Below are 72,089 nucleotides of genomic sequence, written 5' to 3' on the forward strand. Positions count from 1 at the left end.
TATATGCATTTTTTCTATTCAACTACTGTCTTTAAAATTTATTCTTTGCATTTCAAAATGGGACAAAAAATTAAATACATGCGAAGAAAGGAATAGGCCAAGAAAAACAACATTATAAAATAAGAGACGGGGGGCAAGAGACAAAAATGCCAAAAGAGTCGTCTAAATGGGAAATTACTTGAGGCATTCAACGAACTGCACAAGCGCCCCCGTTCTCCCATTTTTTTTTTCCATTCGTTCATTCATCTTGCCCTGGGGCAGCGACCATGCCCAATTTTCTAACGCCCCCACTTTTCAGTCATTTAGGCCTTTGGGGGGTACTTTTGTTTTTTTTTTTTGCCAAGCTAAAAAGTACAATTAAGTTAATCTACCAAAAGCGAACGAACCTCCATACTCCTCTACCGTGCCGATTTTCCGACGACATCGTACTTTTTGATCGATTTTTTTCGGTGCCATTGCTGTTGGCCCCGTAAAGAGCCAGAGTCTTGTAAAGGAGGGCGGTGCACAGGAAAAGTGGGCGTAACTAGGCTGTGGAACATGGTGCGCAAATGACACAAACATCAATGCAGTGCTTCCTTTGACCTCGCAATTCGAACACATTATAAAAGAGAACTAATCCCTAAAACTTTGTTTCTAAAACTTGATTAATTCATGAAAACTATCGACTATCAGATACCCTTTACTAAGCTGAAAAGTGGTGAGGAAGAAGAAGTTATGCAAGTAGTAAATCGACTGCTTGCACTGCTTGCATTCCAATTTTTGCTTTCAACTGACACTATTTAATTCTTTGTGGCCGGAAAACTACACTAGGTATTGGAAATTCATTTGGTGAAATACTCTTTCATGACGAAAAAGAGGAAAGGAAAGTAAAATAAGAAGGAGAGGCAAAGGAGGTGGCCTAGGCATTTTAATGACAGTTTTAGTTCCACTAATCGCTTTATGATGATGACTTGACTATGCATAAGTGAGAGACCATGCATCTGAGACTACGTGAGTACACGGAGAAAATCGATGTAAAAATAGTTAAAAGTAAAGCTTGTTTAAATGGTACTAAAAAATAATTGGGTGTGGTGAAAATTATGAATATGTTTAATATCAATTATTGTTAATTTATTTCAAATAACAAATAGTTTTCTTACCTTGTGCTCTGCTATTTTCTCTCAGTGCACTCTAAAGTGTGCACGTGTTGTTTGTGACTAAGATTCGCATCTGCGATGTCCTAGTTAAAGTTTTTCATATTCGTCTTCTAGCCTCTTCTCGCTCACGTTGTGTTGTAATGGATGAAAGATGGCGGCTAATGCCTATGTGAAAAGGCGGCCGGAAAAGTGGGTGGCTGGGTGTAAACAAGATGGAAAATAGATCAGAGTGTGTTTTAAACGGAAAGCCAAGGCGAGAGCTTAATTAGTGAGAGCCAACAGGAAATCGATATGCAACACCTAAGTTAATTAAACGGCGACCATTTGCAAACTTCTGTGACTTTTATTTGGGACTCACTCCACTGTTGGCACATGTATAGATTTTGTAAAGGTGTAAAGGCCATTTGGTTGGGTTTTCTAATACCTATCAAAATGTAGAAGAAAAATTTAAAATCGGACCATGTGTTTAAAAGTTATAAGCAAATAATAAATAATAAAATGCAAGCAGTGCAAGCAGTTTTAAAATAAAAAAATGTAATGTAATCTTTAGCCATTTTTCTCCGTGCAGAAAACTAAAGCTGCGAGAAAAAAATAGAAAGTGACTAAGGAGTGGATTGGAATTTCCCGCCGGGATTTTTCTTCGACTTGGAGTGGGCGGAGCTTTTCAAGGGCTAATTAAAATGACTCTGCGTGCCAGTGGGTTAACGAGTGGAGATGGCCCGGGATTTGAGCTATTTCCACTGCGGTTTCGCGCGGCTGTAACTGATGGATTTTCCTTGGGATTTTCCGCGGGATTTTCCCGCTATTTCCGTTTCGTTTTCAACTTGGTCTTGATTGCATTTTGCATGCTCCCACGACATTTGATTTTTCGCTGATTGGCAGCCAACACAATCAATGGGAAGTTGATTATTCTGTTTGGCTGTTTTCCGCTCTTCCGCATTTTCCCGATATTTTTTAATGCCCAGCAATCCGCGTTAAAATAGCCGGAACTAATTTAATAATCCACACAATTGTGTTCGCATTATTGATTTATTACAGTTTAATCTAAAATAAATAAATTGCAGATGAAGCCACGGTATATAAATTAAATTTGTAAATCCTTATTAGGTTGTTTTGCTCAGAAATGTTTACTTTAATGATTAATATCGCATTTAATGGAATTTAATTACCACAATTGTGTTGTTTAATTCATTCAATGGTTTATTTTTAAGCTGATGTGGGAAATAAATATGCAAATAAACTATTTTTATTCTGTATTATGGAAGAAATTCTCTTTAACTTTCCCCTTTTTCCACTGCCGTCTGTTTTCCTTTTGCTTTCCATCTTTAAATGGCCCACTTAAATCGCATTAGGCATGTAGAACATTCTGAACAAATGAGTTTTTCGGTTGTCTATCCTCCACATTCAATATTCTTCTTGGGCGACAATTCCTGACCCCTGACCTCGAGCCCATTCTTCTCCGTCTTGCGATTATGTGGGTCAATGTAGCCATAACGAAAAAGAAGAAGTGGAAAATAGCAAACGGCAAGTCGAAAATATTAAGAAAGTTCTTGGATTGACAATGCGAAAAATAAAACCATTAAAAAACAGTATAAACATGACATAAGCATGCGGAATGCTCTGTTATGAGTTTACTAGCTTCCGTGATCATAAATAAAGTAGAAAAAGTTTGCAGGCTATTTAAAAAATGATTTCAATTACTTTAAACATGATTTTAGTGATTAGAAAAGTTACTACGATTTTTAAAGCCTTATCTGTAGCGCTTTAAATACCTGTACCTTATCTTTAACCCCTTTTTATTAAATAAATGGATTTTTCAATGATACAACAGCCAATCAAAATAAAAATACCATTGCATATCCCCAGGCGGCAGCACAAGTCAAACAAGGAACGCTTTTAGACCGCTTATAAAAGAATCAAAGCCGATTTAAATATTCATGACGGCTGGCAAACAAACATTTTGGCATGCCGTTTACCTTTAAATCTTTGATCAAGTTTGCCCTTTTTGTTGGTAATATTTCCAACGCAGAGGCATTTTTCATTTTTTGATAGCAAGAAAACGTGCGTAGTGACGAAGCTCACCCAATCTGTATAAATACTGTAGGGAAATCAATTGGCTCAGGAAATGTGAAGCATTTAAAATATTTAAAAATTATTTAAATATTTAAATTTTTTATCACGCTTTTTTAGCCTCGTGATGTGGTGTGTATTTGTTTGATTTTGATTATAGCTAATTTTTATAGCGGAGTCTTACTTACACAAAGTCTAAACTCGAGATGACTACAAAGTAATCAAAAGTAAATACAACCACTAGTAGTACTTGGTTTGCAGCACACGAACAAATAAGATAAGTGAATGCAAATGTGTTTGATTTGCTTAAACATTAGAAGTACTTTGCATTTCATGCTTTTATGAGCCAGTGCTTTTTCGAGTCTCTCTCATAATTTAGCTGATTATCTTTCTGCATTATCTACCTTTTTGAGTGAGAACGTGTTTTAAAGGGCTGCGTTTTCTGTAGATCAGCAGTCAGTGGAGCTTCAGTCTCGCAAGGGGTGATATATAAATCGCTTAGCGCGGAATTCGAGTAGAATCTATAATTTTAAATGTAATTTAATTAAGAATTTAAAGATAATTTTCTTCATATTTAAAGATAATTTTCTTTTCATTCGCAGATAATTTCATTTATGTACACAACTCGGATAACCAAACATTAACACCATATTAGTCCTCAAAAATGGGGATAATTATGGAATAGGCAGGCGATTTCCATAGGAATATATCACTCGCAATGGAGAACAATTACACGGACGTACTGTACCAGTACCGTCTCGCCCCATCGGCCATCCCCGAAATGGAAATGGAACTGGTGGGGCAACAGCGCCACCTGCCGGTGAACGACTCCCAGCAGTTGGAGCTTCCCGACTACGGTAACGCCAGTCTGGACTACGCCAACTTTCAGCAAATGGACGGTCCTTGTCGCACGGAGGACAACAATATCAGCTACTGGAACCTCACCTGCGATTCCCCTTTGGACTACGCCATTCCGCTCTACGGCTACTTCATGCCCTTCCTGCTGATCACCACCATCATCTCGAACTCCCTGATCGTCCTCGTCCTGAGCAAAAAGAGCATGGCCACGCCCACCAACTTTGTACTGATGGGTGAGTAGAGTATAATGAGCTGTTCACTGGAATGAAACAGATATCTATTAGTTAAAATTTTTATTGGTATGAACGAACCTCTGAAAATGGTCTTTTATATTCTCGCTTTTATGTAAACATCTATAGCAATTTTGTTAAATAATTTAAAGTTAAAACCCCGCGCCGCACACCACTCATTGGGCCCATTTCGATTTTCCCCATTCAGACGCCGCCGCCTTCAATGATTATTATTTATTGTAGCCTTGTAGTCTTGCAGAGGGTATTGTAATTTCAGTTAGAAGTTTGAAACGCAGTGAAGGGGAAATTTTCGACCCTATAAAGTAAATATATTATCGATCAGTATCACTATATAACCATGTCCGTTTACTTGTCCGTTTTGTTGTCCGTTTGTTCGTCTGTCCGTTTCTTCACTAACTAGATAGATAAGCTTTATAACTTTAATAATACAACTTTTTATTTACATAAATGAAATAAAATTTAGCCGCCAGGGTATATAAAGTTCGGCTTGCCAAAGTTAGCTGCCTTTCTTGTAATTCCATGTCGCCCTTTTGGCGCTTAATGTGCCCCAATGTTAAATCAGGCAGAACTTTTGTGAGATTTCAAAAAGCTGACAATGTGCGTGCTCCTTAAAAAAAACACCCTCTTACCCCGTCCCAAAGGATACATCGCGTAATGCTGAGATATTCTAATAGCGTGTGTAATGCTAATGGTTTCGAAGTCTGTCGATGGGAAAGACCAAACTGGCTGCATAACTTTTCTTGAAAGATTATAAAAAAGATTCCAAGCAAAAGCCGAGGAAATTAAGATTATTGGTTTGGATGAACACAAAATTAAAAGTAAAAATCTAGAAAATACTTAGAAACTAAAAATAATTTATATATTATGATGTAATCTAAGTATATCAATCTGTGGAAAATCTTCGGGTTAGTACAGTTCAGTACATATTAAAATTTTAAAGTATTCCTCTTGTGCGCCGTTGCTGTCGATGAGTTGGGGTTGGTCACCCTTTGACCGCCGCCTGGACCATTCTGGACCGCCCACCACCCCCCGGGTGTCAGGAGCAGGCCAAGGCTAATCGCATTCGGTTCACATGACAGCGGACCAAACGTGAAATGAACTCAGGCCCTGCAGCAACGGCAGCAACCACAACAGAAATGACTTCAAATACACAAGCAAAGTGTGGATACAGCACTGTAGCAAAATTTGCGCAATAAGTGTCACAATTTGAGTTAATTCTGTAACTGAAACTGAGATCAAAATAATATTATTTTTAATTTTACATATTATGTAAGCAGTAATTTCATAATATTATGGATAAAACCTTTTCTGCCTACAATTATTTAACTTAAATCTATTTGTTTAAAAACTCAAGTATCAATTCGATATTCTACATTCCAAATGACGACTGGCAAGTCATCAAATTGATCATTTGTTCTCTCTGTAACTAGGCAAGGGTGCAGGATAGCCACAGAAGTCTGTCATTCCGATGAGTCAGTCAGTTAAGAGCATTCGCTCGGTTCAAATGTCACTGAGATTGATTATTTGATTTATTTTGCAAGTTGCAAGTGTAATACATATCATCAGTAGGATCAGTTATTTATTTATTTCCTTACCAAATTGAATTATTACTTATTCACTAGTATACGTAGTGTTTTCGATAGGTAAATAAATCGCTTATTTAAATAAATCGCTCATATTAATTAATTGAAAATCCGACAACACAATTTGTTATTTGGAGTTGTCAATTGTTTGTTCACAAATGAAACCTGAACTTTGACAGAATCAACACACCCAATTTACCCTGTTTGGCTTAGGAAAGCGTGAATAATTGATCAGCGAATCGATTATAAGCTCTAAAATCAGATTACAAATGCGACCAAAAATTGGTACAGACAGACGGGCCATCAACATTTCCATGCTCACATCCGAATTTCTGTCCAATCGCACAATCAATTTACATTAAAAATCATCAATTGCTTTGCATAAGCATTACCATAATTTCCAATTTATAATTTCCACTTTCCCCCTCTCGTTCTCGCCCCCTAGGAATGGCTATATGCGATATGCTGACTGTTATATTTCCGGCACCGGGCCTCTGGTATATGTACACATTCGGCAATCATTATAAGCCCCTGCATCCGGTATCCATGTGTCTGGCCTACAGCATTTTCAATGAGGTAAGTCAACAAAGACGTAAAATATCTACCGGCCACCAGATTTTGCACTTTGAGAAATTTGTAAGGTTTTCTGAATTTATTTTTAAGGCGTTTTTAAACTGGTTATGTTTTTAAAATTTATACAATAGAAAGAAATGATTTTTTCAACGGTTTAAAGGTAAGAGATATGCAATTATCTCATTTATTGGTGAAGCCCCACGTTGGGCGCCATATGTCCAATTCAACATGTTCAGTATGCCTTTGCCAGTGTATCTTCTTCTCCCATGTATTTTCTTGCCACAAACTAATTGCCAAGGCTGGTCAAACTTGCGGGAAAAGCAAGAAACTGTTTGCGTTGGCTTCTGGCAACGTTTATACCCCTCGATTTCCATGCCTCCACCATTTTCGGGGAAGATGCGACGACGCTCATTGACCTAAATAAAATGCTCGGCTGGAACATTTTGTCTTCTGTTCTGTTCTGTTCCCTTCCCTTTCCCGGACTCATTGCCACTCTTACTCCATTGTCTCTCGCTGATGAACGACGCTTTGTTTTGGATCCCGTCGCGTTATCGTTATCGTTATCGCATTTGCTGCCACGTTACATTTCCCCTGCCTGCCGTGATTCTCCCTTTTGTGTGTGTCATTTCTGTCAGCATAATGAAAAAATGAAAAACGCTGCTAGTGCCACTTGCCATTTGCCACCTGCTGCCCCTCGAGCCGGGGGAATCCCCATTCCCACCCATCAACATTCACATTCACATCCACATCCACCCATTCATTCAGCCATTCACAACACTTATTCATTCGAGAGAGCGTTTTTCCACCAATACCATGCAAACTCCAAGCTTTCCTTGCTTTTCCTGCTGCCCTTTGCCTTTGCACGTTTGCCTTGATTAATCAACATTTTCAATTTATGGCACTCGAAGGGCGCGGCGGAATGGGGTTCAGGGGATCGGTGCTTTAGGGGTTGGCAAAGCAAAACTGTTTACTCACTTCAATGGAGTAGTGTCAAGCTGATAAAATGCCCACCCCCTACTCCTTGGTTATAAGCATAAGCCCCCAGTCCCTAACAAAGCCAGAAGGCATAGTGGTTCATTTAAAAGAATTGGTTTAGCATTTTAATATAAGATAGGCAAAATAGTTCTCAGAGGTTTTACTCTTAGAAGGTTGTACCAATATGCAAATGTTAAATTATGTTTTCTCCTATGTAATGGACGAAAACTCAACATCTTAGGCACTTTTTAAAAATGAAATCAATTAATCAAATTTCAACAATTTTTTTTTAAAGAAATTTTATTTTTTTTTTAGTTATTGCAAAATTAAAGTTTAAACAAAATAATTACTACTTGAGATATCGCAAAAGTAACACTAAAATCGAAATATCGATACAATAAAATCGAAATATCGATAAAATAATAAAATGAAATCGTTATAAAATTTTTAACAATTTTAAGTTTTAACAAAAAATATCGAAAAAGTAGCAAGTATAAGCTGCAATTTTTTAAGGCGCTAATATCGAAATTTCGATAGAATAATTCCCACTTACGCACTTTAAACAAAAATATTTTTTAACGACCTTTGCCCCACTGTGCTGGCTCATTGTAGCTACGTGCTGTTAGTGGACTCTCCGGGGATTTGTACCAGCTAAATTCCATGCTGTGCTGGATGTCTAGATGGATTCCAAGGGACGGGGAGGAAGCAAGGATTGCTGAAGAGATTGACTGGGCTGCTTGGCAGGGAGGGCAAAGGCAAAGGCAAAGCGAGACTATCTCTGCGTATGACTGCCATAAAATTCAACTCACATCCTGCGAGGCGGCGGCACTCCTCATTTCGGTAATAACCACCAGGCGGCCATTGCAGCGTCAAAGTTGAAGATTCCGTTTCATTTCCCCAGAATGTTTGTGCTCCGGCAGCACGTTCCTCCCCATTCCCCTTCTACTGCCACCGAATGGTGCGCATAATGACCATGTTAATGTAAAAAGGAGGCAGAGGGAGGGCAACCGTTTCATTGTAAAATATCCAGGCGAGTTTATCTGGCCATGTCAGTGTAATTGCAGCCCAGTCAGACACATAAACCGGATTAGGCCACAGATTGTGCATTATATGGCTAAGTCCGATGTCAGACCAACAGAAGCGAGAGCTCATGGAGCGCCTGTCTGCCGCAGAGCCACACTCATAATGGACCATAAATGGAGCAGACACCTGTACAGGTGGAGGCCATTTTGCCGTTTGCCATTTGCCAGTTACCAGAATTTCAGATGTCGCATTCCAGACTTCTTACTTCTTACTGCTTACCGCTGGCTAATGCAGTTGAGTGCCACAAATCCGATTTCGCAGACAGGCTAAGGAATGACTTTGGGCCAAATGGTGATTTACTCACATATCGTGTTCTATACGTGTTCTTGTCTTGTCCCAATTCCCATTGGTATGTGGCTCTTAATATGGAAATTTAAATTGTTAATCGATGTGACTGCAGCAGTAAACACAGGTCTCTAACTTGTAGAGTTGGGATTAAATCAAATGAATAAATTATTCAAGAAATTTATTGTTTTTTAACTTAGCCTAACCGGTCATTGGGAAAACAAAATAGTTTTTTAGCTTACTTTAACCTCCAGTTAACTTTTGCCGGCAGACAGCAGACAACAAACCTAACCTGACATCGAGAAAATGTTTTTTAGCTTTATTTAACAACAGACAATAGCCCTAACCTTACTTTTAAACCTTAATTTAACCTCAAGTTAACTTTTGCTGACAGACAGGAGACTACGAACCTAACCGGACATTGAGAAATCGGCCTCTATTAACTTTTCGCCTCCCAAAAATATGCTACAAGCCAGAAAACTTTAACAGCGATACTAATCCGCACTGCAAACTCCTACTTACATTCCCATATTTTTGCTTACAGATTATGCCAGCGATGTGCCACACCATCTCCGTTTGGCTAACTCTGGCCCTCGCCGTGCAAAGGTAAGTGTGCAATTAGGGCAATAAAAGTGAGACCACCGCCCTTAGCAGGTCTGTCTACCCAGTTGAGATGTAACTGAAACAGTGGATGACTGACTCTCGTTGACTTGTCAATGGCTGCCATAAATCAGTTTTTGTGTGGGTAAAAGTAAAATGTCAAAGCCTTGAGGGCGAAAAAAAGCAAACAAATTGCCTTACCTTGGCGAAGTCAGCGTTGCGTATGAGTAATGCGAGTGACAATCAATCGATTCCCTTCTCTAACCACATTGCACTGGTCTTTAAACCGAAACTTGAACAATAAATTTCACCCTAGATTCATGGAATATTTCAAGAGTCCACAAAATTATGAGGATGGCGTTTTGTTCTATTAACTCTCATGTGTGGGATCCATAAATTTTACAGTTTTGCAAATAAATTTGCAAAGTGGAGTGGTTGCTGAAGAGGACCGACAAAAAAATAGTCATAAATATTTGGGCCATTGTACGACTTTGGGTCGTTTTCAAGTAGTCAAAGCCGCGGTTGTGGACTGGTGGTTGGTTTATGCACCACCAAATAGCTAAATAATATTTATATATATGGAAAAAAGATGAAGGAGGAGGCTGAAGAGGAAGAGGAACCGGTAGAAGAGTCTCTCTAAAATGCGTTGAAAATTGCCCGAGGAGAAATAGCACGATAAAAACATTCAGCATTCAGCGTTTATTGCTATTATTGTTGTTGTTGTTGCTGTTGCTGCTGCGCCTGTTGTCAACTTATTGTATTTCAAGTGTTTTTATGGCCCTTGCTAATGGACGGGGTAATGTGGGAAAGTGCGAACTGAGTGAGTGAGTGACACTCTTCATAAAAATTTCATATAGCAAAAATGTATGCTGTATGTAGGTTGCCGCTATTTTTTTTGTTTTGCCCATATAAAGTACGAGGCCCATTGGCATTCTTTTGAAAGGAGCTTGAGCGGATAGATGAGAGTGGAACTGCACACAAAACAGTTTATAGGTCAAAATCACTAATAAAATAGTGAAATTAGTAATAAATTGTGAGCTGAAAGTTCCTTTAAATAATTATTTTAACTTTGATTTTGCACATTAAAATGTGGCTAAAATAGTAATAATAAATAAAAAACAAATATCAAACAGGCAAATCATAAAGTTTTTCAAAGAAAGCTTTAAAATTCAGAGATTTTGGCAAGGGTATAAGGTATTAGGATAAAAATCAGGACTGCCACTCATGGGGTAATCCCCAAAAGAAAAAAAAGGATGAACGGAATTTGCCTTGTCTTGTTATTTTATTTAAAATCTTTTTGTTTTGCGTAACATGTCTATCGGTGGCAAATTCCCAAACATAATATCTCGTTGAGGCCTGTTTCAGACATGTTCTACTTGATTGATTTATTGTGGCTGTTAATTTTATTTGAGGGTTGTTTTCACAAGGTTTTTTCCTTATTTAAAGGGTCATTCTGTCTTAGGACAAAGTAACTAAATGGTTAAAATTACATAAAAAAAAAGGGGAAGAGAATACATTTTATTTATGTATTAATATCAATTCCATTTAGGACTAAACGCCCTTGGAGTTCTGCGCTTATGTTAGTGAGGGAAACCTTGCTGCGAAATTTAATGAAATCCCCGCTTGACAAAGGTTCAATGAAAGATTGATTGAAAACCATTTTCGAGTGGCCATAATTATGCGCATAAATTAGACCAACACCATCTGAAGGATGGTGGCGTCCCCACCCAACCCCAACCATCAAGTCGCCAGCATCAAAGTCTGTTCGATTTTCGGATTGCAAAATTATTTATGGAGTGGGTGGCTTTCATTCTTCACAGGAAGCGAATTCATTCTTTGGCAGGACAGGACAACCCCACCCCTCTGACAAATTACTCAAATTATGAAATTACAAAGCGCCAACTTGATTAGCTTTTCAGATGTCTTTTGATTTTGCTTTTGCTTTTTCACGGGGTCGTCGGCGGAGGAGGTGACTCAAATTAGGATTTGGCCAATTCGTTGTCACTACATTGCCTTCGTAAATTCGCACCTGGGGAAATTGGTTTATCTTCCGTCGACGTTGCCATAAAATTATATTAGGCAAATGCGTTTAAGACGCCCGCTCTCGTTAGCTGATCTTAATGCCTTGACAGCAAGGCTTCTTTAGATAAAAATAAATAAAAAGCACACACCTGCCTGACAGGCCGGGAAATAAACCGCATCAGATAAAGTCCATTACTGTTTAATAGCAGCTATAAGTGGTGTACTCCAATTGGTTGTTCCAATTCCTACTTGAAAAATTTTATAAATAAAACGTAAATCGACAATTTTTTTTGTAGGTTAAGGCAAAAAAAAAACTTTCTTTTATATACCAGAAAGTGCATCCAAAGAAAATTCCTATTTTTCCTAATTTATATATATTTAAAAAATACTACAAATAACAAAAAATATTCCTAGCTTTCCGCCAAAAAACATCACACAAAACCGAAAAATTTGTACAATTACTTAAAAAAAATACCAATAAAAAATACTACTATTTTAATCTTTCTTTTATCCCTGCTCCCCAGATACATCTACGTGTGCCACGCCCCCATGGCCCGCACGTGGTGCACGATGCCGCGTGTGCGACGGTGCACGGCCTACATAGCCCTGCTGGCCATCCTCCATCAGTTGCCCCGTTTCTTCGATCGCACCTACATGCCCCTGGAAATCGAGTGGAATGGGAGCATGACTCAGGTGTGCCACTTGGAGACGGCGATGTGGGTGCACGAGTATATCGGCGTGAATCTGTACTATACCAGCTACTATCTGTTTCGGGTGCTGTTCGTCCACCTTCTGCCCTGCATCATCCTAGTGACGCTAAACATCCTGCTCTTCGCAGCGATGCGGCAGGCGCAGGAGCGACGAAAGCTTCTGTTCCGCGAGAATCGGAAGAAGGAGTGCAAGAAGCTAAGGGAGACCAACTGCACCACTCTGATGCTAATCGTGGTGGTTTCGGTCTTCCTCCTGGCCGAAATTCCCATTGCCGTCGTCACCGTAATGCATATCGTCAGCTCGCTGATCATCGAGTTCTTGGACTACGGCCTTGCCAACATCTGCATCATGCTCACGAACTTCTTTCTGGTCTTCAGCTATCCGATTAATTTCGGTATTTACTGTGGGATGTCGCGTCAGTTTAGGGAGACCTTCAAGGAGATATTCTTGGGCAGGCTAATGACCAAGAAGGACACCTCCACCAAGTACTCGATCGTCAATGGAGCACGCACCTGCACCAACGAGACGGTCCTCTAGTAATTGGTGATGTTGGTGCCGCGGCGGGGCAGCAGCGACCACCGTAGAGGTGCCAGCACTACTAGAACCACCACCACAACCACAATTATCGGTGGTGGTGGGGAGCCCACGCAGCAGCACCAGCATCTGGTAACGACGCATCACCTGCAGACGCATCCACAGCCGACCCATCAGCAGAGAAGGGTCAGCACCATGGACATCATCAGCGAGGAGCGGAATGTCTAGATTGTAGAGCTTGAAAAAATATCAATATTTTGATATTTATCGATATTTTTCAAACAGTTTATGATAATTTAAAATATCGATTCAAATATATCGATAATTTGCAAGCTCTTATTGATTCGGAAGTTCGAAAGTGATTGGGTGCACGTATCAGAAACCCCAATTATCGGCTCCCATATTTGAAATGTTTCATAAGTTTCGGTTAACAGTCTACAGTCTTAATTTCATTGCAATTGCAAAGGGTAGCATAAATCAAAGAAAAAAAAAAACGTAAGAAACACCATTAGCCCCCCATACATTCAAAAATAGAGCTGAGTAAGAGTAAGGTTTCAGGAGCTAAAAATACACAGGACATTTTCAGATAAAAATACTAAAAATATACCAACATCAGAGAAAGATTATAATCCAGATAAGGAAATGTTTAATCTCTTGCCATTAAGCGATTTTCACTTTTCAATAAAAAGAGATCTTTTAGTGAAAAGTGAGATTTGATTAATTGCTAAATTGCCTGCATAATACCCATATACCGAATACTAAATGTCTGTTCTAGTTCCCCAATAAGACACAAGTTGGTCCACTTGAAATCTGTGTGTTTTTTAATGTGCGTTGTTGTCTCATATTCATAGTAAACGTAAGGCGTTCTGCAGAATATAATAAGTCTTTAAGGAAGTGATAGCTGACAAAATAAAGTGGGGGGGAACGCGAAAATTCACAACAATAAAATAATACTATGACATAATACTAGATATAAGAAAAATACTTACAGGAAACTAAAGAGTTACAACTACCGGAATACATAAAACAAAACCGAATGATTGAATTCAAATAATTAGCAATGATGATAATTAATGTTCGTTACTAAGGTAAAAATTATTATTTCTGAGCATTTGTAAAATATTTTTGTAACCTAATCAAAGTTCTTAAGAGTAGCTAGGTTTTAGGGTTGGAAACTCGTTTAAATTCGTAAACCTTTTGAGCCCCAGAGTTTACCGATTTAAATGAAATGAACATAGCATATAAGAAATCAGTCGTAACGAATTTCAATTTGATGTTGTAATATTTTTTTTCTAGTGTAAAGAACAAAATAATGTTGATATGTGTACAACTGATTTACAGTTACAGTGTAGTTTCTAAATTTAAGCGTAATTTAAGTGTACAAGTGAATGAGCCAACTATAACTAAACCCAATAACTGCACTAACTCAGCAAACACAACTCTGTAAACTGTGTAGCCTAACTATATCTGAAAGTTGTCTGTCTGAATGGGATGTGTTAAATATTTATATATGTATTTTTGGTGACGACAGCTTCGGTTTCTGCTTCATCTGATTACGATTACGATAACGATTATGATTATGATTTTGTACATACATATATGACGACGGTGCATCCAATAATCTATAAATATATTAATTAAATGTCACCAGATTGCGTTTTGCTTTGGACTACATTTTAGATTATTGCGATTAAACTTCAGTAAGTATATTTCGGGGACTTCCAGATTAATTGAGAACCAAAAAAAATGTTACTTTTATTTGTGGATAAATACTTGTGTATTTTATTTGGAATATTTTTGTATTTCATATTTAAATTAAATAAAGAAACTTAGTATATAAAAAATATTAAATGGCATGATTAAATTTGAAAACATTTGAATGAAGGTGGAAAATATTAGATAGTTTACAAATCAAAAATCCATATTAAAATCAAAGTTTAAAATTATTAAATTTCATATTTTCACAATGAAAATGATTAACTTATGAATTATTTAATTTAAATATAAAATCTTGGGACATACTTCTTTCTCTAACAGTGAAGTAGTAATATTTATTTATTTAATTTAATGAAATGACATTAAAACAAGCGACATTGTTTTTTTGGATTATGCGACGAGGGACAGCCGAAAGCCTCTAGGAAAGGCTCGAAATTGAGAACCGCGTCATTGACCCTTTGTCTATCGCTGCCATGCTCCCTGCTGTCCTCCCCAAGATCCGATGAGGAGCAGAAGAACTGGGCAAAGTTGAGAAAGAACTGCTGCCTTTGGGCGATCGATCCACTGCCATTGCGATCCCTTTGCCCATCTGTTTGGGCGGTGTCAAAATACGCTGAATAGGCCAATTCCAGGCCATTCAAGTCGGCGAACTTCTCGTCTCTTTTGTTGCCGCCGAACTTTTGATTCAGGCAGCTCAACTCCTGCTGGAATCTCGGATTCCTCTTGAGTTGCCTACTCATCGTAGAGCTGATCGTTCCACGCGAGTTGAAGATCACCGCCTCCGGATCGAAACCATGGGTTAGCTCGTGACCCAGGATGAATCCAAGAGAACTATACGTGAGTATTTGCTTCTGATCGGGTATATAGAGTGGAGGTCCTAGGAGGGACAAAGGTACGATAAGCATATTGTGATTGACTATATAGAAGGGCGAGGCATAGGTGCCAAACTGATGCGCTATAACGGGGAGCAAACTGTGTTTCGAGGGAAGATGGGTTACCAATAACAATCTATTCACGCGCCTCTTCTGCACACTCGAGTGTTTCAAGCCCGTCCAGAGATTGCCAAAATAATCCGAGGAATTTAGACGAACATCTCGGTAGTGCCGATTGATGCGTCGCTCTAAAGTCTCATTTGAACACTTTCGCGGCAGCACACTCAAACGGAGTGTCATTCGTTCCAGCTTAGAGAGTAAAAACTGCTGTGTTTGCCGTGAGAAATTATTTCTATTCGCTCGAAGTTTCTGTCCAAAGCGCTGCTTGAGTTCATTGAAAATTCCCTGCAGCACAGATTCCTCCTTCAGTCTGGGGTGATTCCTTTCGATCAACCAGACGGCCGGATGGGTGAGAAACTGTCTGCACTGCTCGGCACACTCCACGCGTTGCATTATGAGCCAGGAGGAGTCAGTAGTCCTCGGTCCCTGGATCATCTTCAATCTCAGATAAATGTAGATAAGCAATACGCGGTGAGAAGTGTGGGCCAGCAAATTAGCCAGATATATGACAGAAGCGTAGTAGGGTTCTTGCGGCCAGGGCAGCATCCAAAACGTTGGGGGAGCCTGGACATCGTTCTTATCATTCGTATCCCAATAACTTTGCATTTGCCTTTCCAGGCCACTCACTTCGGTCCAAATCGATTCCTTATTCAACTGAATATGTCTCATTTTTGGCATGTCCTCCCACAGAAGATCGAAATCCTGGCGACTCATAAGCTCCCTATTCGTCTCGTTGGCATTCCATTCGTCTTCGCGGGTTATTAGCAGCATCCAAAAAAGGAACATATCGGAAGAGCTCTTGATTTCCACCAGAGGCTGATAACGAAAGGCGGCAATCAGGCCCACAATCAGCTCCTCATAGCCGAGAATGGGTATATATATCAGCCTTTCGAGGGTCCTCAGAGCCATATCCTTGGTCAAGGGTTGCCGACAGGAGGTGTAATAGTCTCTGAGCAGCTGCTGAAATCCAGGTTCATCCTCGTCTTTTTTTCTGGATTTTATTTTTATTCAATTATTATTTATTTTATAAAATGATTTAAATAATTTACTTACTCAATTTCCAGCAACGCAGCAAGCTTCTCGTGATAATTGTAGTCCAACTGATCCAGATAGTTTTGATACGGATCGCCGGCATGAATTGTCGACCAGTTGCCGCAGGCGGCTTTATAGAAATTTGTACAGGGATCTAACTGCTGCGGATCTGACTTTACCAAACTTTTATTTAAAAAAAAGCCGAGGAAAATGGCCAACGATCGATGCAGTTCGAAATGCATGACTGGAGGCGTTACACTAAACTAAATACACTAAATACAGCTCACTTGAAAGTAGTTCAGGGGTTATCTCCGCGCATCGAAGGCAATATGCTCATCAGACGATTGTGGAATCCCCGGAAAAAAGTACCGATTCAGACACACTCATTCATTCTTATTAGGTAAGTAAAACACACCGAAATGAAATACCTAGCAAATATTTAATAATTAAAGAATTCATAGTTTTAAATATTTATTTGTATTTTATATGATTTGGAAATGTTTATCGCAGAAACACTCTTTGCATATAAACTTTTATGGAAACACAAAAGTGCACGAAAAAAAAATTAACAAAAGATCAGATAAAGATAAAAATATTCATATTATTTTGATTTGAATAAAGATTATGTTTATCTTATTTAACATTATTTATTAAAAAATACTAAAATATCGTATTAAATTTGACATAAATCACAGAATTAAACCTATTTCATATCAAATTTTATTCTGTGTGGGTCAAGTGCGATGAGGATCACAGCAAATAGGGTGGCGACACTTTTTCATTTATATTTTATTTGTTTTTATGTTTAAACGTTTTTTTTATCAAAGTCATGAGACTTTCGGAATTTGCTGTCCATTTCTTCGAAAGACTGTGGACGGTCGTCGTAGGACAGAGGAATCTAAAAGCTGAATTAAAGAACCTGTGTCCCTACTCAAGTTTTCAGATGAGATAGCAGCTATTTATAACAGGCGGAACGGGTGGGTACTTTGTGTGTCTGGGAGGAATTTACAATTTTAAGCCTTTTTGGGGCCCTAAAGTGTTGGCCACGCAAAATGCCGCACAAGCCTCATTTATTTTACTCAAAATTGATTGACGCCTTCAACACACAACATCACATCACACACGACGACGACCCAGTCTCAGAAAGGCATATAGACACAGTAGTCCACGGTTAAGCGATACAACCAATATAATTGGATTTTTCTTTATTTTTTAACTTTGAATGCTAATAATGTTAAATTAATCTTAAACTAATGTAAATTTAATATTTATGAAATTTAAAATTGGGCAAGACATCGATTATGTTTATTATAAACATGATACCCTTAGTGGGTACTTATAATTCCCAACTAGTTCTAAAGTGTTGTGGAGTAAAATCAGTAGGTAAGTTTGTGAGGATGTCTAGAACTACCCTCTATTTACAAATTTAATTGGAGATTAAAAAAAATTGTTTTCACATTATTTTCATTACTGTTATCCATCTCCAAACGTATAATAAGAACATTATAGCAAGGACCCACTGTACGTGAGTGTGTAAAATCAACACAGAGACAATGAGCGGGCAGCAGATAATCAATCAGAAAGCTGCTTATTGGCTTTTCAAAATGCGTCTAAGAAAATAAATAAAAGTTAAAGCGACAATGTGGCATGTTGTGCCCCAGTCCGTGCCCCATCATCCTCTCCTCAGTAGAAGACTACTACTCGATGTGTCTGGTGATGGCGAGCGAAACAGAGAGAAAAGGAAAAACAAGTTTAGTTCAATCCAATTTTGGGCAAAAACATACAAGGTCCAGAAGGCCTGACCTAATGCCGATTTAATGCTGCGTGTGGCTTATGTCTGTCTGTCTAAGTCCCCTCCATTATGCCTTCTTCACATATCCGCCCTGTATCTGTATCTGTATCTGAGCCATATCCCCTTAACCCCATCCCATATATCTCTCCTCGATAAGCTCGTATGTGCGTAAGCTCGCTGTAATGCCCAAGTATCGATGGATGCGTATAATCAAAGGCAATTAAGCCCTTCAGCCAATGCTAATTAATTTTCAATATAATTTATGCACGCCCGCAAAAAGCAGCCGTAATCCGTTGATTAGTTTTGTGAGAGACTGTGCATATCCTGTGGATGTAAATCATTTGTCTAAACTATTGAGTTCCGCAAAAATAAAGCTGGCATAAATACACCGTTTACCTAACTAAATGAATGTAGAATAATGATGGTGAAAAAGTACCAAAATGTGTAAATGCACTTTGGTTGTGATTATTAATACCTATCAAAATGTAGAAGAAAATTTTAAAATTGGGCCATTCTTAAAAAAAGTTATAAACAAATGCATTCCATTATTGCAAGCAGTGCAAGCAGTCGATTTATTGCTTACATAACTTCATCTCAAGGTTCCAAGGTTAGGTACAATCAATTTGAAATTTACAAAATTCTCGAATCTCTTCTCAGATGTGGGAACCAAATCCTTAATCGCTGTTATATTTAAACCAGCCTGGGACTCCTAGTTTTCCGTCTCCGATTCGACCCGAACTTTTATTTTCCACTGGCTGTCTGCATTTAAATCGTTGTAAAATCTTACAGTCTGCAGACTGGGACTATCCAAATCGTCCAGAAGATTCGCAACATCGTCTACATGGTTAGCGGTGAAAAAGTGTCCATTGAAATGTTGGAGGTGTCCCAAACGCAGACCAGCTTTTAAAAGGATCCACAATTTTAAACGGATTTTCCTTCTTTCGTCTCCGCTTTGACCGAGAGTTCTAAACCTTTTATAAATATCACCGAAATGGGTGGGTTCGATGTTAGCTCTTAGAAATTTATGCAGTTCTTTTCCCGTTAGACCTGACGACATTTTTAAAAAGGCTTTCAAAAAGTATTCCGAACAATTTTGTTTTCTTCGTTTGTGTAGTTTCTGACACTTCCGGAAAATGCTACTAATTGCGTTTAGATATTCAGGAAATAATAATTGACCGCAAATTCGGAGCAAATCGCATTTTCCAAGGTCTGTCGCTCGATTTACACTTCAATGCTTTAATTTTCCGGAACTCACCGCCTTATTCAGCAATTTGAATAACCCCACAAGCCACGCGAATTAATTGGAACTAAGTTCTTCAATTTATGGCTGCAGTTGTCATTTTTCAGCGGTTTATGGACATTTCGGGAATTAAGTTTGATTGCGGACAATATAAACCATCGGTTTCATGGTTTATTTATTTTGTTATTTTAAAAATTTCTTAGTATACCACAAAATGAGTTGTGGCAGCTGATTAATTAATATAAATGGTCAAACATTTCTGTTTAATACAAAATTAAATGTTCCTTCTTGCAAATGCAAACTGGTCTTTTTATGAGGGCAGGTGTAATCGCAATCATTGTCCGATAGCTGCGGGTCATTTATCATCCTTAAATAGTCCGGCCATGACTATCGACTATTCGGTTCGGGGTGTCAACCAATGACTCTGCACATTCCACCCAAAAGTATGGTATATAGTGCTCCTCTGAGAAGTTCACGTATGGCAGGTCAAGTGGCAAATTATGCACCGCACTTTCAGGGGTTCATAAATAAAGAACTCTATTCACGAGTGCACCAGAAGAAAACATTTAGTATTAATTAAGTTTTAGAACTATAGTGCGGACAGCAACTCAAGGAAGAATTGACGTGTGCCCAATGCAAGATAGGCGTGTGACCGCAGGCATGCTTTCTAACTTTATTATTTATATTATATATTTTAAAATATTTATTTCAGTGCATAAATTCGAGGGTGAATGCCTCCAAATATTTTTGACATCCGACCATGCGGTCAGTCATTAGCTTCCCACTATATATGAGTGTATATGGGGTGGATATAGTAGTGGACATAGTGGATATAGTCACGAACCCGCAATCAAAGGTGTTTCTAATTTATGAATCAACGCAATTAGCTCTAATAACCTCGCCTGTGTCCAAATTAGCTACAAGTATGTGGGCGTGGCTGAGACGAGGAGGGACGTTGACTTAACATTCGGCATTCATTCGCATTTATTAAGTTGAATCGAAATGACAAACGGTTTTGCCGTCGGCCAATGTTCAACAGATGTAGATGATTGTCATAAAGTTCGACGCCACAAAATGAAATCAAATGGGAAATGGCAAAGGAAAACAAGAAACGAAACCAGAATGTGGGCGTAGAGTAAGGGATATGAAACAAATGTGATGGAAAAAACACGACGACTTTGGTAAAAACAATTGGCAGGAAAATAAATTAAATTCAAGTGGTTTATAAACTAAACGGTGTGCAGTGAAAAGAAAATAACAAAACCACACAAAATGTTAACTATTTTGAATATTTTCGATATTAAAATGAAAAATGGCCTCCTTCTTCAAGATATTTAGATAACTCTGTTTTTTTTTATATTTTGCAGTATTTATACTATTTTAATAATTTAAAAAAAATCTTTTTTATATTTTGTATACCTATAATATAACATTCTAACTCCTAAAACTTAATTATTATTTCAAGTGCAGCAATATCCCCAGCATTTCTCGTCACTGCAAACCACAATGACTTTTCATTAATCAGAAACAGGGATCTATTGTAATCGAAGCCGGAACAAAAACAAAGAAGAAAAAAAACATAACCACTGCAAACTAGATTCGTTTGATTTGAATTCTGTTTGATTAGGGACTTTGAGGCATTTTAATTAAAGACAAGGAAAAGTTGGGCGAGAGAAGTTCGCGACAAGTTTAAGTAGTTGTTGTTTTGCTTAACTCGGGCCACCACTGCGTATGCTTAATGTGTGTGTAATTCAACAAACTTTTTGTTCGAAATAGAAAGTGAAACTGAAACGTAGCCAGCAGCAGCAACTTGAATATGCAATTTTAGTCAATTTGTCCAGGCCTCTATCAATTAATTAGTACTCTGAACAAAAAGCTAGGCAACAAACAAGGAATTTCATACGAAATAACATGAAACTCTCAGCAATTGTACTTTGAGTTGTTATTACTTGGACTTGGACTTTCTTGGTCAACTTCTCCTCCTTCCAGTGTCTACGTTGTCTGGGCGATGACAAAAGATTGGGAAGGAAACTGAGAAATAAGAGTGGTCATTAGCGGGATTTTCCCAACCAAAGGACTTTGAATAAATAACACTGTGTTACAAAATCGAACCTTTATATTTTTTATTTATTTATTTAATAAATAGGTATAAATAGATAGATGAAATCGATCTTTTCTTTATTTATTTAGGTTTCTGAAAAAATCAGCCCAAAGTTTAAAAAAAAATATTTTTTCTTTGCAATATTTAAACTGCAATTAAAAAGAAGTTTAAGCAAACAAAAAATGGTAAGAGACATACAGCTGCGGTCAAAATAATAGTAATGCCGTTTAAAAATGGCAAAAAAAAACAGAATGTTGTTATTTTGTTTCTTCTTTTCTTTTTTTACAATCCTTGTTTCCAAGAACAAGAACATTTTTTTAGCAATGACAACGGTCATTAATATTTACTTGGCCTATATTTAAACATTTAATAATTATTACAAGCCCAGCCCAAGCCCGTGCAAAAGGAAAGCTCTTGGTAGATATGACTTGCAGTTAATGTTTTATTTATTTAGAAAAAAAAATTTGGATGTGGCTATTTGGCTACACATTCACAGGTGGAGACACCGAGACACCTCAGACCGACCTGGCCGTGGTGGAGGTGGATGTTGAGCGCGGTGTGGTGGTTCGTGGAGTGCGCGTGGTGCGTGTGGGACGGCGTGTGGTCCTGGGTCTTGGTCTAACTGGCACCCTGATGCAATTCTGCGGCTTGTCGCCTAATTGCAGCTGGCCGCAGCGCCTCTTATCGGTGCGGAGCCAGTCTGAAAAGGGTTTTTTTTTATTTTTAGATTTAAACACTTCAAACAGTATCTCCTCCTTGCAACTACTCACTGTTCTTGGGCTGACTGTGGCAGTTCTGGTTGCGCAACTGGCAATTGTTGGCCAGCACCTTGCACTGCCGGTTGTTGCGGCTCCTCACGCAGATATGCTGACTGGGATTCGGCGTCCTCGGGCAGACGACGGGTCGTGGGGGGCAGGGATTGTAGCAGGGTCTTCGGTTGGCTGGGCCCTCACCCTTCACATTGCGACAGTCAAGGTCGCGGGTGTGCCTCACTCCCTCCGGCGAGCGGAGCACATTGGCCAGCATCAGATGACAGATGTTCTCGAATCGCTGGCACTCTCCCCGCGGAGTCCTTCCGCAGACCTTGGGACTGTTCCTCGAGCAGACCTCTGGGAAGAGCGGACATCTCCTGGGCGTCGTACGACCGGTGGTGGTGGTGCTCGGCGGTCGCCTGGTGCTCGGCGGTTGGGTGGTGCCACTTGCCAACGCAAACAGAAAGACGGTGCCTGATAGGAAAAATATTTAAATAATTAAAAAATATTTAAAAAGTAAGTAGTAAGACTTACCGAAAATCAAAGTCAGTTGATAGCTGCTCATTTTGCCTGTTGAATTATTCTAGTTCTTCAGCTGGTGGAGTTGGAGAAACTTCTGATGACATTTCAACCAACTGTCTGCACTTTTATACCATTAAAACAATAATACGAAACAATACAACTGGGAAGCAAAACCGAAGACGATTCTTCGCGTACACGCGTGGCTTCAGCTTTTGTTTTAAAATTTATTTATTAATATTATTATTAAGAGCCATTTAACCAAGATAAGTGCAGCTGCTAAGGCAGACTATTGGAAAAACATTTCACTGGAGTTGTGAATTAGTTAAATTTGATACTTAAATAAATAAGTAAGAAATACGTAAACATTTAATGAAAGCCCAAAATACATAGTTGAATAATTATAATAATAATGCATTAATTATAATAAATTAATTAATTCCTTTTTAATAATAATAATAATAAATAAAATTTATACTTTATTTCTAATTGAAAAATGTATGGTTATAGTCCAATTTCTATTCTAGACTTGGAAAATAGTTAAAAATTCGACTTTGGATTATTATTTTGATACTTGAGATGTTTACTAAACTAAAACTTACAAAATAAGTTTATAGTATAAAGATATTGGGACTATGTAGACTTTCGATTACTTAATTGATATTGTTATTGAAAATTAAGCAATAAAACGTATGTAAAGCACTGCTCCCCTTTCACATTTTTAAACAAAACCTTGGGCAAACAAGAGAACATATGGTGTTTTCAGCGTAGCAAACATGAACCCCCCGAAAATTGCACATGTTCCATATTACTCCTATATATACTCCGGTTGCTTATCGAAAAAGTATCAATCAATCAGCTAGCCACAGTTGATAGCAACAAAGATCTAAAGATCCTCCTAAGAAGATCCTTCAGAGTTCTCCAGCTAAAATCATGACCAAGATTAGCCTTTGCCTCCTTCTCCTCGTCGTCCTGGCGATCGCCTCCATCCAGGCGGACGGTGACCTGCGACGTCCTTGCCTTGGCCGCTGCACAGGACTCTCCTCCGGAAAGAGCGTGTGCATCCGGAACAAGCAAACGAATGTCTGCACCCGCCTGCCAGCCTGTCGTCTGAGGGAGAAGAACTGTCGCCGTCGTGACAATGGATTGGAACCCATTCGTGAGACCTGCATCACCCGCTGCAGGAACATTCCCGGTTCGAGTGGCGTTGGACAATGTGCCACCCGGCTGCGTCCTCGTCCCCAGAGCGATGGAAAGCGCGTGAGGGAGTGCCAGAGGAGGATCTGTCATGACGACAAGCAGGCCAGTTGCTGGAGGGACCAGCAGGGCGCCTGCATCGTGCAGACCCGCTGCGAGGCCCAGAGGAGGAACTGCGTCCGCCAAACCAATCAGTGGGTGAGGGCCAGCCAGTGGAGCTGTAAGGGCAATGTCGTCGGAGGTGGCATCCGCCGCTGCCGCACGAGGCCCATCATCATCAAGGACTAAGAAGACCCCGCGATTGGCATCCCGGCATTGACCCCCGTGCTTAAACTTACTTTATTTTTTACACACTTTTTTTTCTTGCCTATCTTAGAACGACACAAAAATATAAATATTTCAGTAAAACTTAAATATGATCGCTTTTTTCATTTGTGTGAAATCTTAATCTTAATAGATTTCGTAAAAGTCTAAATGCCATTTGGTTGTGTTTATTAATAATCATCGAAATGGAGAAAGCAATTTTAGAATCGGACCATTCATTAAAAAGTTATGAGCAAATAATGGTGAATGAATGCAAGCAGTGCAAGCAGTCGATTTTCTTCATCACAATTTTAAAATATTTTATATTTGAACTAAATGGAATTCAAAGTATATATTTGTGTATTCCAGCCTGTGGAATTTACAAAGGCCAATTTATTTGTTTTCGAAATGCAACACTTGGGCCTTTTTTTTCTTTTTGTAATTTGCAGCGGAAAAATAAATTAAATAAATAATTAGTTGTGTTTAAATGAACTCTGTTGGGTGTTCACAAAAATATTTATTACAAGTACAATTGCAATTTAAATATTGAAATGAAAGTAGATATTTTCTCGTGTGTGCGTGTGTGACCATTATTTAATTTTACGCCCGTTGACTTCCCGTAACTGGACTGAGTACACATTTTCCAGCCCCTTAATTTAGTTAGGCGTTCAGTTAGTTGTGCTAATGTTTTTAAATTTTATTATTCGCACTTAGCGTGTATATGAATAAATTTGCATTCGGGCAGAAAGGGACGCGGGTATAGTTTTCAAAGCTCAGGGTCGAAAGAGCCAGCATGCTAACAGAATACTGGAAGTGGGAGCCTGACCAGCTGGCAGGTGGATGGCCTTTACCATAACTTGATTCCTTGTGTCCTTTTTACGGCCCACAGCAAAATCAGGTGACAGCAGCAATACAACTATATGCCAAAGTTTAAATACCTTTCAACGTAAAATGTGGTGTATAAATACAAAACAAATTTATTCGTAAGAGTTTCAATATAAATTAAATTTCTAAACTTAAGGGACTGCTTGCACTGCTTGCATTAATTCACCATTATTTCTTCATAACTTTTTAATGAATGGTCCGATTTTAAAATTTTCTTCTACATTTCGATAGGTATTAATAAACACAACAAGAATGGATTTACACTTTTACGAAATTTGTAAAGATGTGGGCTACAGGATTTTTTTCAAAGGAACTTTCTTGAAATCGAGAAATTTCATTATTATATATTTTAAAACCTTGTAATATTTTTTAAGGGTGTAGACTATTTCGTTAACCTGAACTTTCAGTGCATTTTGCAAAGGACAAGAATAACAGTTTGTAGGTGGTGCATGCCAAAGTTCCAAGTGGGCGTCGCGCGTGTACTTAAGCTGGGCTAAGAGGCGGGACCTCCCTTCCCCGTCACCATTTTCCGGATTTCCCGCCCCTTTCGAGTGGCCGCCGCCTGCACAAAGCAGAACTTCTCGTGCTTCACTTAACGTAAGCCGGGGAAAATGTCGCGTGGAAAACGAGGGCAAAAAGGGTTAACGAAGGCTGTGCATCGGTAGGGGAAACACGGGGAAACTAGGGGGGGGCTGCTGACGATTTTAGAGCGTATTTTCTTGCCGCTTACAGAGAAGAGAAATATAAGTCAAGTGGCTCTGATAGCGGAATCAAGTTTCGCGCTTGCAAACACTATCGATAGGTGCATTTAAGCACAGAATTTCTTTCCGGTGAAAAAGATAATAGAGTAGATCACACTGTAATCGATACAGTTTATACTCACATTTGCTTTTGTAAATTCACAAAGCATGGCTGCGGTCACACGCCTATTTTGCATTGGGCACACGACGATTCTTCTTTGTAAAGTCTAAGAATTAAATGCAATTATAATTAATTTACAGAAGATTTCGCAGTATGATTTAACTTTGGTTACCCTCCAAAGAAAATATTTTCTCTATTTTTTAAATGAGATTCTGCATGCATAATTGCATTATCAAAAACGCGAAATTCCTCCAGCACTAAGTGCAAATATCGATTCGCGCTCTGCGGCACCGCAACTCAATTAAAAGGCTCTTCGCTTGCTTTCCAGCGACTAAGCCATGAACTCCTGTTAACAGGATAACCCCGTTCCCTTGTCGTCGATGGCCCGGGGTCACATTTGTTCACATACGCCAAATGATGGCCGCGGGACATCGGGACACTGGAAAAAGGGACACAGGAAGGATACAGGCGCAGAATAGGGACAAAACTACCGTCGGCATGTTTGGACGTGTTACAGTAGGAGAAAAAAGGTTTAAGAGTATTTTTCACAATTGAAAGGATTAAAAAAAGCAATAAATAACAAAGTAATGCCATAATATCAAGAGAATAATGAGTTACACTGAAAAAAAGAAAGGAATGATTAACACTAAAATCTGAATATTGAATTTAAGTTTTTGTATTAGATATTTAAATTAAATATCATAACATAACTTTTAATACAAAAATGATTAATTTAATTTAAAAATATTTAAATTAATATATTTTGTACTATAAGTTACGTTTTTATTTTTAATTAACTTGCATTTTTTATTTTTAAACTACATACTTTTCCCTCAGTGTATCGCTTGATTCTCTGCCCATGCATACTACATGGACACATATTCACATAATTATAAATTGCTGCGCCTAACGGAAATTGAGGGGCAAAAGAACTGAACTGACAATAATAATAACCCCGGCGTCTCCGATCCCGGATAGTGCTCGCAATTTAATTTCCTAGCGCAGGACGCACTACAAACAAACTGCAGGATGCTGGATAACTACGTCCGCTGATTGCGCCACGGAAATGAAATTAGATGAGCGCACGAGGCTGAAAGTGAAGGTCGAGTAAAAACGATAAGAAAAAAACATCGGGCAAATTTCCCCATTTCCATTTCCACGGTTTTCTAATGAGTTGTTGGCTGTGAAAAGTGAAAAGTTATATGTGACCCGACTGGGAAACTTGTTGACAAATTGTCGCCCAAACTTAATTACTTGCAAATGAGTTCGGCTAATTATGTGCCCAAAAAAGCTACAAAACCCTCGCCGTAAGTCAAGCATGGAAAAATATATACCAGCTCGTGATAATAATTGAGTTCCTTACTAAAATAATATTTACAAAGCAGATTATAAAAAGTGTTTATGCTTAAATTAATATGTAATCAAATGTTTGTATTGGCTTTCAACTAATATTCGTTGGACGAAAAACAAGTCAAGGCTTCATTTAAAAAAATTATATAAATATTTTAAATATAATATGATGAAAGAAAAAAAAATCGAATAAAAAATATATAGGTATTTATCAATAACTTTTTTTGCAGTCTCGACCGGAAAGAAAATGATGTAATAATTACAAGACTTTCTTTTCTTTATATAATAATAATAGACTTTATCACAGGGTATCAAGTCGTCGGTACTTCTAAATCATACAGTTACCCTATTTTTCTGTGAATATGTTATATTGTGACCGCTGCCTATCAAAATGTCAAATGTGACTTCGTAATATGTTTTGATAGTGGCTCAATGTTTTTCTTTTAATTCGATTTATTATCGGCCTCCATGCGGTTAGCATAAAAAATGATGGAGAAATTCATCATCCAGCAGTAGAAATTATATTATAAAAATAAACAAAACTCATTTTCATATGCAAAGAGTGCCCCCAAACACCCTTTTTTTTAGCAAGGGCGTGCGTGCATCTGCATATATTTAAAACTTTTTTACAAAATTCTTTGTTTATTTACTTAGTTGTGCTCGTGTTTGTTTTCGCGGTTGTCCCCGTTCGTTGAACAATACCGAAAACCAGAAGTTGCCTCAGAAAGAGAAAAACAAAAACCGAACCAGAACCAGAATAAAATATTTATGCATAATTTTTTAATTTACTCTTTCGTCTAAAAATAGATTGTGTTCAGAAAAAGCGGCTGCCAACAAAAGCACTTCTGATTATTTTGATTCTTTTTAAATCGAACCAGGAAGGCAGTCGCCCTGTCCCCAATTTATTCCAGCTTTCCCTAAGTTTTTTTTTGTTCGGTTTTCGTAAGCAAGATAAATGATTATCGTACGTACCTCTCGCTGCATTCAAAAGTGTCCCGAAAAAGGAACTGCAGCACGAATTTGTCCAAATGGAGGACCGGAGGCCAGAATAACAGATGGAGGGCCGCTGGTTCTTAGTGGCAAGTCATAAATGTCAGGAGCTTCTTAGGCCCAAAATCACCCGAGACACACATTCGAGCACTCACCCGTCCACTGAAAATAACGGAAGAAGAGTGAAAATAATATTTCAAGAAAGTCAAATTTCTTAAATAAGGAAATACTTACTTCTAATTATATATTATGCAAAACTATTTAAAAAAAATCTTTAAAAAAATATAAAAAAAATAGTATTTATTATTTATATCTAATATTATATATATGAAATCAAGATTTAAAATTAAAAATATATTTAAATTAAGGAAGTTTAATTACATCTTTTCCAGTGTATTTCTTCGACTGACAAATAACTCAAAATGTGATTGATGACGGCCATGACACGCTGACACATATAAATGCCTGCAAATGGTGCACGAGCTGCCGCTGACGTGTCATGAGGGTCCGGAATCAGGAATTCATATATATATATACATACATATAAGGGGATCAGGACCCCCGGATCCCCGGATCCGTACCCTTAATCCTCACCGACACACAAAAACTTTTGTTTTGGCAATAGGCGTGCGTGATTTTTGCGGTCGCATCATTACTCAACGTTCTAAGTGCTTTTCCTACGAAAATTCACAGTGAAACCACTGGGATGAGTGGGCCGAGTTTAACTTACGATTATTGCCATTCATTGCCGAGACTAAAGTATGTCAACAAACTTCTCAGGTCCCCAACTTAGGGATTTGGATTTTCCCATCCTCCATTTTCACGATTTTTCCCCTAAAAACTGAGAGATTCTGGCCAAATGAATGCAATTTGTAGTCCAAAAGGGAAGGTGGCCTCACGGCGGCTTTCATTTAGATTAGGTAATTACCTGGAAAATCCACGGAGAATGGAGCTGGAAAATGGACAAAACTTGGGGAGATTTGTCCCCGCCGCAGGCAAATTTTTTTAAGCTTTTCAAGTGGGCTGAATTCAGTTGTTTCCATTCAGTCTAATTAAGAGAAGACCTCCTCTTTAAGTGGTGCCACATTGAACAATTCAAGTACTTTTATATGCAGGAAATTCAAAGCTTTTCTAAAAAGAAATTGAGAGAGTTCTTTATGAGTTTATGATAAAATATAATTTTTAGAAATAAATTTAAGTTAATAATTGTAGCCTGAAAAGTATTTATTCATTGGCGATTTATAAATAAATAAAAAAGTAAACCTTAGTTTTCAATTTCTATTCTATCAAAATTTATCGATATAAATTCCAAATTTTTAGATTAGAGCTGGTTTCGTTGGCTAAGCATTATCGCATATCCACTGAAATATGATAATCATCTTATAGATAATACAGCTGCCTGATAATATAGCCGTTTCTATGGGGGTTGATTTTTGTTATCTCTTTGCTTAAAATTGATGTACCAGCATGGGGCTTCCTTTCCTTTTCTGTTATGTGAGTGCCGGCCATTTGGATCGGTTGACATATGTCCCACCTCCCAGAAAGCGGCTGCTCATCTTCATTCAGCTCAAGTTGTCCCCCGGATCCGTTGGCCCAAAACTGCGTATACAAATTGCTGGCAATTTTGAAACATGACCACCCACTTCCCCACCCAATTCCACTTCCACACTCACATTAGAAGCACCCGTTCCTTTCCCGGAGCGATAGCGATGGCTCCACTTCAAAACTGATGACACTGTCAATTTAGATGGGCTGCCCTGCCTGCACTGGCAGACATATGTGGGTGTTCCGCCCACCTTTCGACCACATGATGAACCTCTAACCCACCGAACCATCCACCATTCACCATCGACTCCACCTCCACCTCCCACTGAGCCGCCAACCACTGTCTTCTGTGATGCATTGCAATGACATTTCCCAGCTTTATCTGCGGCTGGCCTTGCATAAATTGATGTTATCCACGCGAAGCGGTATTTTAGGCTGAGTTTTGAGGGGGTGAGCTTAAAAAAATTAGAACAAAAATGTTAATAAGATTAAGCAGGTGGTAATTTTCTGGATATATTTAAAATATTTAATTAAATTTACAGTGAGAGAAATAAACAATCCACATTTAAGAATCATATTGTTCATTTTAAAACGTTTTGTTCTTAAAATGTGTACTTGAAATAAGAAGAAAAGTTCTCGAAATGAAAGCCAATCTTCTTGAAATAAGAGGAAACCTTCTTGAAATAAGAAAAAACGTTCTTGACATAAAATAAAAGGTTTCTATGAAAAAACGTCCCTAGTTTACGAAAGTTTTTCCTATTTCTAGACTATTTTTTTTTTTTAAATAATTATTGTTAAATTTAGTAAAACATTACTAGAAACTAAAAACATTTCTTATGGGTAGCATGAGCCCCCCTAATATCCCCATTCTCATACATTGTAAGCCTCTGGCTCCATAATGTGTCTCGACATAAAAATGCAGTCAATTCTCTTGACAAATTTTACTTTTATTACACGCTTTGTTTATGTGAATTTGTGTACATGGCATTTGCACATCATCAATGTGCGAGTTGTTTTCCTGCTCCAGATGCGCGTATGTGTGTTTGCGTGTGTTGTGTGTAACATTGGGATATAAAAGTAAAAACACGATTGCCGAGGACTTGCTCGACATGGAAACTGTGCACATGACTTGGCAATGCTCTAAAGAAGCCAGGTTTAGTTTTCCATTTAGCTTTGTGGCCAGCCAACATCCTGTTGGTCTGGATTTTGTCTTTTGATTTATTAAAGGAGATGGCATCATCATATACCAACTGAAATGCATATAATTCTTAAAGCACATGAATTGTACATTATTCTTGACTTGGCAACGCGTTTTAAAGTGTTTTCTTAGGTGCATATTTATTTTATCATTGATAATGGAAAACATATTTATAAAATCCCATACATTTGTTTATAAGAATCTTACAATTTATAAAGAAAAATTATGAACAAATGTTCTTTTATTAAGAGCAAACATTCTTGAATTATTTGTTTTCTTATTTTTGAGCTCATTCTTGACTATTAAATAACTTGTAAGCGATTTTCCAGCCAATTTAGCTTTGAAGGTTCCTCAAAATCCCTCCAATTCCCAAGGTAGATGGATTTTTTGAGCGCTTTTCCGTGACATAGGGAATCGAATCGAAACATTGCTCTTTATTTCAACTGCTTATTTTTTCATGGCATACTTTTATGCGCTGCAGCAAATTGTTTTAGACGCGACGCCACTTCGTGTATTCTTGCAAATCCCTCTTTTTTTTGTGTATCTGTATCCTTTTTTATTTATTTATTGGGTGTGTTGTGTGTGTGAATTGAATTCATTTTCATCGCAGCTCCCAGCTCCGACTGAAAAGTAATCGATTACGCGCCTTATTCGCAGTCGTCACCTGATTAGCATAATTTGATGTGTGAGCGTGTTGTTGCCAAGGACGCTTTCGGGATAAAGTTGGAAAACGGGGAGGTGGAAAAGGCATTTTCAATCTTACAAGAAAATTGTTCGAATTTCGGGCGAAAATATTTTTAAATCAGCGTCGTTCGTTCGTTTTTAGCATCGCCCTCGTTTGGCGGGACATTTCATCATCAGCAAGCGCGACACGCGACAGCTTCATTTTGTATTTCCCCCTCAACCAAAAAGCACCAAATCGAAGCTAGTGACAGTTGAAAGGCTGAGCCAAAATAACTTAAACAAATTGTAAGGTAGGCCAATGAACTTCAGGAGAAAATAAAGGTATTTCCACGCCTACTTTCAATGGCTTTTATCAACATTTTTGAGAAACTGGTAAATTTCTAGTAATTATTTAAGATTGGAAAATATTTGAGTTTCCATTTCTTATATTTAGTAGATATAAATCAGAAAACAATAGAATTAGTATATTCTGGTTCTAAACTCACTGATAAAAAACCTAGTAAATTTAAAGATTAAATAAAATATTTAAATATGGAATTAACTGTATTATTCCCGATTAACGAATAAATTTATTTTACGTTGGAAATTCACTGACATCTCTCCATTTAAAATCTCCCCGAACTCCTCAATTGAACTCAGCTCAGCATATGGGAGCTGTCGTCGTCGTCTGCTTTTGTCAACACAATGGGGAATCTTTGTGAAGCGTAGATTTAGCAGATAGCAGCATCCCAAATAGACGGACTCTGACCCTTTAAAACAGTCATTCAAGACATGCGAACGCCATTAAAGCCGCTCAGGAAGCGGTTGGCCAGCCATTACATTTGATATACGACAATAAGCGCGGATAATGCGTTAAAGGAGCTTTGAGCAGAATGGTGGACTAAAGACGCACGGCCATAAATTAGTGGGGGAGCCAAACTGTCTGAGCCAAGTCGATGGCTCGTGGCCCAAACTGAAATTAAGTGCAGGTAAAGTGCATTCACAATTTGCAGTCTTTCGTTAAGCTAAATTAAAGTTAGCTTAAAACAGCTTTAAAAATAATTTAATTAGAATAGGAATTACAAAAATATTTAGATTAGCCTGCGGTCACACGATTATCTTGCATTGGGCACACGTCGATTTTTCTTTGTGTGGCAGTTTTGAGCACCCTGATTTAAATGAAACTAAGTGCAGTTAACCTTCCATAATCCTGAAATTCCATTTCAAGACAGTCTGCCCGTTGAATCGACCGGTTCAGTAATAGATATATCCCATGGCTTAATCCTTTAAGTTGCCAATTACAATGAAAATTGATTTTATTTCGCTGGCTGTCGGTGTTTTTCCTGCTTTCTCATCTCGGCGGCGGCTCCTTTTTTTATTTGGCCTTTGTTTTGGTTCAGTCTGTATGTCCGCCCATCGCCCCCTTGTTCTTGGCAGGACTTTTATGAAAGCACAGCTGGTTTTTCTTTTTTTTTGGCTTTAACTCTGGTTTCAGTTGTCTGGTGGCAAAGTGCCGAATGTATATAATGCCAGTGGATTAGGGCTTAGTTTATCAGCGTTTTCACTGCCAATGTCAAGGTCAAGCTCATAAGCGCGTATGACAACAGCACTAAGTTGTATATGTGGCCCTGGTTTATTGTGTGTGTGGTTGTGTGTTTGCGTTGGGTGCACTGGCAGAATAATTGTAGAAAGTCTATTGGATTAGTCAAGTCGATATTGCGGTATTTTAAAAATATGCAACAAAACCAATAAATCGTACAAAGAAAAGTATACGAAATTTCACTTAAAAAATTATATAAAAATATGTTTTTTGTATAACTTTTGAAAAGTGAAAGAAATGTGGTATTCGAAAAGTATGCAACAAAGCAAAAAATATATTTCAAACAAAGATACACAAATTTTCACTCTGAAAAGTCTCCCGAAAATCTTTCTTTTGATATAACTTTTGATTTTTTTTGGATTTTTCTCCCAGTGCAGGGAGTCTTGGAAATAACTTTGGCATTAGCTTTGGCTGTTTCCCAGCCTGCAATCGCCAGCTGTTGAGCCACTTGGTCATCTCTTCGCTCCGGCTATTAACATACAATTATGCCGAAATGCCAATCAAATGCAGACAGAAGCGGAACGGGATTGTCCCGCCCGAATATCCTCCGGCCCAATCCCCAATCCCAATCCCAATCCACAGTCCGTGTCCTTGGTCCTTGGCCCTCGACATGGCCATTTATCGTGGTAATATGCGAACGCGTGCGGGAATCGTTGTTTTGATTTAACGATTCAGATTTGCTGCAATCAAAGTAGCACAGACACACGAATGAAAGGGCCATAAAAACCCAAATAAAATAAACAAAATAAAAATGCACAAGTGTCTTCATCGAGATCCCAAAAAGTGCATATACTTTACGGTAATTACGGCAATAAGTACTCAAGGGATTAGTTTTTTTAAGAGACTCACATTTTTTATGTGATTTTTTACCAAAATTTATTGGAAAAATTTTCAGCACTATCTGTCTGTAAGCTGTGGCAAATTGAAAACTGTAAATGTCATTTGTGATTTGATAACAGCACCTCGTTACTCCGAGTCTCTGGTGAAAGGACGTAACAGATAATTTGATTATTATATGCAGCGTACATGCATCTTCGCATGTGGGTGGGGCCAATCATCAGCTTAGATTTCCGTTTTCCCTGTTTCTTGTTCCCTGTGAACAAGGTGTTCTCCAATGAATGGTCTCCCCTTTACTTTGGTAGTGTATAATCCTTTCCCTTCAGTCAAAGTTTCCTTGAAAGTATTCCTATTAAAATTAATATTCAATCGTTTTTTTTGTAGAAGGTGTTCACTTCCGTCTGGGTATGCAAATAATAGAGATTTGCCTTGCCGAAGTGTGTGCACATGTCCGTATGTCCGTATGTCTGAATTTCCGTATGTTCGTGTGTTCAGTGTGTCCGTGTGTCCGCATGTCCGTATGTCTGTATGACCGTATTAGTTTTGCTAGAACACAAATTTTGCCAAAGTCACTTTTCCCTCTTTTAATTTTATAAGTTTGGTAATTGCATTGAGTTTGAAGAAGCTGAGAAGGAGAGTAAAAGAAAATAGATTCAATGGGAATATTTTATTACTTTTTACCTCTCTAAATATATTTATTGATTTTAAATATAAAAATGGGTGTTTCGCAACACAATTTTAACAATTTTCCTTCTTTTCGTGCAGTTGATTTTCTCATCCACACAAAAATTAATTATTTTACAGCACACTTTTAGGCACCTCAATTAGTTCATTCTTCATTATTCGAACTAAACAACTATATTTATACATCAAATTAATTAAGTTGATGCAGAAAATAGTACACATCACAAGTCAAGAGTTGAGGCTGTCCAAATGAATAATAGACCTCTGCATTTCTCTTGCTTATTTCCTAGAACCAAGAGCCCAAATCACAATTAGGGCCCAGCGAACCGCATGGAAAGTGGCTTTTGTTAACCAAACGGCTTGGTTGGTTTCCATATCAACTAAATGTTGTATTTACTATACGTGTAGTGTACTTGAGTTATTACCAATACCATATGCAAACGTAAATTTCTTTGGCTTTTTCGACTACGTGGTCATTGGTCTACGTGCCAATCCAATTTCCCTGCCACATTGACTGCGGCTTTTCCTCCTCCCTTCTTGCACGCTTTCAATTCGAATTGAAAAAGCATACACTCAGGGAAAATACAATTGGGGTACCTGCACCTGCAACTGCAACTGCACCTTCTGCACCTGCAGCTGAGTTTACCGAAATGGCAGACAACTTTTCAGAGCCAGCGAAGCGTTTACATAAGTGGCAAGTACGGGGAGTCGTAAATCGTGGCAAATCGAAGTCCTCGGACCATCTAGCTAAATAAATTGATCAAAAAATCACGCAGAGAAAATTGCTTTAAAATGCAAGGGAAGCGAAAAATTCGAGGGGGGAACTGATAACTGAGACCCAAAATGAAGTGTAAGAAGAAAGGAAGCACTGGCAAGCCGACGTTTAAATACCCTTACAGAATGTTCCTATAAAATGGAAAATTAACAGAGTATTAAAATAATATTTTATTTAGATTTACTTGCATCACAAAGTAAAAGAGAATACGATAAAAATCACAAGTTTCACCATCGTTTCTTTGTCAGTTATAGTAGTCAGATATTTTATAAATTTAATTTGGAACTTATAAATATTATATTTTAAATTTGTTTTTAATTTTAATATTCTATATCTTTTTCAAAGTTTTTTTCTGAAACCATAATAGCCCTCTACAAGGGCATACAAAATGGCAAGGAGCAGTTTGAAGAGCTTATGAAAAGTAAGGAACGTTCAGTTCAGGGAGGGCCAATAAAATGCCAATTAAATTGATTTGAAACGCAACATTTTTTCCATATATACATACATATAAGCGGGTCGATAATGAGCAATGGGAAAATGTATTCTCGTTGATTGATTGACGAATTGATTGGCAAAAAAAAAGTGGGAGCAATTCATTAGCATAAATTACCCGCAGAAATGTACCAAATTTAATGGAAAACTCCCCGCGAATCTTAAATGCTCTTTGAAATAAGTGTAATTTCTACTTTCCTCATGTGATCTATTCCGTATTTATTGCAAACATATGTTGGGATATAACAAGGTGTACACACCAGAAAGGAGTTAACAATGAGCTTAGTGCCTCTGAATCGAAGGCAAACAAGGACCTGCGACACAAAGGGACAAATAGATAGATAGATACAACCTAAGATATATTTAAAGGATGCCGAGGATGGAGGACAGCATCCTGTTGCACTTGGCCCCTTTTTGATTGATGGCGTTGGCACTTGAGTGCACACGATAATCATTTATAAGGCGCATAAATGTTCTATTCTGTGTTAGAGAAAACTAGAAAAAGCGGAAGATCTGGGGTGGTTGGTTGCTTTAGCCGTCGGCTGCAGAAAAAAGCAGCAGCAGAGAATATAGAAAGGGAATATGCCAGATTCTGGCAGATTTCTCTGAGGTCGTTGGTTGGTATTTTTGGGGAGGTGTTCCTTGGGGGGGTTTATTTCGGGGTTCTTGGTCTCGTCTCACGTCAGCTGCAGAGTCTGACAGCCACTGCACGAAATTTGCATTCAAATCGAGCCGTGTATCTGACAGATTCCCAGCTGGCACACTTCTTTGTCGATGAGGATGAGAAATGGCTCCCGTCGTCTGAGTTTCTGAATCTCTGAGCTTCCTCCGAAGGGCCTGAGATTAATTATCTTCGTGCTAGCAAACGGTTACTCCACTCCAACTTCCGTATAATTGCCCAAGTTATAGCCAAGTTTGTCATCGTTTAAGAGCTCAAAATGAATCGCCATCTTTATCTCCACAGGGGTGCCAAGGAGTTCCGGTTATCCAAACACCCTTTTTGGGACTTATTTTATAAAATTATATATTTTGTAATAGCTGGTTTATTTTTTAATTAATTGTTTTTGTTTATTTTCTGCTACTGAGACATATTTCTATTATTTCTTTGAAAACTGAAAAGCTCACATGCCGCATTATCCTGCCGCCAATGCAAACAAAAACTCGCTGAAGCAGCAGCTGCCAATTACAGCGACTGCTCTTCTAATTAGATGCACCCACATTTTCCGATCCCGATCCCCATCCCTCCCGCTCTCATCAATGACATGGGGGAAAACGAGTGAAAACAACACCCAAACACCCGGCAATGTAGATGATTCGTAGGCGGGAAGTTTCACCGAACAGTTCATTTAAAGCAGAAGGCAATTGAATATCGCGATTTGTGATTTTCGTATCAGTTTTTGGTTGCTTACAGGGAACTTTGGAAAAGTTCTTTAAATAGCCATTTGTGCCAGAAAGTCAACAAGCAGGCGCCAAAGCTATAAACTTAATTTAAACATATGAGGGATACAATAAATGAGGCTTAAAGTTAGAGCTTGTAAAAGTATATTAGTTTTAAATTTTGATATTTTCGATATTTTTAAGAACAATTTTATTATCAATAAACATAACGATTTAAAGAATTGTTCATAGCGACTTCTCTTTTCGTGCTTGATGATATTTAACATTTATGCCCTGTACTCGTAAATCCCATGACCATTTGTTACCCACCAAAAGTTTATCGGTTAAATTGCTCACGCATATATATTTTGTACGCTTTTGTGTTTACACAGAGAAAAAAAAACAAGAACATTGCACTCAAATCAAGAACATTCGTTCTTAAAAACCGGGTAAGCACAAATGTTCTCATTTCGAGTTGAATGTTCTCAATATCAGAACGAAATGGTGTTAGCTAAAAATCCGACATTAAGTTCACTTCGTTCTATTTTCAAGTTGATTTTGTTCTTAATTCAAGAACATTTTTAAATCAAATGGATACAAATATAAGTTCATTTGTTCTATTTTCAGCACTTTTTGCTCTCAATTCTATAGCATTTTGAGTTTGATTTTAGCTAAGGATAAGAGTAATTTATAAGTAATATTAAAAAGGTAGTTGTCCATAACACCTTATAAAGGTGCGCGTTGCACTTGACTTCCAGCTAGTGTGGAAGTTCATTAAAGACTTAAGCCAGAAAAAAAGTCTTAAAGTCTCAGAATCTGAATTGGGCTCGGTTCATGAAGGGCTAGAACCAGTTGAGAATTATATATAAGACGAAAAGGGCAAATCTAATGGTAAAGTCCTATTGGAGCAAAGTAAAATGGTCTAATGCGTTCTAGGTGTCAAACGAAAACATCCTAACGCGTTCTAGGAAATCCAAAAAAATTAGAGAATAGAGTTTTGAATCATTTTAAGTTGAAATGCAACTTAATTTTTGTTCTTTCTTTAGTCTTTTTCGTTCTCAAACTAAGAACATTTTCAGATATTGTGGTTTTTGAGAACCAAATCGATTTGATTTAAGAACCATGTGCTAAAATAATAACGATTCGTTCTTATTTCAAGAACATTTTAAGCTCAACTAGATTTTAAGAACCAATTCAACTTAATTCAAGCACATTTAGAACATTTTAAACTTGAAAAAGGCCTTTCTATTTTTAAGAACATTTTCAACTCAGATGAGAACGTCAGAATTTTCTCTGTGTACACACTAATACTGGCCATTTCCGGTGGTTGTTGTTGCCGATTTCCGTCGAGTGGAAATCTCGCTCAGAATTTTCCATTCTGCATTAGAATCTCAGAATGTACAGATATACATATCAGAAAACAGACGAGGCGATTGTGCAAGCGACCTTGCCTCCCATGCACCCATTCAGTAAATGAACCATCTCTCTTCTGAATATTAGTCAATTAATATAACTCAATTTGACGTCGTGCCGGAATGCTTCGTCTCTTACTCTATAAAAGTATTTACGAATTTTTTACAGTTTAAGCTCAAAAATATAATAGAGAAAATAAAAGGGCTTCAGAATTATCAAGCATTATTTCAGAACTTTTTAATTTTTGAAGAAAAGACTTTGGGATAAAATAGTCTCCTGAATTATTAATTAAAGTATAATATATAAACATAGGAAATATTGTGCATTTCCTAAAAATAATTAATATTTAATAATTTAATTCTAAAATTGAATACACACATTTTTAAGGTAGTGTATTTCTAATTCACCACCCTACATTCTCTACGTTGTTTGTGTGTTTTGGTATTCTGTTTTGGTGTGATGTGCGATTTGTGTGATTCGTTGTGAATCACGCTAGAATTGCACTTGATTTTGAGCGATTTGCATTTGCATTTTGGTGTTGGGTTACGATTTATGTGCTTAGTTACTTAATCAATTTGGCTTGTTGCTCCTATAACAATAAAATCAAACAATTCGGCTTAACTGATAACGAAGTGGAAAAGAGTGAACAGAGCTTTTGCCGTCCAGCAGATTTATCGCTTCTGTTTCGAAGGGAAACAGAATTTTAAATGGTGAGAGAAGAGATAGTAGAGATGGAAAACCGAAGGCACGGTGGAAGAGAATTAATTGATCTTCATTCAAATAAATACAAAAAAAAACTGTTCGATTTTCTGCTTAGAAAAAGCTTAATACGTCATAAATGTATGAAAGCTTTTCTTAACCCCATCAAACGTCACCTTGCTTGATGAATAGGTATATATTAAGTATGTCCCTGGAGGTCAGTGAGTCACACTCCATTAGTATAATGTAACGAAGAAATTCAGCTCACGCATACACAAAATCCCCACTCAATTTGACTTAATTTGAGCAACATATTACCATAGGATATTACTACAATTTGTATTTAACCGTTAACTAACCGCCACTTTTTTTTTGTCTTACATTTTTACAAATATTCGTACATGTTAAGACAGACAATTTTGTAATTATTATTTAACATCAGCTTTTTTATAATAATATATAAATAAAATACATTTCTGTATTTTTACAATTTTGAGTTAACCGCTAACTGACCGCCACTTTTTATTTGTATTACATTTTTACAAACTAAATACTATATTCTCATGTAAAGATAAACCATTTTGTTTATTATTATTTAACAAAAAACATTCTTATAATTAAATATAAATAAAATACATTTCTGCCCCGTTCTGTCCCACTGTGCCATGTGTTGCTCGCTCTTTTGCTGCCTCTCTCTTGCAATTGTTGTTTTATTTGCCCGAATGTGTGGAGAGAATGTGACGATGGGAGAATTCTGAGTGTTTACGTTGCGAGCACTACTTTTTGTTGTATTTCAGTGGCGTTCTGTGCGTGCTGGCGAGCGCAATATGAATTAGTCAGCGGCGCTGTATTTTCACTCGATACTAAGGCATCAGCTGGAGATTATTTGGATTTGGATTTTCCTGACCTGCCTGCCGGACTCTTAGTTTCTGCCACGATGTCGGGCACTCAGGACTACGATCGCAAGTACCTCCTCAGCATGGCGGGCCTGTGCAAGATGGCCTGTTTGGTAATTAGTCATATTACTCGCCACTCGATTTTCCCCCAATCAATTAACTCGATTTCCCTCGCAAACAGCTGTGCAGCTTCGTTGGAATTCTGTGCATCATCTGCGGACCGGTGCGCGTGAGCAATTTTCGCGGCAGCTTCTACCTGGCGGTGGTATCCATTGGCCTTGTGGCTACCTTGACCCTGCTCTTGGCCAGATACCTACGAATGTGGCAGCGCCCCTTCTGCCGGTGCGATCCCACACTCTGGTCGTTGGCAGTGCACTCCTCCCTGGCACTGGCCTACTTCACGGCCTCCGGACTCGTTCTGTCCCTCGACATCGGGGCCTACACGGCGGCAGCGGTAAGTAGTTGTTCTGTGGTCTCTGGAGGCAGGAACTCCGGCATATCAGGTGTTTCTGGTGAGAAAGTGGGGTAACTATGGCGTGTGTAGTAGTACCCCACCTGCATTTTGTACTGTAACCCATACTTTAACCTTCAGTTAGTCACAAAAATAAGATATCGCATACAAATCAAATTTATTTGTTTTATGGTAAACATATTTTTAACTTTCAGTTAAAAACAACAAATGCCTAAACCACTTAATAAGAAATTGCATCCAAATGAAATTAGTTTGAATTATGGATAAACATAATTTAGACACAAAAAATGTCTAAACATTGCATCCAAACAAAATTTATTTGAATTACGCCTCTTAAAAATTAACCTTTAGTTAGAAACAACAAATGCCTAAACCACTCAATAAGATATTGCATTCCTATTTTCGACAAGTGCAATATTAATTTTCTCCAGACCCGTCTAATACCCCTCTCTCTTTCTCTTTCAGTTTTTCGGGCTGACAGCATTTTGCATCAACGCTCTGGAGGCCTACGGAAACTATAGGCGCAGTCGCCAGAGGGAGGTGGCCACCCAAACCATATAGACTTGGATTCCGGTGCACAATCCCCGCTTTTCGGTGGCTTTTGCTACCTTAAGCTTGCTCCACAGTGGTGTGAGTACGTAGTAGTATCTGTGTGAGAGCAAGAATCTGTGTGCGTGAGAGCGAGTATCGCTTGCATTAAGCATTTTGTAGTCTGGTAGGAGAATGTGGAAAGCTTTTATCGCTGGTACAGTTATTGGATGTTTTATCTAATAGTCGCTAGATATGTAGGTCAAGAAGTGAAGAAGATAAGCCCAGTCGATATGCGGATTATATTATATAGATATTATAAAGCAGTGAGTGCAACCAAGAGAGAAAACACTGAAAAAAGAGAAACAATTCCAAAGAGATAATTCGTATTGTGTCTTCTGGCTCTGCTTTTTTTTTTGATCCCTCTCCACCTGATAACTGGTTAACAAAGCGTGAATACATACATATGTATATAAATAGATTTGTACAGATTTTGTTGTACCTTAGTTAAGTAATATTCGTATTTGTGTGTCACAAGTAAATATACTTTTTAGATAGTTAGTTGGTAAATTGATGCGAAGCACGATGCCTTTTGTGAAATATTTTTACAACCACTGAATTGTTATAATTATAAAGATATTTTTTTGTAATGCTACATTTAAAATATATCAATATAAATATTATTGTAATGAATTTGATTGTTTCTATTGCCCTTTTGAAAGCGAAAAACTATTTTATAGAACCCCATTTATAGAGCAAAGATATCGCAAACTTGCACCTTTGTTTACCTTATCCGCCGCATTGAAACTGAACTGAAAATAAAGCGAAGCCCTTGTATCTGCTTCTGTTTTTGTTTTGCTTCCTTAAAGCTGTTGCCATTGTTGACTTTTGAAATCTTTTAGACCTCCCACCGCCCACAGCCCACCTCCACAGTCACCTTGGGCTTTTTCTCTCGCCTCGGCCGCCTCATTATTATTACTTTTTTGTTGCCTGTTTTATGAAGTTTTCGCCCCGATCCTGGTCTATTTTTGGCACGATTAATTCATAGTTAGCTGGTTGTTGAGGGTAAGCAAATTTTCAGAAAAGTACGCCTTACGATGTAATAAACGGCGATAAATATTTATACGTTTTCCCTCTTAAATATATTAATATATATTAAAAAAACCCATTGCAGGCATAAAATCAAGGAGATATAGGATCGGCAAATCGCCACCTAGCGACAAAAACTGTAATTACTCATAACATTTTAATAAATGGTCCGATTTGAATACCTTTTCAAAGATATGGTTATTAAAAATCGAAACAAAATTTATAAAATGGTATCTTAGACTTCCCTGTATGGTTTGTACCTATCTAAGAGATTTTAGTGATATATTTACACATTTTTCAGGCTGTTCTCCCCCGTCGCCCTTTTAGCTAAATGATCATTTAATTATTTCCCTCTGACGTCCAGAGCTCTTAGCACTTTTCATACCTTATGTGTACTAATTTTGGCCCCTCCATCGAGCTTTTCTGCCATGCAAGTCACGTAAAGTGAAATTAATTAGTCTTGTTTACCAGTTACTCAGCCTTCTTTCAGGATGGAACAGTACAGAACGGAAAAGCGGAAGTGGCGGGACAAAGGGTCAAACCTTGAGTGATTGAAATGCAATCGTGTGGACCAACTGAGCGAGCTCATATTGAATTTGCGGACATTTTGTGGGTCCAGTGAGTGATTAATGCTGTGGTCAATTTAGAAACGGGACCTACTTAGTTTAAAAAATTCTCCTTTCTTTTTTCCGTTAATAAGATCGCAGTTCAATTGGAAAAAGTGTCATGGCAATCTCTCATAGCTCGCTCTCATAATTCTTGGCTGGCCTAATTAGCTGTCGACATATCTGCGATAAAACATCAATGGTCGGCAAATGAATAAAGTCCTTAAGGGTCATAACGACCGACCGCAGGCCTTGGTGATAACTTTTGCCCGAAATACTTATAATTTGTTGTCGAGGGGGAGTGAGAAAAGGTGGAACGTGGACCGTGGCCCGTCCTTAATTAATGAAATCATTTTCAAATCAAACGCGCATTTAATCAAAGTCAGGCCGCCGTTCCTTGTGCAATTTATCTGGCTTGGTCCTGCACTGCAGAAAAAGATTTGATGCCTAGTTATTCTAGTTATTTATAATATTAATTCCGAATGTATATATATTTTTGTAGATTTTTATGTCAATACGTTTGCTACTTTCCTTTTTTTTTTGAAGACTTTTATAGATTAGTCTAGATAATATTATATAATTACTATTCTAGTTTCTAAAACACAAAGTTATAACTGTTCGGATTTCATCTATACTAAGTGCAACATTTTTGAATTAGGAAAACTTTTTGTTATATTCGTTATTTTTTTTAGAGTGTTTTGGGGTATTCCCATCCCATCATTCTCATCAGCAATCCATTTCATTCACCCCAAATGTTGCGGTAGCCAAGTGACGCGCTGAAATGCGGGCCTAGCGCCTGACCCCCGCCACTTTTCAACCTCTTTTGGCCTACTTTTGACCCCCTTTCGCCCAAACCCCCCTTGACCACAGCTATGCTAATGCTTTTAGATGCTAATGCGGACAAAATAAATGGTTTCATAGGTTTGTAGTCAACTTTTCCTTTTTTGACAGTACTTTTAATTTTTAGCAACAACGCATTTTATCTTCCGGATCCTCTAATTATACTTTAGCACTGCGACTAATTTGAAAGGCGAATCTAAATAATATATCTTAAGCTACAAAGTATAACTTGGAATTATTTTGTTCTGCATTATGATTTTTTCTGGCAAAAATATTTACTAAAATATTATAAAATAATATAACTTAAAAAAACAAAAAGGTATGTTTCTCATCAATTGGCACTGAAGGTCTAGAAATGAAATTCAACGACCAATCAGCTTCCTTCAGAGATTTAATCTTTCCTTTCGTAATTTTTGGCACGCTCATTTGTCAGGGTTTTGAACAAATAGCGCGTGGCGAACGGAATACAGAATATACCAGCAGGTGGAGTCGAACCCGGGTCGACGGGAGAACTTTAGTTTCATGGAAAAACTTGCGCTTTAGCGCACTAAGCCATTTCCGTCCTCTTTTCTTATAGAGGTAGATTGGCGACACTACCTTACCGACACAATTTACTTCTTTATCGATGCACTGCTTTGGCGACTTATTAACTTGTGCTCCAGAGGGCGCTATTTTTCAAAACCTCATTGATAGCAATGTAAAATGTAGTAGCAGTGTTAAACATTTATCGTATTGTACAGTCTACATAAATTATACTCTCGACTTCCAAATACACTCTTCATATTATACATTCGATAATCACCTGATATTCTACCATTCTTCTACATTCTTCATACCTGCTAAATTATACAGTTAACATTTTTGACATTCTACACTTCCAGTAATGTTATACATTTTACACGCAGGTGTCACAGAATTCGCTTAGCGCTGAATTCGATTATCATTTATATTCGGGGGTGTCACAGAAATTATTTCCAACCGAAATCCGTTAAAGTTCTTACGTGCATCAATGCAAAATCCAACCGTCTTCGGTTGTAAGAGATTTCTGTGACACCCCTGAATGATGTACATATATTCATATCCAAGTTACACAAAAAAACACTAAGGGCTGTTTTCGCGTCCCTTTGTAAAATGTAAAGTAGGTTAAGCCCCTTAAAAAACCTTTTGGGATTCGAAATTTAAAGCTTAACAAAAAAAAAAAGAAAACTTAAATAAATAAAGATGCTGAGTTGTAAACTAAAGGCAGATATTTATTTAATAGCTAGTTAGTTCTTCTTATCAAGTTCTACCAAAATCACCGTATCGTTAGTCTACGTTAATTAGCTTACCACTTGATTACCAGACGACAATATCAATTAATTCGGCTTAATTCTTAATTATCAGAAATAACGGTTGTTAACGGGTTTTTATTAAATACGATTATTTCTGCAATATTATTGTATTATCGAGAAATGTCCAATTGGAATCGATTTATCACACTTACACACGCACACAAGCGATCATGGCAATTGGTATTGGTGAGAGAGAGCGAAAAAAAAATAACCTGCCTAAACGAAATGTTCGTAAAATGCGTATAAATATTGGTAATTCCAACCAACTACCATATGAATCGAAGAGCCTGCACCTCCAACTACACTTTTCACCACTTTTTTCTTATTTTAGCGACCTAATTACCACTTAAAACACACATTTTCTTCACCGGCCAGAGAAAGCTGTTCACACGTGAGAAAATGGCGAAGGATTATCGATATTCGATAAGTGGTTCTCTCCTCTCTTCACCTTTTTGACCTATCAAAAAGCTGATTGCTATGAAATCCAGCAAGAACGTTAGAAATTCAATTCAAATATAAAACAAAAATAAAAATGGCATAGATTTTGTAGCTGAAAATAAAATAATATTAATAATAACAGTAAAAAATTAAAGATATATTAATATGGGTCAGTTCGTATGTCATTATAATATATAAATATTAAAATTACCCAAAGTCCTTAATCTAAAATTGAAAACCAGAAACATTCTCGTTGAAGAATTTATTAAAAATATTACGATATCGTATTTTTACATCTTAAAGTAGCCCCAAGCCACTGTTTACAAGCTATTCGATTACAGATCTTATGTGGTAGTGCCAAGAGTAATGGTTCTTAGGGTCTAGTAAAAAAAAGGTTTTCTTGTTTTTGGTTTGGTTTTGGGTGCATTTTGGGTTAAAAAATGAATTCATCTCGGAGCTTTTGTTAGACCTCCTCACAGTTTTTCATCGTACCGTTGGCCGTTAGCTCCATTTTGACATTGGATTGCGGATTTGGATTCGTTGGATGGGCGGGGGAAATGTGCTGCTGGGGGATGGGGATGTTGTTGTTGTTGTGCTCCTCGCTGAGCTTGAAGATATCACTTGGGTCCTGGACTTGCATCGGAGCTTGGCCCTGGGCAAATCGTCGTACTTGCAGGAAAAGTCCTCCGTTGTTCAAAAGACGCGCCTGGTGCTCCTGCGCCTTGGCCCTCAAACAGGCGATTGAGTTATTCCTGAGACACACACACACACATCATTGTTAATTATGAGTTCAGCCGTTTGAATATTGCATTCATTGAATTGAACCACTTAAAAAAAACACTCAACTTAAAATTTTGGTAATTTATCCATAAATTAGAATAAATATTCTATTCCAAAAAAATTTTTTTTTGTAATTTGCCAAGCTTTAAAATAAATTCCGGTTTCGTCAATTAATGAATTTGTAAATTCACAGAAAATTAATAGTTGTATAAACAATTTCTCAAGCCAAAAGATAAATCAACTGATGAATTTCCGGGTAAATAATAATTTCCAATCTTACAAATAAATCATATTTTCGCCATGATATAAATTTAAAAATTTTGCAATACATTTCCGAGTAAATAATAATTTCCCAATCTTAAAAAAAGTCATATTTTCGTCAACTGATAAATTTATAAATTTTGCAATACATTTCTGAGTAAATAATAATTTCCCAAGCTTACAAATAAATCATTTTTTCGTCAATTAATGGTGTTTAGAAATCCACACAAAATAATACATTTTCTCAACAATTTCGCAAGCTAAAATATCACTAAAATTTACCTGAAGGTATCCGGATCGTGTTCCATGAGGGCGGCGGCCAAATTGTGGGCGTGCATGCCAGGTTGTTGTTGCTGCTGTTGTTGTTGTTGTTGTTGCTGCTGCTGGGCAGCTGCTGCTGCTGCCGCCACGGCTGTGTTCATGATCAGGTGAAAGTCCTTGCTGGAGGCCGCTGCTCCTGCGCCAGCGGCATTGGCGGCGTCCATGAGGGGATGATAACTGGGGGCACCACCGCCCAAATAGAGCGGCACCTGTTGCTGCTGCTGGGGAGAAGGGGAGCCCATTTCGATGTGTGGACTGCCGGAGCTGCCGGAGGTGGTGGCTCCGCCCTCCGAGGAGGCCGCTCCCCCCGCATAGCCGCTCGTCGAGGAGTTTGGAGGCGCTGTGGAAACGGAATTGGTGCAGCTGCTGGGCGCCGGACTCACAACGTTCAGCGATTCGGTGGAGGAGCTGAGGGCACGGTGGCGGTTGAGGGAGAGATCCTCCGAATTGCCGGACTTCGAACCCGCCGAATCCTCGTGGTCACTCACCCCCGAATCGTCCTTGAGCGCCGACTGCGCTTCTATCGATTTGCGGTGCATGCCTATTAAGTAAAAAATGAAATAAAATTAATGTCAGTGATTTTGTATTTAATATTTTGATGATTAAAATAATTTGTGGGGAAATTGGAATCATCTCATCGAATATATTAATGTAATGGGAGTTAAAAAAAATAAAAATTAGTCTTAAAGTACGCACCTAAAATAAAGTAAATATGTACTATAAACAAATATATAATTATTAAGATTTCTGACACTTTTTGGTTAAATTACAATAAAAAAAACATAAGGAAAATTTATATTTTCCTAAGTTTCCACCCAAAAAATGTAGTGCAACGATCGGCTTTTATTAGCTTACCACTTGAATACTAGACGATCTCAATGAATTCTATTTGAATTTTATTATTACTCGGTTAATATTATTTACGATTATTCTTTTTATATTAAACAATTGTATTATCGATATATGTTCCAATTGAAATCGAACTCACTCACTTACACACACACGCACCCACGCGACCATGGCAACTGGTATTGGTGAGAGAGCACGCGGCGAAATACCAAAACGAAATATGCAAAAAATAAGTATAAATCTTGGTTTTTCCACTAAACTGTCATGTACATCGAAGAGCCCGCACCTCTAACTACACTTTTCACCACTTTTTCCTTATTTTACCGACCGAATTACCACTTAAAACACAAATTTTCTTCACCGGCCAGCGAAAGCTGTGCACACGTGAGAAAATGCCGAAGGATTATCGATATTCGATAAATGGCTCTCTCCTCTTCTCACCTTTCTGACCTATCAAAAAGCTGACTGCTATGAAATTCTGTAAGATCGTTAGAAATTCAAATCAAATTTTTAAAAATGTTTTCTATAAGCTAAAAATAGTGCAACGAGAAATATTTGCATTGAATTTGAAATCTTTGGACTTACAAACTTTGTAATTCGTTCAAATATCATAAATAATAGAATAAAAGCAATTAAGAAAAGACATAAATAAATTTAGCAATTTAAAATCACATTCTAATTGATAACACTATGCAGCATCAAAAATTAACCTCGATGAATGCTATATTTTTGGATTCGTTACGAATTCCCAAGTTAAACTGCGTTTTCCAAAGAGTTCCCCGACGCAAGGATTCTTAGCAAAAGGACCTCAAAGTTCGAAAAATGCTGAAATTGACCAACTTTGCGGAGCTCTCAGAGGCATATGGATGCATGGCATCGTTCGAAGTTAAAGTTTTTTAAAAGATACACCCTTTATCTTACAAACCCCATACATAAAATAATTTTAGGATTTTTTTTAAGGCAGAAATAAATTCCAAAAAACATAGTTAAAAAACTGAAAAACATACAGCTGCGGTCAAAATAGTAGCAGTGTTGCCGCCTTGTGTTTTTAAAAGTTTGATGTTGTAATTTTTTCTTATCCAATTAGTCTAATAGTAAAATTATAATCAATACAATATTACCAGGAAAAGATCAATTACAACAACAAACTTTTAAATACACAGGGCGGCAACACTACTACCATTTTGACCGCAGCTGTATACTTTTATGTTTTTTGACTATGTTTTCTAGAATTTGTTTCTGCCTTAAAAAAAATCTTAAAAATTTTTTAAGTATGGGGTTTAAAGATAAAGGGTGCATCTTTTAAAAAACTTTAACATCGAATCAAACCATGCATCCATTTGCCTCTGAGAGCTCCGCAAAGTTGGCCAATTTCAGAATTTTTCGAACTTTGAGGTCCTTTTGCTAAGAATCCTTGCGTCGGGGAACTTTTTAGAAAACGCAGTTTAACTTGGGAATTCGTAACGAATCCAAAAATATAGCATCCATCGAGGTAAATTTAAAAAGCACTAAAAATGCTGCCCAGTGTAATTGAAAATAAATGTGCTGTCAAAATAATGGATTTTATACCAATTTAGGGCTGAGAATTGACAATCACACATTAATCGCCCCAGGAATTTATTTGCCAACTAATTTGACATATCGACTTAATTAAAAACTATTCCTGGGTTCGAAACCCGCTAAGTTCTCGATAAGCCACTTAAGTTCTCGCTTGAACCTTTGGCCACGGCTACTTGCACAGAGAAAAAAAAATACCAAAACTGGTCATCATTCGGGTATTTTTTCATATCAATTTTGGTCCCATATGTGGTCATACCAAAATGATATTTTCGAACATACAAAATTGGTATTTTCGAACATATTAATAAGGTATTTTTCATACAAGATTGTTATGATCTCATATCAAATTTTGCTACAAAATTTTGTATTGTATTTTCTCTAACTCAGAAAAGCATTCTGCCACGAAAAAAAAAATGTCTGCATGGCTCAGAGGCCAAGGTGCTAGGTCCTGATATTATTTTGTGCTCGGGGGAACGGGGTTCAAATCCCGCTCACAACACAACACAACTTTTTTTTTTATTAGTAATCTTATCATATTAACTTTTTACAACAATTTTGTTCTTAATATTGTTAAGGAAATGTTAATTATGCGCCTTAAAAACTTTTTACTTTCTCTGCCTTAGCCGGTTTTGAACCGGGGTCCTCTCGCATCAGAGTCGGATGCGTTACCTATTGGGCCATCGCGACAAGTTACACGCGAGTATATTAGCTAAACTTGAATGTAAAATTAGCTCGTTTAAGCATGCTCAACTTGTAAGTGTGACCACAGCATATAAAGCGGTATAATACCAGAAATACAACAAAAATACAACTTTACAGCCATACTATTTTTTCGAAGACTTTTCGATGCCCCATTTGATATGAAAAACATATCAATCTTTGAAGTATTCATATTAATATGTTACGGATTCATATCAACATGGGTAATTGTTATGATTTCGTATCATATTGGTATGAATTCGTATTACATTTATATGGAAAAATTGATATGTACAAATTGAGGAGACAATATCAATCTGGTATTGTTCCATTTTTTTCTCTGTGTGGGAATTAATTATCGAGTTGTCGTCGGTCGGCTCGTAAAATCCCCAGAAGCACACAAAGCCGAACCACCCAAAAACACCCACCCAACCCTCAAACCGACGGCCTTCACAATGGAAATAGATAAACGATAAATGCCAAAATAAGACGGCAATTCGGTGGCGAACCCTCATCCTGCGCCCTTCGTCCTTCGTCGCGTGTGCATTTTGCATTTATTAAGCGATTATTAACGAATAAAGGAGCGCAGTCACCCCGAACCAGCGACACTTGTGATGGTGATTCCCCCTCCTGATAATCCGCAAAGTCATTCCCGGGAAATGTGCGCAACATATGACGCTTCAAGCGGAAAAGCATCGTTGGACATGCTTGCAAAATATGCTCACAATTTTCGAACCGACCCGTTTCTATCTGCTATCTGTTTATAATCCCCGAACCAGGGTCCTTTATGCGGCTCGAAATTTAATTAAACCCTCCTTAAGGTCTAGTGATATGTCTGTATATCCGATTTATAGAGAAGTTCTCAGCTATACAGCTGTCTTAAAAAAAGAGTCGGTCCTTAAAATAAAAATGCAATAAAATCGAAATACAATTAAAATCGAATTTTAAAATAAATCAGGTTCAAAAAATTAAAGATAGTTAACAAAATTCCTCTTTAACTTGGATTAAGTCATTAAAAAAAGGTTCACCTAAAAAAAAAGGTTAAATCATAACCTTTTAACCTGTTAAAAATATACTAAATATACTAGATAATAAATAATTATGTTGAAATATACTATAAATACTAGATACCGAATAATTTAAAGTCTACACTTTGTAGTATTAATTTCATACTAATTTCAGTCAAATAATTTGAAGTTTATATTTTGTTTTTTTAATTCTATACCGAATGATTAATTTTGTATACTTCAGAAAGTGTTTTCAGTATTTCAGACTTTTATATACTCTCTAGCAAGATGCTGTGTGTATTGGGGGTGGGGCTTAGTTTGATAGATTTGATATGATTGTTGCATTTACATTTCTGCTCCATACCTAGTAGCCAGGGAGCCACCGCGTCGTTGTCCTTGGCCGATTTGAGGATGGTGTCCGGCAGGGGCAGCGAGTGCCGCACCATGGCCCCATAGAGTCCGTACTCCGCCATTATCGTGCTGCCACCCCAGACCTTCTCGGTCTTGCGCCACTTGGCCCGACGATTTTGGAACCAGACCTGAAAAGAAGAAACGTTCAATCATTATTATTATATATTATTTAAAATCTTAATAAGTAGTCCAAGATTTAATTTTGCAATTGGGAATTCAATATAGAAATATACAATGATTGAAATGAATGTGGTATTCACAAAGAATGCAACTATAATAATATTTTACTATACCCTCACGTTTTTCTCTAGGTGTTTCAATGCAAATTATTTAAATATGAGTCCCGATTTTGTCCCCGTTAACTCTTCCGCTTAAAAAGCTCTTGCCATATGGACATCGACCTCATCAGTGGCCAATGGCTACTACTATCAAGTCAACTCCTTGGAAAATGCAATGCAAATTGCAAATTATTAACGCAAAAAATCATTCAAATTGAAAAAATGCAAATTGAATGTTTTTTAAATGCTAATTCTTGAGCCGTAAACCTTTGAGCTGCCCCAAACACACAAAAACATGTATACACACTCAAAGTTCAAGTTTCAGGACAGGGGTGTCTCGCAAAAGGGATCGAATAAATTTACCAACTTTATTTCAATAGCAGTTTAATTATTTAAAAAATAAATTTACAAATATTTTCCTAATTTCATATTTTCATAAAAAAGTTTAACTCATAATACTTGTTGTGTTAAATATACTAAATATACTAGAAATACTAGATATCCTGTACTCTTTGTACTTTCATCATTTTAATAGCCTTTTAATTACAAATTTAATAAAATATATATATTAATAAATCATTAAATATTTCTTCATATAATTGCTCTAAATATTCTTCTCTATATTTAATATACCCCTTCAAATCGAACCAGTCGCCGCTGCTCCACACATAATGTCAAATGATATACATATTCGCATATAAGTGACCAAATTAGATTATCTTCCGAAACATTAAACCGATTCTTTGCCAACCGGCTACGGCAACAACAAAGATATTAATATGAAAACATTAAATGTTGTTCACAAAAGGGCGACCGACAACAACAACTGTCACAATAAAAGGATTTGCAAAGGATTGCCGTCGATTCAAGATTCAACCACCCCCGGAATCGCAGAATCCCAGAGTCCCAGAATCCCGGGAATCCCTCTACACACTGAAAAAGAAGTCATCATTTTTCTGGTCCATCAAATCGTTTAGTTCTGCTATTAGTCTTGCACTGAAAACAGGGAGGGTCGGTCAGAAAGAAAGGCAGGGCGAAAAGGGGTCGAAGCAGAGATGAAATCGACGAGGACGAGGACGAAGAAAAAGGAGACCAAAACTGAAGTGGCTCGGGAAAAGGATGATTTATAATAAAAAAGCAATATATGCAAAGAAGGAAAAAACCAAAAAAAAAAAAAAAAAAAGGTAGGCAACCGAGGGTTAAGGGTTAAGGGGTGTTAAAAGCTGGCGAGTAATTCCGTTGGCCAAGAATCAGGCACCCAAAAGCCTAGAAACCCCAGCCAAATCTCACACTTAACCACACGGATTGCGATTTCCCTCCAGAAAAATAATACGAAAAAAAGACAAGGAAGTAAAGAAAAGCGAAGATGAAGTGGTTTGGTTTGGGCTTCTGTCACAAGTCTTGGAGCCCCATAAATCTTAGAGAGCCCCAGAAATTGGCAAGCCCGAACTCTGACTTCTGTATATAATTTATATATCATATATATAATTTCATGCAAATACTTTTGCAGGCAGCCACTCAGTGCGTTTCGTTGCAGCCCACAAAATGTAAAACTTGTCATGGATTTTTCTTTTGGCAAGCTTCGGTACGCTAAGTTTCAGCAGTTTAAAGCCTTGTCGGGCCCAAAAAAGTGAGAAGAAAAAATACTGAAATCAAGACGATTTTTTCTTTCCCTAGTTTTTTCAGTTCTGAGAATTTCAGAATTTTCTGTGAATATTTAATTTAAATTCGTTAAAGGAAAATCTTTGATTTATTTATAATAACATTTTTCGAGACTTTGTAAAGTAGAATTGTGAAAACATCGATATTATCGATACTATCGAAGATTAGAGAAAATAAACGACAAATTACAAAAACAAAGGAAAACCCTAAACACATGTAATTACAAGTTTAAGCTTGAATTATAGTACATAGAAAAGCGTAAAAATTTCATGTAAATTTAGGTTATATACTATCGATAGTTTTAATAGAGCTATTGATCGTTTAAGCAACCCTACTGTAAAGTTTAACCAGAAATTAGCTAAAGATTGCAAGAAATCCATACTCATTGCTGCAATCGTCTTACAGTTCTGATTAGCAGCGTGTCGAAGTAGCGAAGTGTGTGCCAGCTTTTGCGATTACTCGGGCGTGGATGTGCAAATGGATGCCGAGTTTGAAATTACCCGCCACTGTTCTGCCAAATTGCTCTCCACACACCCCCAAAAACTTGGCTCCTGGCCCCCGAAATTTGGACCCTGAGACTTCGGGGGCCTTGGGAATTGGGAGCCTCTGCTCCCTGAATACCTGAGAATCTTGGGCCTTGGCCCTTTCTGGGCTGCAAAATCAAATTAATCCGGTTTGTTATTTCATCATGCAACGTCAACGTCATCATCGCCCATCATCAGCTGCAACAACAGACAAAAGACTGCTGCAACACCAGCAACATCGGCAGCAGCAACACCAGCAGCATTTTGCAATAATAAATGGCAAATGGCAACACACACAGGCCGACAGACTCTGGTGTAAACAATACACACACAAACACACAGAGAAGCCTCTGCCAAAGGAGCGGAAAATTTCATTAACAAGGTACACAGGCAACATCCACCATCCTCCATCCGGAGGCCACTGGCTCGTCTGATAATTTAATCAACTCTCATTGAATTATATCATTTTGCAATTTGGAGACCCGGCAGCATCAGCATCAACATCCCATCATCCAGATCCAGAAACAGAAAACAGAAGCAGATTATGATACCGGGAGTGGAAAAGTGGAAAAGCGACCGGAAAAGCGGGGCCGGCACAATTTCGGTAGGGCCTCTTTGAGTGCGGAAATCAAAAAGGGAAATGCCACAAATTCCCAACGGAAATTCGCCATCAGACCGAGATTCGTAGGTGCCTTACGTAAATAAAAACCTACCTACAGCCTACTGATAAAACAAACTTTTTTTTCTATTTTTAATAGAATACATTATTAATTTTTTTAAACAAATATATTTTTTGACTATACACACAGAAAACAAATTTGACTAAAGATCAGGAGGTCAATTTAATATTTTTTGAAGATCAAGTTATTCAGATCATTTTAAAATGAATTAAAATACTGAATCTGGTATTTCTACTATTTTTTTTAATGACTAATATGATAAAATTTCGAATTGATATTTTTGAATCATAAATTTGACATTAATCTATGATATGATTAAATATCATGATATCAAATTTGTTTTAGGTGCATAAGAAAAATAAAATCACATTTATTTTCCAGTAAATCAACTCTGAGTCGATTAAATATCGGGGGAAGCCCTAATGACAATTTCAATCAATTGATGCTAACGCATTCGAAAGGCAGACATAAAACATGCACCTTACAATACGAAAGAATCTCAGAGGCGGGTCCAGGGCCTTCGAACCCCCTTGAATCCTCCCCCTAAATCCGCGCTGGCAACCACTTTAATATAGATAACAGCTTGGACAATCTGCCGCTAAATGATTACTTGACCATTCCCATCTCAACTTCGATTCCAATACGCTGCGAATCACGACATCAATTTGCTGATTGAAAATTTATTTCCTTTCTTGGGCGTGCAGTCAGTGCAAGGGGTGAATATTTCGAGGGACACTTTTATGGGGCACAACTAAAGGGGCCGCCGGGCCACGCCCCTTGTCCGGTTGGTGGAAATGGTTTTTGATTTATCGAACATTCAATTGGCCGATGATGAGGTCAATGTGAAGGAATTCCCAAGGGTAGCGTTAAAAGTTGTTAAAGTGCATACGATTGAAAGCTCTCGTAGCTCAAAATGAATTAATTTAATAAATTAAAAACTATCGATAATATCGATTATTTTAAAATTTTAAGAACATCAATGGTTCGGACCATTACAAAAATAGTTTAATTTTACAAGTGATTGTTTTAATATTCTTTAAATATTATTCTATTATATTAAACATTTCTTTGTTTTCTTTTAAATGTTTGATTGTATCGATATTATCGATAGTTATGTTTTCACAACCCTACCACACAACCTAGACTTTTCAAAGGTTCCGGGGACTCTGTCATTTGGATACATTTGCAATTGTCAAACCAATTTGACTCAGACAAAGGTCACAGGCCTTCTGGCCATTTGCGGCATAATTAAAATATTGGTTACCAATCAATGATCCTCAATGGGCAAGTATTTCCACCCACCCACCAATCGAAGGGGGATTTTCGGGCGGCGATTGTGGGTGACGAATATTTGCTCACTGGGGCTGCAAAATTGCGCAAATTGCATATGCAACGGGTCGCAGCAGCGCAGGTACCGGCGTCCTTTTCAGGTGACATGTGCACCTCTGTGTGCACCTGTGTGCATTCGATTTCGCCCTGCAATCGAGAGGGAATTTGCCTTTGAGTTCGTGTGCGGCCTTTATTGGTTTACTTCATCAACTCAAACGACTGAGTGGTTGGGTGGCTTACGAATGGTTCGGTTCGGTTTCGATGGGAGTAGAGTGGAGTGGAGTGACTACAGTCAAGCGACGACTGCGAGTCAGTCAGCCCGGCGAGGCGTGTGGAAATTTCATAACGACAGTCCGCAGTTTATATGCAATATTCAATTGACATTCGTGGAATTTGGTTTTCAAACTCTACTCCAAAAGGGTATGTCAGTTCTCGGATGAAGTTGGAAAGTCAGTAGAAGTCTAAAATCGATTAATAGTACTATTGATAATATCGATTATTTTAAAATTTGGCATATTTTGTTATAGAATCGATAATATCGATAGTGATGTTTACACAATCGTACCGCAAATGAAAAATGAAAGAAAATTTGGTATTGAAACAGTATGCAACAAAAGAATGGTTTTGAAAACCCCCTCACAACCAAATGGATAAAAGTATTCTTATTTTTGAAAATTTATTTCCCGCACTGCGAATATTTTCTTCTAACTTATTGGTAAGAGTATCTTTAAGATCCTTTGAGTTTTCCCAAAAATGTCCTTTTATCTTTGCCATCCCATCCCATTCCATGTCCGCTGGAACTTCAATTTCCCACTTTCATATGAGTTTAACGGTCGCGAAAACGAATGTTTTTTGTTTCATTCAATAAAAAAAGGAGAGTGGGGGCACGCAGAGAGATTTTCAGCTTTCCGGATTATGAAATGTAAATGCGAAATGATTTTTTTTTTGGTTTATTCTCTTTCTTTCGTAAGTCGAGTATTAATTTACGCAAACGGAACTAAAGGCTTGACTTTGGAATTATAAAGGGGGGTTAAAATGTGTACATACAAAGCAGAGAGGAAAACTGCATATGCGAGATACTCATACTCGTATTAATGACCTTTACTCGACATTGGGTTTGCAGTGTTGTACTATTAATTACGAGCAAACGATGTTTAAAATGCCCAATGATTAATGAACCGATTTTCTAATTACGTCAGAAGATCACATGGTGGGCGACAGGGAGTTAAAGGGGCCGAAAAGGGGAGGAAAAAGGGGAGGTTTGTGGGTGGTGCAATGCCAAAACTTTGACTCGAACAATTACGAAACAATTATAGTGCAATAAGTAATCCGAGTACTTTATTCATGGATTGTGCTTGAGTGGTCGTTTCAATTGGGGGTAGCCGTAGCCCCATCAAAGCAGTTGGTTTGCTAGTGCTTTAGGAAATTAAGTTAGGCCTAAGATTATTTATATTTAATGGTATAAATGTGTACCCATGATTAGTAATCTAAAAATAAAATTTAAACTACCAAAAATTGTAATAAAATAAAGAACTAAAACTGGTTAAAATTTAAGTTAGGTAAAATGTTAGGTTAGGTAAAATGTTTGAGAATTTAAATCATATTAATTTAAATACATTTATTTCGGTTTTCAAATGATTATAAATATTCTTATAAGAAATTAAAGTTCAATACCATTCACAAAAAAAGTTCTTTTTTTAGTATAGTTTAAAAGATCAAAGAGAAACTTATTAATTAAATAAAAAAATTGTACAATTAACAAATAGAACGAAATCTACCTATCAGCGACTTAATATTTATTTTTTAATTTAAATAACATTTTTTCTTGAGCCTCCTAAAACTCGTGTTTCCCAACTACGCTCCATTGAATCCATATTCCTTCCCGTTATCTTTTTCTACTGTTTACATTGTAACAAACCGAAGAACTTTCTCATAAAAAGGCACCCGTAAATCTCTGCCAAAATTAAATCTCATCTAGAAACGCACTAAAACGTGCTGCCCCAAAAAATTGTTGGTTTCCCAGTTGAGTAGTTATCATCATCGTTCGTAAACATCATCGCAAATTGGCAAGTGCGCCTGGGAACGCGTGTCATCGCAGCAGGTTGTCCACTGTGAGAACTGTTGCAATTTGTTTGTTTGTTTGTTTTTCGGTCCTCTCGGTTTTTTTCCACAAAGGGTTGGTTGGCGAAGGGAGAAATAGAAATCACCCTGCTTTCCTTTATCCGCTCGTTTGTTTATGATTAACGCGCGCTAATTTCATTCATTTCGCACTCAATGGCCTTTGGATCTCTTGGGATTTTCGGTGCACACTTATGCTTATTGGATTTAGTCGAGCGTTGCCGGGGAAACCAACCAACCAACCGTCTCTATAGGGGTGGGCCAAACTAAACATATAGATCTCAGGTTCTGGAGATTCACACGACCGTCGACCGCAACCGAAGTTTTGCGGCCGGCTGATTGGACTTGACTTCGCTTCGAGGTGTCGAAATACAAATCCCCGACACACAAAATTACTCGATCGGGGAACTAATAATCTTATTAGAATTAATGATGGAATTTCCAATTTGTGGCGACAGGCAGCTGCCAGCTGCCAGCGATTTAATGTTAATAAGTCCCGCGTTCCTCGAGTTCCTCGGGTAGCTACGCAAAATAGGAATTCCTCGCCGGACGTGCGGCAATGCGACTAAGTCGAAGTCCTGTGACACAGATTACGAGGCGACCGGGTTGATTTTCCGGCATATTCCTTAAAGTTGTGCAGGCGAAAAAGGAGCCTGATGATGGAGCAGATCCGAGGCTGATTTGTTTGACTGTGAAATTCCAAAACATTTGGGAGAAGCCGGTTCCCAAATCTGGAATATACTTATGTGTATATCAACATTAATGCAGCGAAGAAAATATTAAGGATAACTCTGTATTTAATAATGGCAAGAAAAGTAAGTACTTAAATTTATCTAAATGAAAGATGAAAGTAATTCGAAAATAATACTAATTTTTTTAACACAAACCTATGGTTTTTTTTATTATACCGGCCAATAAAATCGCAATAGTTGAAAATCAAATTCAAATATCTTCACACCTATTCAACTATTCCCATTAAATTCGCACATTGTTGACAGTCAATGAGTACACTTTATCATCATTATTATTATTTCGTTATTATCGCGATTATTGTTGTCAGTATCGTCTCGTATCTCGTAGCTCGATAATCTCAGGCGCTCGATGGCCGATTGACCCAACAATCGAAGACGCAACTGCAGGTGTCTGTCGGTGACAGCAGTCGTTGTTGTCGCTGTTGTTGTCGTCATCATTTTCATTAATGGTAAACCAATCATTTTTCAATTATATTCGCCGCTGGATACAAATTGTCTGATTTGCGTGTGCCAAGCCAAAGTTGAATCGTGGCAGGCACCATGTCACGCCTACCTGTGTTGCCTCCCCTCCTGTTATTTCCCCATTACCACCCCAGAAAGTCCCCACAATTCGCCTTGTTTGGGGTGTCCTTTGAACTAGCAAATTTTCGGGTTCACCTTGTAAAGCCAATGTAAAAGCGGTTTTGAAAGCAACTAATACCTAAATAATATTTAATATTTATTGGTTTTTAGACCATTTTATTTTTTAGTAATGTTTTTAATTGGCTGATTCTATGATTTAAAATCTAAAATGTTCTTAACAAAAAAGCTCTTTGGTGCAATAAAATCGGTCCACTCCTTCAAAAGTTTTAGATGCTTAAACATTTGCCACCGAAAGAATTATAGGGTGGCAACCCTGCGACAACACTCAAATATCACGTAAAAAATTAAAAAAAAATATGGCATATTTTGTTTTTATTTTTAAAAATTAATCTTTTAGATTTAACATTTCATTTGCACCTAAGTTAAGTGTAGCCCTCGTTCGCCTATACCCTGCGTGGCTCTAGTATTTTTTTGTGAATTTATTTTGCATTTTGCGTAAAACCAATTGAAGTGTCATCGGCAGAAGAAGGAATCGCCGCGTGGCGCCACGCCTCCAAATTGCAACAGTTGATAAAGTGCACAACTTTTGCGGCGTAAGTTGCGCTGCCATATAAAATAAATAGTCTGGATCATGCTGCGCCGCAGCCCCATGTCCATTATGCGACCATAATTCGCCGACAATTCCTCAATTACGGGGAAAAGGTGGTAAGTCCGGAGATGACAAGGCTCATTGCCCCCGACCCACTCCCATTCTCACTCTCGCATCCACTTCCACTTCCCATCCCCTAGGGAAATGGGCATGTTTTCAATCTGTAAAATTAATTTTCTCAAAACCTCTCTTTTCTGTAAGTGTTTTTTGTGTTTGCCAGTCGTCGCATGCCCCCAGGGACACACGAAGCTCGAATTGTAAAATATTTCCCCATTTAAGCCACTTGTTGTTGCAAATTAGCGTGAAACGCGATTAATAATGTCAATTTTATTTGGATCTCGTTTTGAGTTTCGCTTTTGGTTTCGTTTTGGGCTTAGAAAATTGGAAAATATGCCCAGCAAGAGATGAAAGTGTGGATTAGTGTGGCAGCGCAAATGGAAAATGTCAGATGAAACAAGCAGCTAAACCAAAACCAAGGGTCGTTTGGACCAACAACATCAATCAATGGCAGCCGGTTGTTCTAAATGACCATCAATCAAGGAAAGAGTTCTGGGAGTTTGGACAAAACTATTTGCTCTAATTACACAGAGCCGCGCCTAATTTTCCATTTTTCAACCAGGTAGCACAGTAGCAGTAGCAACCCTTTTAGTCACTTTTGGACCCTGGACAAACAACAAAAGTTCACTTTGTTTTTTTAGGAACATAGCTGGATTAAATGGATAATATTCTATTCAGATTTATATATTAAAGGCAAAGCTATATATATTATCTATATTTTAATTTAGGGGTGCTCAAAATGGCAATTTGCATTTGGACAGCGACACAAAGAAGAATCGACGTGTGCCCAATGCAAGAGAGGCATGTGACCGCAGGCTTGCGTTGTGACTTTACAAAAACATGTATGACCAGCAGGCTTATTAATACAAATTATTTAACGTTAGCGATAAATATAATCTATATTTTAATTATACCTTTAACATTATATTCGAGTTATTAATTATTTTAAAATCTACCAAACTTGTGACCAAATTTATACCTCGAAATATATATATATCCTACATTTTATTCCCGTAGCCTTGTTCAGAAGATTTCTTCTTTTTTTAGCCCGTCGTCAAGTGGCTTGGGTACTTTCGGTGTGAGAAAATTAAGTATAACTCATTATCGTAATCAAGAAATCCTTTGCCAGCATGTTTGCTTTGCCAGATGAAATCGGATTTGTTGTTGCTTGTGTGTTGCACACCAATTTTCTACTCAAAACTTATGACAGCCAATTCGAGAGAACGAACGAAAATTATACAGACACTCACTCGATCAGAAGGGGGCCAGTTGCAGGCGATGACTGTTCAGTTTCTAGATTCCGATTCCCTATATGTATATATAAATAAATGTATGTGGCATATGCAACGTCGTCGTTCGTCGTCGTCTTCATCCTCGTGCTGTGGGGCTCGTTGAAAGCAACATCAAACCTTTAATTTGATGATTCTGCAAATAATTCGTAAGAGTCGTTGACGTTTTTTGTTTAACCCCAAACCCAAACCCTGTCAGTCTGCTAGTCTGTTAACTTTTCCGCGCATTCGAGGCGTGAAAATATAATAACACCTCTTTTTTTAATTATATTTCCCCTTTTCCAGCAGTTCCATTGTTCGGCTGCAGACAAAAAGCTGCAAAAAAGTGAAAGGCTTGGCGCAAATTAACCAAAATTTGCCATAGTTGCGGAATTAGAGTGATCGGGGCAATCTATGATCGTGAGTAGTGTTTGTGAATCACTCGTTCCACCTGGCTTATTCGAGTTTTTGTATTCTCTTTCGAGTTGAATGCACTGCCGAGTGGCTAACAGGCGACCTAACAGGGAAACACCATGGGTATTTATAGACCCCCGTCAATTGGATGTTTGTAATTGCGATTTGTACTCCTCAGAAGAGGAGTTTTGTATTTGTAACATTGTGAAATTTAAAAAATGTCTGAAAAATATTATAAGTATTTAAATATATTAGAAATATTATAATGTTAATATTACATATATTTCTGATACCAAATAATTCTTTTTTAAATTATTAAAATTCAATACATATTAATCCTTTTTTTCTTTCAAATATTGCATAAGAAAAAGGATTATAGACATTATGTTAAAATTATGTTATGTTACTCAACTGAGAGAACTCTCTCATTTTAATATAAATTCCCACTGTACTTAATGGCAAACAGGAAATCCCCGAAAATGAAAACTGTTTCGAAATGACTAATTTTCCGATGTACAAAAAGAGACGTTTCTCACACTTGGCTCTCCCTCTTTTTGTCGATGAGTCCAATTGGAGTAACGAGTTTAGTGCTGTGTGGGAGCTGAAAATTAGACTGGTTTGCCCAATCTGAACGATTGACGATAATGTTTATTGAGTAAATACAAATGTGAGTTAACACATTTCGTTTGAATTGTCATGCGATAATTACGCCTTTCAAAACGAGATAATTACGCCTTTCAATGCGCGATAATAGGCCTTATTCAATCGAGACGATCGACGAGCTACAACAGATTGCCCTCTTCCTTGGATTTCGGATTGGAGATTGGGATTGGAATTGGGATTTCGGATCTACTGGTCTACTTTGCCCGATGACAGCTCCAGAAAATCGTTAGACTGGGCCTAATTGTTGGATGAGTTATAATTTAATGTGGAAAAGTGTTTCAATTATCTCACTCCCGGTCCCAGTTTCGTGTCTGCTTAATTTCGAGATTCAATTAAGCTGAAGACTGAGATCAAATCAATTTGTTCCACTCACGGTTTAGAAAGATATAAAAAACAGAAGCTAGTTTTTACAGAGTTCAGGGAAAATAAGATTTTCTTATTTTTTTGCTAACCTCTTGCCAAAAATTGTAGCAAATCTAAAATTAGCACAGTTATGAAGATTTAACAACCTAATAAATAAATATCTAAAACTTCAAAAAACAGTTTTTTACTATTTTGACAATTTTTTTTTTTTTTTTTTTTTGCAAAAAATGGACAAAAATATAAAATTCTAGTTTTAAATGCCAATCGATTTAAATACTTAACTACAAGGTAGCACATTACATATTTGAAATGTTATTTCCTTTTATTTTCTACAAATACTGATTAAAATTAATTTTTTTATTTTGAACTCATTCAAAAAGAATATAAGACGAAAACTTGGATTTAGCTAGATTGGACAAACGAGTGAAGTGAGAGCTGTGCTCATTTTGCACTAATAAGTTCGATGATATTTATAATGCGGATGATGGTAATGGTGAGTGCGTGCAGAAATAATAATTACCATCCGCCAGTGAGAAGTGGGAAGTGGAAAATCCGGCCGAGGTCACGTTTTCACGCAGTGGGTGGTGTTCGGCACCCGAAATAAACAACAAACAAGGTCGCACCACCCGAAAAATAAGTGTAATTGCGACAATGTGGCTGCACTTACACGTGTCATCGCAGCATCATCCATCCGCTGCTGCTGTCCATCCATCCTTCGCTTCGCGGGAACTTGTTACGCACTTGCCTTCCTTCGCATTTTCACATTTTCACCCCCCGGAAATGTTATCCTCGCTGTTAACCCTCCTCCTCCCAGGGGATTACAGGACCTTCGGACAAACCACAATGGCACATTGTTGCCATTGACTTTAAGGTAATGGGCAAAAACCCGTACAAACCCTGTTTTCACTGGGGAAGTTATTGGGAGATTACTTCCCCACACATACCGGCGTTTATCAATTGTTTGTTGCGGAAATAATTAGTAATTGATTGGTGGAATAACTAAAATGAATTATTATGAGCTTCATATATGATTATAATAAGATTTTAATAGTTAATAATAGTTGTACTAGTTGAATAACTAAAATAAATTATTATGATATTACAAAATTTAAGATTTAATTTATACCATATTAAAAATATTGGTTTATAGTCAGCTTCATTAAAATTAAATAATATCATAGCTCCTATAAAACCCTTTTATAAGTCGGAATCTTAAGTTAAGTTCTCGCCACCCACTTGCTGTTGTATTTTCCTCGAAACCTCGATGAGTGGAAAATTGAAATCCACTTGTACCTACAGCTTTCCATCCTCGGGTCAAAAATAAATGGAACAAAAAGAGAAAAAAATACGATGTCAGGGATGAGATGACATGAGCTCAATGGTAACACAATACTCCAGCTACAGGCAGCAACTACTTAAAATGCAATTATATGCATTATTATTCGACTGCCGAGCGAGTAGAGTATATTTATATACACGAATACGCGGAATAAACGGAATACGCTAGAAGAATCCGCTGGAAAAAAAATGGAAGACGAGGAGGAGTAGTATTTAAATGCCCACCTCAGCTACTAATTATTACCAGGAAAAACTCTTGAGATTGACGTTTTATTTTGTGCGGCGGCGGGCCTCGTCGTCAACACCCCGACCACTACGAGAGATCCAACTCTCGAGACCGCCGCCTGTTTTCACTCAAGAAAAAAGAAAAAAATCCAGAACGGATCGTGATTATGCACATCGAACTGCAGCAGGGAACAGATTAAGGTACTCCAGAAATTATGAAAAAATAATATTTTTCTTGGAACTGATACCATTTTAAACGAATTGGTACTCGGCACACAGAGTCAACAAAATGAAGAAGTTTCACGATCGTTGTGAGAAAGGCGAGAAACTCAGGCCACAGATTGTAGAACGAAGAATGGAGAACGGAGAGTGGAGAACGGAGAATGAAGAATGCAGTGAAATGAGAGCTGAGGTAGGTAATCAGAGCTGCTGAGTTCGGGATTTTGGCCATGTTCATAATTTAGCTACCAATTCTATTCAGTTCGTAATGAAATCCAAGCCTTGAAAATTATCGATATTTTCGATATGTTGATTAAAACAATTCGATAATATCGATATATTTATTAAAAAATTGAACAGGTTGTAAAAACTCCAATCTGAAGTGATTTCAGTGGTGTCATTAACAAATTCTATTCATTTAAATATTATACAATATTATTATAAATAGTTCGCATATATTAAATAAATCTTCGATATTTTAAAAAAGCGTATCAAACCGGATTTAGCTACTTTTAGTGATGATTGGTCAGAGCTGGCGGGAACTCAGTGCAGACGGAATTCCGTCAAGTGGCAGCATCGGCCAGTAGACCTGTCTACCACAAGTCTGGTGAGTTGCCCTCTCGTTGGACCCGGTTTTTTTTTTTTTTGTTTCTTTTTTTGGGTTCCCAGGGATCTTGTGTGTGCCAATCGGAGGACTGTGTGGCTACTCCAATGACTTCACAATCCACGATTTGGTGGACCCTGCTCGCATACATTTCCGTTCGGCGGCCCATCTCTAACCAGACATTCTTCACTTGGAAGCGTCGACACTTCAATAAATTAGTTTCGTAGAACTTCCAAGACGGCCAGCACTGAGGAGATTTTCTACAGCTTGCTGAGTGAAACTGGGAGACTTTTATTTGAGGTAACAGAAGTCATATCGATATTATCAATGTTTTCAAGGAAAATATGTTTATAATCGATGTTCGAAAAATATCGAAAATATCGATAACGTCGATATTTTTCAAGCTCTAAGCTTGACGCTAAAATAAAATCATATTTACATTACTTTTAATAGATAAAGAATTCGACTAGGATGATCTGATCTCAATCCAATTTTAGTTTGTCGAACTCAAAGCCTCCAGCTGCCAACCGAATCTGAATCGGAATCCCTATATATATCCCTATATGTACGTTCAATAAGGCGGTAAAAAACCCATCAAGGGCTTTCAAAGTCAACTCGAAAAGCGAATGAATAAATCCGCCTCGAAATTTGTGCGGGGTTGGAAATTTATTCACACAGAAAACGTGTAATTACCCAGACAAAAAACACAGCAGAAGCACTCACACACTCACAGATACTCACTAATACAAGGCCAAGCACTCACGCACACACACATACAGGCGAAAATTGGCAGCACAACAAGTTCACTTCAAGTTCGTTTCGTTTCGTCCCTCTTTGCTTCGAAAAGCGAAAAGTTGAGCAAAAGTTGGGGGCGAAGGTGGGCGAAATGGGCGAAAAAGTGGGCGTGGCAGTCGGGATTGCTGCTGCTACTGCTACGGGCATGGAAAATTAACAATTTTTCAATTAAAATCAATACGGAGTGTGTACTTGTAGTCGGTAGTTTCCTTTTTTAGTGCGCCTTGTGGGGTTAAGGGGGGGTTAGGGGAGGGTTAAAGGGGTTTTTAGGGTGGCCCAAAAGTGGGTGTGGTTCTGTGCTGTCAGGGTAATCTGCATACATATGTATGTGCCCATGTGTGTGTGTACATTTCATGAAAATAGCTTAAGTGCCTGAAAATATGCAACGCATTCGACGAGCAGGAAGAAAGTATCCATGTGTGTGTACTTTGTGCATATGTGTGGGTGGGGTGGTCCTATCCCTGCAAGCATTTTCTATCGCGGAAGTCACTATTTAGTGACGTCTAGAAGATGAAAACGATCGTCCGCGATATCGCATTCGGATCGCCGAAGTCACCCCCGTCGGGAAGAACTGTTCCACTATGGCGACACTTCCCGAAGTCACTTCTGAGTGACTCCTAGAAGTGTCGCGAAAGTCACTTCCAGAAGTGACTTCGGCGACGCTTCTAGAAGTGTCGCCGTAGTGGAACATTTCTTCCCGACGGGGGTGACTTCGGCGATCCGAATGCGATATCGCGGAAGTCACTTCCAGAAGTGACTTAGGCGACACTTCTAGAAGTGCCGCCTTAGTGGAACAGTTCTTCCCGACGGGGGTGACTTCGGCGATCCGAATGCGATATCGTGCAAGTCACTTGTAGAAGTGTCGCCGAAGTCACTTCTGGAAGTTATGTTTTTTGTGCTCATTCTTCATGTTTATTCTTTCAACACATTTATTGAAATATATAGTTACAAAAGCATTGCGGCATGTAAGCACGGTCCAAAAGCTTGTAGGAAATGGTGTTGTATTATTTTATTTAAATCCAGTTCCGTGTTCCGTCTATGAAAATGCTTAAAACAACAAAAAAATAATTAATATTGTGCCATATAAAAATCGGAGGAGGTATTTACCTTTTATAATTAAATAAGTGGAGTATAGTTAAGTTTTCTGTTTGCCCAGAGTTTCACGCCAAGTAATTCCTTTTGCTTTCGGAGGACAGCCTTGTACACGCTTAAATCTGGATTTCTCCAATTAATTTAATTTTTGATGTAAATAAATATTGTATTTTATTTATATTCCACCGGTATGTAATATTTAAAAAATAACTCCGCATTTCATCACAAACACAGAAATTTAGAATAAATCGCACTGATCACAAAGAAATCTCGAAACGAACTGACGCTCGAATTCAAAATACAAAGTGCGTAGGTCAAAGAGAAAAAAGGGAAGTTTTCAGGTATAAAGAGAGAGCCAAGAGCGGACTGTACCCCAAAGACTTCAAAAAAATAAAACCAAATTCCTTTCTATCTTCAATTTAACTTCCAGAAGTGAATTGGAAGATGTTTTCTTCCTATTGGTTTTGTTTTTGTAAAATGTGTTCTATCGCAAGTTACTTCTTCGCGATCGCAAGCCTTTTTAGGTAGTCAAATGTGATCTATCGCCATTCTATCGTCCAGAAGTGCCTCAGAAGTTACTTCTTCACGATTTGAACCCTTTTTAGGTAGTCAAATGTATTTTATCGCCATTCTATCGCCCAGAAGTGCCTCAGAAGTTACTTCCTCGCGATTTGAACCCTTTTTGTTTTTGTAAAATGTGTTCTATCGTCTTTCTATCGCCTAGAAGTGTCTTAGAAGTTACTTCTCCACGATCGTGACCCTTTTTGTTTTTGTAAAATGTGTTCTACCGTATTTTAATCGTCCAGAAGTGACCAAGAAGTGACTTCTTCGCGATAGATGTATATTTTGTTTTTGTAAAATGTGTTCTGTCGTGTTTCTATCTTCCAGAAGTTACTAAGAAGTGACTTGTGGACGATAGGCGATAGAAATATCGCCCGTTTGCTTGCAGGGTATGGGTGTGTGTTTTTGAGGTTATATTTTTCGTGTTTGTTTATATATGTGTTGCGTTGTTAGTTTTTTTGGGGGCCACTGCCTGCTGTCATTCCGGAACAGTACATTTCTAAAGCTTTTTGCTTCGAATAGTGCTGTTATTTTCTATGACACTGTCTGTTTGCGTGTGTTCGTTACCACTGAAATAAAATATCAGGGACCTAGTTAAAGATCTCTAAAAGTATCGATATTTTCACAGTTTCCAAGGAAAAGAAAAATAAAAATCTAAAAATAAAATAAAACCTTAGAAAAACATCGTTGTTTATCGAAATTATCGATAATTCGCATTGAAATATTCATAGAAAAATGGAATCTAACCAAGCAAAATAATAATAATTATTTAAATTCCATTTAAAATAAATTCCCCTTAATTTGCACCTCAAACAACAAGTATACAATTATTTTTTCAGTGTCATTTATCATGTATAGGTGAGGTCGCTCGTTTATCCTCTCATCGTTCTTGTCCTTGTGCATCGTTTTGTGGTTGTTTCGGTCTTCCCCAGTATTTTTTGGCCGTCTAACTGTTGAGTCCTTGCCCCATTGATGGGGAGAGAGAGAGAGAGAGGGGAGATGCACGGACAGACAAGGATAGAGAATCCATTTGTGGGCACCGCAAACAACGTTAAATGCAAATTTACGCTCCTGCCACTCCCACTAACTGATGTACGTAGCGTAGCCAACGTAGTAGTGCCCATTTTTCGAAGCCCCATTGGAACCCTGGATTTACCATACCCCTTCTGCGACCTTCTGACCCCGCTGCTCCAGAATTTTCCACCCATTTTCCCCACCAATACAGCTGTGCACACAAAATGGCCGTGCTTTTCCTTCGCCTCTGGCTCCTTCTTCTTGTTTTTGTTGACTATTGCCGTTATTGCCAAGTTGGAGAGGGACGGAAAACCCCAAAGAGGGATGGGGAAAACGTGGGGGTTTGTAACCCCAGTGGCCAGAATTGAAGTGTTAGTAGTAATGCTACTAATTGGACTCGCTTTTAGCAACGCTTCATGTGGCCCGAAGCAATCTCGATCCCGAGAACCCAATCCCCGAAGCTAAAGCTCCTTCAAAGTGCTCTACATACATACATATATATATATATATTAAGTCCTGCGCCAATATACAAGTGCGAGTGTGGATGTCCTTCTCCAAAGTCTATAATTGGAAAATTTCAACACACTCGAAAATCAATTTCAACTGCAGAATGGCAGTTGAAATGTGAGTGGATGTCGTGCGAGTGGCGATGGCTTGGAGCTCAGTGGGTTAATTGCATGCGTTAGCTATGCTTTAATTAGCAGCGATCCTAGAAATATATGTATTCTAATCGGATTTAAGGTACCCACCAAATAAGAAAAATTTCTGAATAAATATTCATTTAAATTTCCCGTGATATTTTTTTTGGTTTTATATACATTTTACGTGTGCGACAGAGGTCGAGCAGAGCTATTTCCCATTTCTTGAGGTTGTCTACTTTGAAATTGGAATATTTTTTAATAATTAAAAACATAGTGATTATAAAATTAAAATTCATAGAAAAAAAGTTTTTTTCTTAAGTTTGGAAAGAAAATTAATTGACTCTAATATTTATATCAAACCCCGTAAAAGCATTTCACCGTACAGGCTAAAAAAAAATTTTTTTCTGTTAAAAGTTTTATTTAATTATTCCTAAATATGCATTGATTTCTAATACTTTTTAAGTGTCTGGAGACAATACTTGAATATCCTGCCATTAGCTTTTCTGAAAAAAACCTTTAAAAGCCGTCGAACCCATCCGTTTGACAACCCAGAACTCAGTAAAAAAAGGGCAAAATCGTGAAGAAATCGCGCCATAATTACTCTTCTTTTTTTTCGTGCTAATTAATCACACACACATAGTCCTCCTTTTGGGGTTTTTGCCTTTTAAGGGTGGCAATTTGGCTCAACTGAAGTTTACTCGATGAGCGCATACATACAGACAGACAGAGTGGCAAGCTATTTCCGTCTCGCTTGCTCCCGCTTTCGAGGGACTTAGAACAATAACGGCCATTAAAATGCTTAATTATAAATTCGCAAACGTTGCTGAAATTTTCTACATTTTTTCCCCCATACCATTCCCCTATCCCTCTTCCTCTCTATCCCGCAGCTCGCCCTATATCGCCATCTCACTTGCCCAGCGTGAATCAGACCTTAAATGATTTCCGGATTTTGCGTTGCTCTCGCAATGCTGTGCACATTTTTACCTATGCATATATCACATTGTCTTTTCAAAATCCAATTAGGTACCAATTCAGAAAAAATGGGTATTATGCATTAATATCATTGATAGCTCGAAAATGAAAACTATTTTTCTATCTATTACAATATAAAAATGGTGTAAAAAAATGGGAAGTAGGAGATATATCCAAAACGGCTTGACTTAAAAATGTAAAAATAAAACCGAAATTCTTGTTTAATTCATAGATCCAAACTGAGTACCTAAAATATTTTTTAAAAATATAAAATTAAAATACAGCCCTATTTTACAGTGTCATGAGGCATTAAAACAGGCGATTCTCTATACCCAATAAAAAGTGTATAAGTGGAACTTAAGTCGCAGAGGAGCTGCACTCGAGATGCCGATCCTGATTGCTGGTTATAAACGATTTGCCATCATGATGACGCTGCACACACACAGAAAACTGAAGGAGGTGTGAAAAATCAGGCCGGAGACATCCAAACAAGCGCATATGAGATGAAAACCAGAAAGACAAAGGATTCAATTCAAGGGGAAATGCAAATTCCTTGGCCGCGTTTTTGTTTTGCCAACAGCAAACACCTACTCGACGGATGTACATAATTAGTTCGTTAATTCATTAAGGAAGCTAAATGAAGTGGAAGTGGAAGGACCGCGACGGCGACTGAGACTGAACAATACACACATATCGAGTTACCATAGATACCAGAGGCTGCTGACTCACCTGTATACGATCCTCGGGCAGTTCGGTCTTCAGCGATAGCATTTCGCGGGCATAGACATCGGGATAATGGGCTTCCTTGAAGGCCTCCTCCAGTTTCTCCAGTTGATAGCTGGTGAATATGGTGCGGCTGTGCCGTCGCTTCTTTTTCTTCTTCTTGCTATTCGGACCCACGCCAAAGCCATTCAAGCTTTCCATCACAAAGTCCTTGGGCGCCAGGGAACCTGGAATAATATTAATCATTATAATCACAGAAAAATCACATTTAGTTATAAAGTAAAAAATATTTATTTTTCAGCTGATTCAGAAATCAGTTCTTAGCTAAAACCTACACTATAGCAAGAATATTTGGTAGAAGTTTGAACCATTTAACTTTACTGGTTTGGCCATTGGCTTCAACCTCTAAATTTTAAGGATGTCATTTTATACAGTTCGTTTTTTAAATAGTATATAAAAATAGCATTTATTCCCTGAATTCAATCTGTTTCCCCCACCCTAATATGTCAAATTAGTTGACGAGAATCCCACGACCCGATGCCGGAAAACACATGGCACTAAAGCGCGACTTGAAGTGGTTTTGGTTAATATGTTGTTTTTAATATTTAATAATTGTATCTAGTTTCCTATTTGTCTGCCGCGTATTTCTCGTTTTTTTTGGGGTTGTCACATACACATCATCAGTTTTCTGCTGTTTTAAGGAAAATCCCACTTGAGAGGGCGGCTGTGAAAAGCGGGGAAAAGTGAAAGCGTCGAAAGAGGATGGCACTTCGGGATGGGAATTC

At 37.8% G+C, this 72,089-nt stretch overlaps 6 protein-coding genes across 6 annotated transcripts in view; 3 read left to right on the forward strand and 3 right to left on the reverse strand.

Moving 5' to 3' along the window:
• The first annotated feature begins 3,633 nt into the window (after positions 1-3,633).
• On the forward strand, positions 3,634-14,328 carry SPR (Sex peptide receptor). Its single transcript, XM_017143183.3, has 5 exons — positions 3,634-3,741; positions 3,809-4,297; positions 6,344-6,474; positions 9,359-9,420; positions 11,961-14,328. The coding sequence occupies exons 2-5, from the start codon at positions 3,925-3,927 to the stop codon at positions 12,682-12,684; spliced, it is 1,290 nt and encodes a 429-aa protein (XP_016998672.1). The 5' UTR covers positions 3,634-3,741; positions 3,809-3,924; the 3' UTR covers positions 12,685-14,328.
• Positions 14,329-14,571: 243 nt separating this feature from the next.
• frma (fra mauro) lies at positions 14,572-16,663 on the reverse strand. Its single transcript, XM_017143076.3, has 2 exons — positions 16,443-16,663; positions 14,572-16,380 (listed from the first exon to the last, which is right to left on the reverse strand). Exons 1-2 carry the CDS (start codon positions 16,661-16,663, stop codon positions 14,760-14,762), a joined length of 1,842 nt encoding a protein of 613 aa, XP_016998565.2. The 3' UTR covers positions 14,572-14,759.
• Positions 16,664-22,069: 5,406 nt separating this feature from the next.
• LOC108058377 (uncharacterized) lies at positions 22,070-22,871 on the reverse strand. Its single transcript, XM_017143070.2, has 3 exons — positions 22,841-22,871; positions 22,325-22,780; positions 22,070-22,254 (listed from the first exon to the last, which is right to left on the reverse strand). The coding sequence occupies exons 1-3, from the start codon at positions 22,869-22,871 to the stop codon at positions 22,070-22,072; spliced, it is 672 nt and encodes a 223-aa protein (XP_016998559.2).
• An 887-nt stretch (positions 22,872-23,758) lies between these two features.
• Positions 23,759-24,310, forward strand: LOC108058394 (uncharacterized). Its single transcript, XM_017143087.2, has one exon. The coding sequence runs from the start codon at positions 23,759-23,761 to the stop codon at positions 24,308-24,310; it is 552 nt and encodes a 183-aa protein (XP_016998576.2).
• A 16,170-nt stretch (positions 24,311-40,480) lies between these two features.
• Positions 40,481-42,427, forward strand: LOC108058379 (uncharacterized). Its single transcript, XM_017143072.3, has 3 exons — positions 40,481-40,703; positions 40,772-41,044; positions 41,528-42,427. The coding sequence occupies exons 1-3, from the start codon at positions 40,632-40,634 to the stop codon at positions 41,621-41,623; spliced, it is 441 nt and encodes a 146-aa protein (XP_016998561.1). The 5' UTR covers positions 40,481-40,631; the 3' UTR covers positions 41,624-42,427.
• A 3,732-nt stretch (positions 42,428-46,159) lies between these two features.
• Positions 46,160-72,089, reverse strand: part of Vsx2 (Visual system homeobox 2) — a 40,082-nt gene continuing 14,152 nt past the window's right edge. Inside the window, 4 exon segments of the mRNA XM_044394978.2 lie at positions 46,160-46,645; positions 47,217-47,796; positions 51,735-51,909; positions 71,311-71,531. Coding sequence (XP_044250913.1) covers positions 46,357-46,645; positions 47,217-47,796; positions 51,735-51,909; positions 71,311-71,531 — 1,265 coding nt within the window. The 3' untranslated portion in view covers positions 46,160-46,356.

Source organism: Drosophila takahashii, chromosome X (assembly GCF_030179915.1).
Source record: "Drosophila takahashii strain IR98-3 E-12201 chromosome X, DtakHiC1v2, whole genome shotgun sequence".
Taxonomy (NCBI): Eukaryota; Metazoa; Arthropoda; class Insecta; order Diptera; family Drosophilidae; genus Drosophila; species Drosophila takahashii.

Coding starts and splice junctions, on each gene's coding strand:
- LOC108058394 (XM_017143087.2), top strand. CDS start 23,759: ATGACCAAGATTAGCCTTTGCCTCCTTCTCCTCGTCGTCCTGGCGATC.
- LOC108058379 (XM_017143072.3), top strand. CDS start 40,632: ATGTCGGGCACTCAGGACTACGATCGCAAGTACCTCCTCAGCATGGCG. Junction 40,704..40,771: donor TGTGCAAGATGGCCTGTTTG/GTAATTAGTCAT, acceptor CCTCGCAAACAG/CTGTGCAGCTTCGTTGGAAT. Junction 41,045..41,527: donor GGGCCTACACGGCGGCAGCG/GTAAGTAGTTGT, acceptor TTTCTCTTTCAG/TTTTTCGGGCTGACAGCATT.
- SPR (XM_017143183.3), top strand. CDS start 3,925: ATGGAGAACAATTACACGGACGTACTGTACCAGTACCGTCTCGCCCCA. Junction 4,298..6,343: donor CACCAACTTTGTACTGATGG/GTGAGTAGAGTA, acceptor CTCGCCCCCTAG/GAATGGCTATATGCGATATG. Junction 6,475..9,358: donor CCTACAGCATTTTCAATGAG/GTAAGTCAACAA, acceptor TTTTGCTTACAG/ATTATGCCAGCGATGTGCCA.
- LOC108058377 (XM_017143070.2), bottom strand. CDS start 22,871: ATGAGCAGCTATCAACTGACTTTGATTTTCG. Junction 22,781..22,840: donor TCAACTGACTTTGATTTTCG/GTAAGTCTTACT, acceptor TTTTCCTATCAG/GCACCGTCTTTCTGTTTGCG. Junction 22,255..22,324: donor CCACAGTCAGCCCAAGAACA/GTGAGTAGTTGC, acceptor AACCCTTTTCAG/ACTGGCTCCGCACCGATAAG.
- frma (XM_017143076.3), bottom strand. CDS start 16,663: ATGCATTTCGAACTGCATCGATCGTTGGCCATTTTCCTCGGCTTTTTT. Junction 16,381..16,442: donor GCTGCGTTGCTGGAAATTGA/GTAAGTAAATTA, acceptor AATAAAATCCAG/AAAAAAAGACGAGGATGAAC.